Source organism: Notolepis coatsorum (assembly GCF_963971535.1).
Source record: "Notolepis coatsorum genome assembly, chromosome: 9".
NCBI lineage: Eukaryota > Metazoa > Chordata > Actinopteri > Aulopiformes > Paralepididae > Notolepis > Notolepis coatsorum.
The window spans coordinates 94,847,120-94,919,208 of NC_140173.1; the positions used below are offsets into that span (position 1 = coordinate 94,847,120).

Consider the following 72,089-nt stretch of genomic DNA (forward strand, 5'->3'; position numbering starts at 1 on the left):
AGATGTTCTCCAAAAAGATTATTCCAATTCCTGATCGCCATTCCAAATATCGATCGCATTTATTGATCCAACGCTGGATACTGGAAATATGTATTCCACGCTGTTTTGGGGCTCGGAAATGACTTGGATCCTCTCGGGTGGCTTGCCCGAGAAGTAAAATGAGGAAGCTGGATTCCCCCCCCCCCCCATGTGTTTCGTTTCAATCCATTCCAAAGGGGTGCAGTACCACAGGGAGACGATAGGGGGCGGTATTTTCCTAATGGAGCTCAGAGAGAGTTTGCAGCACTAACGTGAGACTAGATTGATGAAATATGAATTCAAATCGCTAATAAAAAAAAGCGAGATTTATCGTCGCTGGCACTCAACGGTCGGCATGAACTAACGATAAATCTCGTGGCTGGCACTCAATGTGTTAATAAGAGCAGTCTATATGCTGTGATGGGGTCCGAATCCAGACTGGAAACAGTCTTACCAGAGGTTAAAAAGTTGTTTGGTTGTTGGTAGACTTTTCCACCCCCATTATTTTACTTACAAAGGTTATAATTGATATAGGTCTGTAGTTGCTAATTACAGAAGCATCTAGGCTACACTTTATTTATGGTAAATGGTTTGCATTTATATAACAGCTTTTATCCAAAGCGCTTTACAACCTATGCCTCACATTCACCCATTCACTCACAGTGTCTCGCTCAAGGACACTTCAACACGCTGCCGGGAGTAGCCGGAATCTAACCGGGAAACTTCTGATTACCAGACAAGCGGTTTACCTCCGTTGGAAAGATGCCCCGATAGAAGAGAACCATTAACTATTAGCACCAAGCAGTTAAAAGCTATTAAAGAAGTTTGTGAACAGAGTGTCAAGGCAGCAGGTAGATGGATCATCCACCTATCTGATTAAAAGGATATTCCACCCATTTTAGGAAGCCTATCTGACTTGTTGTAATTCTCATCATGGTCTTGGTTTTTGATATATTCTAAGTAGAATTTGTTACCATTCGTTAGTGATGTTAATGGGGGTCAATGGGCATGACACAGAGAAATTAGGCCCTGCCCACACAGGTGGTTAGTTAGGTATTTAGTTAGGTTTCCCCTCTTAGTTACATATTAGGGCATGGTTTCAGAATATAACTCTTTGTCCTCTGTCTCTATGTCTCTGTGGTTTTCAGAGTATAACTCTTTGTCCTGTCTCTATGTCTCTGTAGTTTTCAGAGTATAACCCTTTGTCCTCTGTCTTTATGTATCGGGCAACTTCCACATAGCACCTGACAAATACCCCCTAACGGCTTCATAACATAATATAACATGAATGTAATCAAACCCTTTACACCAAAGGATATGACAAGCTTCTGGTGACAAATGTTTCCCAGTACTTTCGTTTTATAGAAGAAAAGAAAACATCTCCTGATTGTTGAATCCAGTTCATGTAGGAACCAACTGTCCAGAGGAGGGTTTGAGTTGGACTCTAATCAGCGTGGCCCTGGGGGGTCCTTTTAAGGCGTGGCACCAGGAACATAGTTCCATCTGAGGTCTGCTGGAGGGAATATTCTCTGGCAGAAAACAGCTTCCCCTCTTCATCACGGACCTTAGAGAACACCTGAGAGAGAGATGGTGAGGCCAGTATTTCAGCTGAGGGGGAGACAGAGGAGTCATTCTATTCTATGAGGACAGTATTTGGGCTGATACATATCTATATATAGATTCCTTCCATCCATGCATCCATACACACATCCATACATAGAGATACATACATACATACATACTAGTGATGCACCGATGTGAAAATTGTGGCCGATACCCGATATTAATATTGCTGTTCTGGCCGATACCGATATTTACCGATGCCGATATCTCTGTATAGAAAACACTTTTTTATGATAATCAAATAAAGAGCTATTTTCCAAAACGCATTTTTATTTTATTTTTTACTTTTGTAACTTATTTTCAGAAATTACTGATATTTTGAAACTATTTAAGACCAGAACATGTAAAAATAAATAAAATAAAAAAGATTTTAGAAAATAAATAAATATTTTTTTTTATTTTTTTTTATCTGCCCATACCGGCCCTATCTTGATATCGGACCAATACCGATGTGTAAAAAAACTGCCATATCGGCCGATATTATATATTATATATATATTATTATATATATTATATTATTATATCAGCCGCCGATATATCGTGCATCACTAATACATACATACATACATACATACATACATACATACATCCAGTACAAACTGTACATCCATCCATCCATCCATCCATCCATCCATCCATACATACATACTGTAGATACATACATACTGTACATACATACTGTACATACATACATCCATACATACTAGGGATGCTCGATATTGGCTTTTTTACCGATACCGATATACTGATATTGTCCAACTCTTCATTTCCGATACCGATATCAACCGATACCGATATATGCAGGGTTTCCCCCCCCAAAAAACAGAATAATTTCAGGTAATTAACATTACTTATTACATGGCGTTTTCACATTCGCCGAAATGCTTGCTTGTGATTGGTCAATAGCGCTCGTCAGAGGTCCGATATTACTCGATAACGGACCTCTGTGGAACAATAATGACCGCTGTGCGCAATCAAGGCCACTGACACACTGCATCAGTGCAGCCAATCAGACACACCTGCTGGCTGCACTGACAGCAGAGTGTGTGTGACGATGACAGCAGAGCCAGAACAGAACTGCGTCTGCATTTGATCTCGTCTTGTCGATGTAAAATGAATTAGGTATATTGTTAGTAAGTTAGCCATGTAATAAGCGGGATAATGTATAGCTATACTCGATCATTGTCGCAAAATAATTGACCTTCACTGACGTTTAAAACACCTCGGCGCTGCGCCTCGGTATTTTAAACTCTGTGTCGGTCAATTATTTTGCGACAATGACCTCGTAGCTATACATTATCCCTTACATATATCTTGTCGTGAAATTAACACAACATTATGCATACTTTTGACAATAAAAAAATCAGAATGTGTTCTTACTTGCTTGCCTGGGTAAATAAAGCTTAAAAAAAATTAAAAAAAAAAGAAAATTTAAACCGATACCGATAATTTCCGATATCACATTTTAATGCCAATATCGGCCGATAATATCGGTAGGCCGATAATATCGGACCTCCCTAATACATACATACTGTAGATACATACATACATACAGTACATACATCCATAGATACTGTACATACATCTATACTGTACATACACCCATACATATATAAATCCATACATACATACATACATACATACATACACACACATACTCTCGTATTCCTATGCTTTTTTGTTCTTAGTTCTATTTAATTTTAATTTTAAAATGTTCTTATGTACTTTAGATACTATTGCTACCATGTATGTATGTATGTATGTATGTATGTATGTATGTATGTATGTATGTATGTATGTATGTATGTATGTATGTATGTATGTATGTATGTATGTATGTATGTATGTATGTATGTATGTATGTATGTATGTATATGTGTTTCATTACATGTACAGTATATATACATACAGTACATACCAATTATTTGCTTGTTCTATTCTCCATCCATCTATCATCCATAGCAACACTATATTATCACCGACATCCTGTTGGGGGATCCCCCTTTGAACAGCCCATCTGAGGTTTCTCTCCTCTACGCCACCTGTGGTGCTTTTTTTCCCTATTGCTAGGTTTTAGTGAGTCGTTCCTTATCTTCATTGGGGACAGTCTGGGGGTGTTGCATAAGTGGATTTTATGGTGGTTTTTGTTCTGGATCTATTGTGATGTTTCTTCTTGACTTGTAAAGCCCATGGGGGCAATTCCATGTGATTTCGGGCTATACAAATACATTTGATTTGATTTGATACATCCATACATACATACATCCATATACATATATCCATACATCCATGCATACATCCATACATACTGTACATACCTCCAGGCAGAGGGCAGTGAGCTGCTGTTTGAGCCCAGTCAGGGTGCTCTGTCTCTGGGCTCTCTGAGCCAGCAGTCGGCCTCTCTGCTCCTGGAGAGACCTCAGCTCCTCCTCAAGACCACTGATTGAATCCATCTTGCGCTTGCGACAGTTCTGAGCTGCCACCTAATAGATAGATTAAATGTCTCATAACATGTGAAGAACATCACCACAAGGTCTCATAACATGTGAACATCACCACAAGGTCTCATAACATGTGAAGAACACCACCATGAGGTCTCATAACATGTGAAGAACATCACCACAAGGTCTCATAACATGTGAAGAACATCACCACAAGGTCTCATAACATGTGAACATCACCACACAGTCTCATAACATGTGAAGAACATCACCACAAGGTCTCATAACATGTGAACATCACCACACAGTCTCATAACACGTGAAGAACATCACCACGAGGTCTCATACCATGTGAAGAACATCACCACAAGGTCTCATAACATGTGAAGAACATCACCACAAGGTCTCATAACATGTGAAGAACATCACCACCACAAGGTCTCATAACATGTGAAGAACATCACCACGAGGTCTCATAACATGTGAAGAACATCACCACAAGGTCTCATAACACGTGAAGAACATCACCACAAGGTCTCATAACATGTGAAGAACATCACCACAAGGTCTCATAACATGTGAAGAACATCACCACAAGGTCTCATAACATGTGAAGAACATCACCACAAGGTCTCATAACATGTGAAGAACATCACCACAAGGTCTCATAACATGTGAAGAACATCACCACGAGGTATCATAACATGTGAAGAACATCACCACAAGGTCTCATAACATGTGAAGAACATCACCACAAGGTCTCATAACATGTGAAGAACATCACCACACAGTCTCATAACATGTGAAGAACATCACCACACAGTCTCATAACATGTGAAGAACATCACCACAAGGTCTCATAACATGTGAAGAACATCACCACAAGGTCTCATAACATGTGAACATCACCATGAGGTCTCATAACATGTGAAGAACATCACCATGAGGTCTCATAACATGTAAAGAACATCACCACAAGGTCTCATAACATGTGAAGAACATCACTTGTGACAGACAGACAGGCAGACAGACAGACAGACAGGCAGACAGACAGACAGACAGACAGACAGACAGACAGACAGACAGACAGACAGACAGACAGACAGACAGACAGACAGACAGGCAGACAGACAGACAGACAGACAGACAGACAGACAGACAGGCAGACAGGCATGCAGGCAGGCAGGCAAACAGAAAAAAATACAGACATAAAATAGATACAGACAGACAGACAGACAGACAGACAGACAGACAGACAGACAGACAGACAGACAGACAGACAGACAGACAGTCAATCTCACCTTGTTCTTGCCTCTGCGTCGTATGTCTCTAACAAGGTGGAGCTGCGCCTCGTTAAGCTGGTGCTGCATCAGGAGGTCGTTAAACTCGTCAACTGCCAAGTTAATGATCTCATCTACTGGGAAGGGAATGGACAGAGCCCTGGCCCTCTGCTCGTCACGAGATAAACGCACACGCCTGGAGAGACGCAACGGAGAGGAGGACAGAGATGGAAGGAGGGAGGTCAGAGATGGAAGGACAGAGATGGAAAGAGAGAGGAGGACAGAGATGGAAGGAGAGAGGAGGACAGAGATGGAAGGACAGAGGAGGACAGAGATGGAAGGAGAGAGGAGGGGAGAGATGGAAGGAGAGGAGGACAGAGATGGAAGGAGAGAGGACAGAGAGGAGGAGAGAAATGGAAGGAGTGAGGAGGACAGAGATGGAAGGAGAGAGGAGGACAGATATGGAAGGAAAGAGGAGGGGAGAGATGGAAGGAGAGAGGAGGACAGAGATGGAAGGATAGAGATGGAAGGACAGAGATGGAAGGAGAGAGGAGGACAGAGATGGAAGGATAGAGATGGAAGGAGAGAGGAGGACAGAGATGGAAGGAGAGAGGAGGACTGAGATTGAAGGAGAGAGGAGGACAGAGATGGAAGGAGAGAGGAGGGGAGAGATGGAAGGAGAGGAGGACAGAGATGGAAGGATAGGGATGGAAGGACATAGATGGAAGGAGAGGAGGACAGAGATGGAAGGAGAGAGGAGGGGAGAAGAGGAGAAAGGGGAGGAGAGGCGAAGAGAGAAGGATATGGTTAATCAGATCCACTTTTAACAAGACAGAGAGACATAATAAAACAGAGAGGGAGAGAGAGAGAGAGAGAGAGAGAGAGAGAGAGAGAGAGAGAGAGAGAGAGAGAGAGAGAGGAGAGCGAGAGAGGGAGAGAGTGAGAGAGAGTGAGAGAGAGAGAGAGAGAGTAAAATAAAATATATTAATAATTGTTATGCGGTTGTTATTGGGCCAGATTATGGCCCCTGGGCTAGAAAGTGCTGTAGGCCCCTCTGTCCCTCAGGGGACAAACATGCCGATAAAGCACTTCAACAGGAAACTGATTGAAATAGAGACACATAGTAAAACAGAGAGAGAGAGAGAAAGAGTGAGAGACAAAAGAGTGAGAAAGAGACATAAGAGAGAGAAAGACATCCATATTTACTTTTTTTTGTGTTTAATGAAGGCCCCCTGAGCATGGCCCCTCCCCTCTGTGATGCTGTCAGCATTTGGTGAGCCCTGGTTGGCCAACGGTTGCTCTGAGGACAAGCTTGGTATATCCTCATAATCTGATTGGCTGGGGCTGAAGTCCATCTCCTCTGCCTCTGATTCGCTGAAACCCACAAAGCCGGCCTCTTGCTCTTCTTGACTTTGAGTCTCCGCTAGCAATGATGATATTGACGACCCTGATGATGATGATGATGATGATAATGAAGAGCTAACGTCCAGTGACAGCCCAGTGTCTAAATGGAAGCTGTCTGCGGTGCCCTCTCGTGGCCTGGAGCTGTCAAAACCCTCCATGGAAAACAGGGAGAGGTCAACTAACTCCAGCAGCGACACAGGATCTGGGGCTAGGAACAGAACAACAAGGAGGGGTCAGACTGTTAGGAACAGACCAACGAGGGGTCAGACTGTTAGGAGAACAACAAGGAGGGGTCAGACTGTTAGGAACAGAACAACAAGGAGGGGTCAGACTGTTAGGAACAGAACAACAAGGAGGGGTCAGACTGTTAGGAACAGAACAACAAGGAGGGGTCAGACTGTTAGGAGAACAACAAGGAGGGGTCAGACTGTTAGGAACAGAACAACAAGGAGGGGTCAGACTGTTAGGAACAGAACAACAAGGAGGGGTCAGACTGTTAGGAACAGAACAACAAGGAGGGGTCAGACTGTTAGGAGAACAACAAGGATGGGTCAGACTGTTAGGAGCAGAACAACAAGGAGGGGTCAGACTGTTAGGAACAGAACAACAAGGAGGGGTCAGACTGTTAGGAACAGAACAACAAGGAGGGGTCAGACTGTTAGGATCAGAACAACAAGGAAGGGTCAGACTATTAAGAACAGAACAACAAGGAGGGGTCAGACTGTTAGGAGAACAAGGAGGGGTCAGACTGTTAGGAGCAGAACAACAAGGAGGGGTCAGACTGTTAGGAGCAGAACAACAAGGAGGGGTCAGACTGTTAGGAGCAGAACAACAAGGAGGGGTCAGACTGTTAGGAGCAGAACAACAAGGAGGGGTCAGACTGTTAGGAGCAGAACAACAAGGAGGGGTCAGACTGTTAGGAGACCAACAAGGAGGGGTCAGACTGTTAGGAGAACAACAAGGAAGGGTCAGACTGTTAAGAGAACAACAAGGAAGGGTCAGACTGTTAGGATCAGAACAACAAGGAAGGGTCAGACTGTTAAGAACAGAACAACAAGGAGGGGTCAGACTGTTAACCCATTCTCTGCCACGCTTATATCCATCGTTTGATCTCTGCCAGCACTGTAAGTCTATGGAGATGTTCACCTTCTTTGCAGGGCTATAGCTTTTTAAATTGTATTGCTAAATTGACATTACTATGGCCCATTCAACGTCAATTATCTATCGTTCAGGATGTAGGAACGTTTTACTTTTTTATTCACACATTCATACGAAAATACCGTCTAGAGTATAAATATGTTTTTATCGTTTTCTGCAGTATTTCCCAGAACGTGAGATATAGGCACAAATACATTAGATCATCAAATGCAGTTTGATACCGATCAACGCTATATTAAAAATTTCAACTGTACATAGTCCTAAGCGGTATGACTGATCATGCGCATGTGACCGGAGGGGGGGGGGGGGGTCGTTTATAATTCCGTGATAGTCGTTAGATGCTTCATGTAGTATGGGTGATATATTGATCAGAGCAGTTTGTATCAAAAATTATAAACAAAAACGCTGAAACTCACGTCAGTCTCCTCGTACCGTTGGGCGATGAGAGTGGAGCAAACAGATCCCAGTTATGTGGTGGGGATCGATGCGATCCATTTCCGGTTTGTATATTACTAATACACGCCCAAATCATGTAGATTATTGAGTTATGGCAAAGATCCATATCCACGGTGTGTGTATTGAGTCCCGCGACGATAAACGAGTGGCCGGACGGAATAGGGAGACGCACCGGGATCACAAGAGATCCACTTCCGGTTGCAACTCGCCGATCAGCCACCAGGTGGCAGTATTGAAGCGTTGCAGAGTTGTGCTGGCTCACACAGCATCCGACAAGGCTCCGTGAGTGAAATATGAATACCATGGCGAAAATATGAAATTATGATCAGAATCACGTCGTATGCCGTTAGTGGCAGAATTTGCATGAACTTGAAACCCGTTGTACGACGTTATTGTCAGGGAAAGGGTTAAGAGAACAACAAGGAAGGGTCAGACTGTTAGGAACAGAACAACAAGGAGGTGTCTGTCACATCACACTGTCACATCACACTGTCACATCACACTGTCACACTGTCACATCACACTGTCACACCACACTGTCACATCCACACTGTCACACTACACTGTCACATCACACTATCACACCACACTGTCACACCACACTGTCACATCCACACTGTCACACCACACTGTCACACTACATTGTCACATCACACTGTCACATCACACTGTCACATCCACACTGTCACATCCACACTGTCACATCACACTGTCACATCCACACTGTCACATCCACACTGTCACACCACACTGTCACATCACACTATCACACCACACTGTCACATCACACTGTCACACCACACTGTCACATCACACTGTCACACCACACTGTCACATCACACTATCACACCACACTGTCACATCCACACTGTCACACCACACTGTCACATCACACTATCACACCACACTGTCACATCACACTGTCACACCACACTGTCACATCACACTGTCACACCACACTGTCACATCACACTATCACACCACACTGTCACATCACACTATCACACCACACTGTCACATCACACTGTCACATCCACACTGTCACACCACACTGTCACACTACATTGTCACATCACACTGTCACATCACACTGTCACATCACACTGTCACATCCACACTGTCACATCACACTGTCACATCACACTGTCACATCACACTGTCACATCCACACCGTCACATCCACACTGTCACACTACACTGTCACATCCACACTGTCACATCCACACTGTCACATCCACACTGTCACATCACACTGTCACATCACACTGTCACATCCACACTGTCACACCACACTGTCACACTACACTGTCACATCCACACTGTCACATCACACTGTCACATCACACTGTCACATCCACACTGTCACATCACACTGTCACACTGTCACATCCACACTGTCACATCCACACTGTCACATCCACACTGTCACATCACACTGTCACATCCACACTGTCACACTGTCACATCCACACTGTCACATCCACACTGTCACACTGTCACATCCACACTGTCACATCACACTGTCACATCACACTGTCACATCCACACTATCACATCACACTGTCACATCACACTGTCACATCACACTGTCACACTGTTGACGCGCTTCATTGCATGTTGTGTACTTGTATCCTACCTATCCTAAACGTATCCTACCTAGCTTACCTTGGACTGTGGCGCCATCTACAGGCAGAGGAGAACTACTGCAAGCTGCTGGTTCACAGTTGGTCCCCCGTGGATTTGGACTTGAAGAACAGTATGACATCACAACGTCTTGAGCTGCACTGGGTGGCTCAGTATGTGCGTGTGCGTCTGTGAGTGTGTGTGTATATGAGAGTGTGTGTGGGTCTGTGAGTGCGTGTGTGTCTGTGAGTATGTGTGTATCTGAGAGTGTGTGTGTGTCTGTGAGTGCGTGTGTGACTGTGAGTGTGTGTGTGTCTGTGAGTGCGTGTGTTTCTGTGAGTGTGTGTGTGTCCACGAGTGTGTGTGTATCTGAGAGTGTGTGTGTGTCAATGAGTGAGTGTGTGTCTTTGAGTGCGTGTGTGTCTGTGAGTGTGTGTGTGTCTGTGAGTGCGTGTGCGTCTGTGAGTGCGTGTGTGTGTGTGTCTGTGAGTGTGTGTGTGTCTGTGAGTGCATGTGTGTCTCTGAGTGAGTGTGTGTCTGTGAGTGTGTGTGTGTCAGTGAGTGAGTGCGTGTCAGTGAGTGAGTGTGTGTCAGTGAGAGTGTGTGTGTTAGTGAGTGTGTGCTTGTCAGTGAGTGTGTGTGTGTCTGTGGACAGCAGCTGTGACAGGAGAACCATCTCTGATACAGAGGCTGTCTGTAACAAGCAGAGAGTCCTACTTGGTGTGTGTGGTGTGTTTGCATTGTGTGTGTGTGGTGTGTTCGCGTTGTGTGTGTGTGGTGTGTTTGCGTTGTGTGTGTGTGGTGTGTTGGCGTTGTGTGTGTGTGGCGTGTTTGCATTGTGCATGTATGGTGTGTGTAGTGTGTGTGTGTGCATTGTGTTTGCACTGTATGTCAGTGCAGGCTGGTATGTGCTGTAGTTGCTGGTGCTGGCCACAGGGGGCAGAGTGGCCCCACTATAACCATGCTGCTGGAGAATCTCTGACACCTGGAGGTTTAAACCCTGAAGAATAAGAATAAGAATAAGAATAAGAAGAAGAAGAAGAAGAAGAAGAAGAAGAAGAAGAAGAAGAAGAAGAAGAAGAAGAAGAAGAAGAAGAAGAAGAAGAAGAAGAAGAAGAAGAAGAAGAAAAAGAAGAAGAAAGAAGAAGAGTGATCCAATTGTGAAAAATACTCAAATTGTCTATTGACTTTCTATGACAAATTAAAAGCAATTCTTATTCTAACCTCCAGATGGCGCACATAAACATTTAAAATCAAATCAAATGTATTTGTATAGCCCGAGATCACATGGAATAGCCCCCATGGGTAGGGTGGCCAAACGTCCCGATTTGTGCGGGACAGTCCCGCATTTCAGCCCTCTGTCCCGCATGCCACAAGAGAAGATCAATATCCCGCATTTGCGCCCTTCCGAGCCCAATCTTCTCTGTTCCATTTGTTCCGTTTCTTCCCCTTTTGATTGACAAGTCAATAAGTCACCCGAGAGCGTGCATCCGTTCCGATTTTGAGAAAGCAGCCAAATGCAACCAACTAGAAGGCGAGGCTGTGTTCCGAAGGAAGCTTACCCGTCTCCTCTGTGCTCAGCACCAATGGGAAGCATCCATTAGCTTTTTTTTTATTTCTGAAAGCCGGTCATTGCTCTCTACGCGAGAGACTGTAGCTCACAGCGTTACAGACCAGCTCACAACTTTCCAGAGACACACTGACCTGCTGCAACTTTTCAGAGATGGTAAGTTCATCTAACTTATTCTAGTCTAAAGAAACCTATATATTACTATTAGTTAATCAGAGCGTTATTTGTTAATCAGAGCGTTATTTTACCGTGTGTTTGTGTGTGCGCGCCCCCGTGTAATGGCAAATTACTTTTACTCGCGCTTTTCGGTGGCTTTCAGTGTATGTATGGTAAAAAACATTATACATTCAGGTATATATTACTATTGATACATCGAGGTAACGTTAATATGCCTTTGTTAATCAGAACTATTTGCCTGCGTGCACGCTTTCCGTGGCAAATGCACTCGCGCTTCGAAACGGTACGTTCATTTAACTTATTCTAGTCTAAAGAAACCTATATTACTATTGATACATCGAGGTAACGTTAATATGCCTTTGTTAATCAGAACTGTATTTTGCCTGCATGCACACTTTTCTAGTCTAAAGAAACGTATATTACTATTGATACATCGAGGTAACGTTATAATATGCCTTTGTTAATCAGAACTGTATTTGCCTGCGTGCACGCTTTCTGTGGCAAATGCACTCGCGCTTCGAGACAGTAAGTTCATTTAACTTATTCTAGTCTAAAGAAACGTAAGGTTATGTATATAACCTAGTTATATGAGTACTGGCTAAGCGTCCCACTCTTTAAGCCTATCGAGATATACCTCATCTCATGTACCTATTGTACTCCATCAACGAAAAAAACAAGTACACCTACACCTGCCGGGTCCCGTCCCTATGGAGGCGTAGCCTATAAGACAGTAGGCATGGTCACCAAACACTCTTCCTCGCCAAAAATCCCGTTTCCAGTAAAAGATCCCTCAAAAGGGAACTCAGGGCCGCTTAAGAGCGGGACGCTTAGCCAGTACTCATATAACTAGGTTATATACATAACCTTACGTTATATTATCGTACTTGGCCATCGCGTCCCGCTCTTTAAGCCTATCGAGATATGGGTTAGAGCAGACGCGAGGCCCGACAGATGCACCCCCTGAGGACCCGTAAGCCCACATCAAGGGGTTTGGGGAGCCCCGTCACCCCATCCTTCCTAATGAAGGGGGGGCGCAGTCAACTCCACCTGAGTGCGAGCAAGAGGGAACTAGAACCCCTTGAACACACAGCACAGGCGGAACCACGTGTGACCTAACACACTGTGGCCCATACCCACACACTCCTGCTACCCTACCAAAGGACGGGAAGCAGGAAAGGCCACAGACCCCAGAACCGCCTGGGAGACAGAACCCCCGGTCATGTCCATGAGGTAAAACCTTACAAAGGGGCCCGGGGAGGACCATGAAGCTGCAGCACAGATGTCCTCCACCGAGGCCCCACCCAGGAGAGCGGCAGAGGCAGCCACCCCACGAGTGGAGTGCGCCCTGACGCCCCCAGGGGGATCCTGCCCGGCCAACGTGTAGCAGAGGGCAATGCCCTCGCACAACCAATGGGACAGGCGCTGTTTCGACAGTGCCTTACCGGCACGAGAACCACCGTGACAGACAAAAAGCTGATCGGTAACCCTGAAGTCCCGAGTACGGCTGAGGTAAATTCCCAAAGCACGGACCGGACATGACAGGTGAAGGCCCGCATCTAACTCACTAGTGTGAGGAGGAGGACGAAACGCCTGAACCACAATATCCCGGGAGCGGAAGGAACTCCGGATATTCTTAGGCATGAAAGCAGGATTAGGTCGCAGAGTGGCACCGCAATCGGCCCGAAAAGACAGGCACTCTGGACGTACCGAAAGAGCACAGAGCTCACTCACGCGTTTAGCGGAGGTGACAGCCAGCAGGAACGCGGTCTTGAAAGACAGCTGTCCCAACGGCGCCTGCTCGAGCGGCTCAAACGGGGCCAAGGACAACCGACCGAGGACCAATTGAAGATCCCAAGTCGGAGCCAAAGAGCGTTGCACCGGCTTAATGCGTCGAGCGCCAAGCAGGAAACGCTTCACAAGAGGGTGGCTGAACAAGACATTCCCCTCAAACCCCTCATGATAGGAGGATATAGCCGCCGCATATACCCTCACCGTCGAAGCCGATGGTGAGTCTACCAAGGAGAGACTGGAGATAACCCAGGACAGCATCCAGGGGGCAGAAGACTGGGTCCCGGCCCCCCGCCTTACACCACTCTTGGAACATACGCCATCTGCCTGTGTAAAGCGCGACAGTGGAGGGAGCATGTGCATTCCGGATGGTATCAACCACAGAAGGGTCCATCCTCTCCAGACTTACCCTCCCACCAGCCACACCAACAGGCGTTGGCCCAACATCGGGTACTGGAACAGTGACCCGTTGTGCTGCGAGAGGGCCGTCGCCGACCAAGGAATAACCCAAGGAGGAGCGACCAGAAGCTGGATCAAGACCGGGAACCACACTGCCGTGCCCCGGTCCGGCGCAACCAGGATCACCGTCCTGCGCTCCGTCCGTATCCGCTCCAACAGCTGACCCAACAGCTGTACAGGAGGAAAGGCGTACAGAAGACCGGGCGGCCATGGAAAGGTCGAGAAGGCATCCACCCCCAAGGGGGGATGATCTGCTCAACTGACCGAGAACCACAAGGGGCACTTGTGAGAGCGTCGGCTCGCAAACAGATCTACCGAGGCCTCCCCGAACCGATCCCAGATCTGTCTGACTATGTCGGGGCGGAGTTCCCACTCGTCGTAACGAGGACCGCCCCGAGACATCATATCCACGCCCATATTCTCTGCACCAGGGATGTAGAGCGCCCTCAGACTGCGCAGCCTGCAAGATGCCCATAGCAAAAGTTCGACCGCCGCCCGGAGCAGGCGGATGGAACGAGTCCCACCCTGCCTGTTGATATACGCCGCTGCCGTCATACTGTCTGTCCTGACCAAAACGTGCTCGCCTACCACCAGGTGGTCGAACCGTTTGAGGACCAGGAGGACCGCCTTCAATTCCAACACATTGATGTGCGGGGTAGACGGGCCAGCATGAACCTCCGTCCAGCTGCCCCCCACTGCGTGGGTCCGACACGTCCCTCCCCAACCCGTGAGAGAGGCGTTGGTGAAGACCGTGACGTGTGAGCGCCTGCTGCCCATGGGGACCCCAATGGTGAGGATACCCAGCCTCTTCCAATGGGCGAGATCTCCCCATATCGACAAAGGAACCGTCAACCGTTTCCATTTGTCCCTCACCGGATCTATTCTCATAGAAAAAAACCACCTCTGTATCCTCCTCATGAAGAGGAGGCCAAGAGGAACCACCGTGTGAGCAGATGCCATCATACCGAGCAGACGCATCACTTGCAGCGCCGTGACCGTCCCTCCCAGACGGAAACCCCAGAGCGCGCGAATGATAGACACCCGGCGTTGCTCCGAGAGGGTTACAATCATGGGCCTTGACCTCAACGTCAAGCCCAAGTACTCCACCCAAGTACTCCAGCCTGGTGAGGAATTCCACCACCAGCCTGGTATGAGACCTGGCAACCTCCTCCGAATGACTGAGGAGTAGAATGTCGTCGAGATAGAATAGAACCCGTATCCCCCGACGACGTAGAGGCTCCAGCGCAGTCGCCACGCACTTGGTGAATGTGCGGGGAGCCAGAGAATAGCCGAACGGCAGCCTCTGGTACTCGTACGCTACGCCCTGAAACAGGAACCGTAGGAACTTCCTGTGAGGAGGGAAAATCGGGATGTGAAAATACGCATCCTTCAGGTCTATGGAGGTGAACCAGTCTCCCCTTCTGACAGCAAGCAGAAGGAGTTTGACGGTCAACATCCTGAACGGTCTCGCTACAATCAACCGATTGAACGTGGACAGATCCAGTATAGGTCTGACCCCCCCTATTTTCTTGGGTATCAGAAAATAACGGGAGTAGACGCCTGACATTGCGTCCTCTCTCGGAACCACAACGACGGCCTGCTTCGCCAACAGAGATTGGATCTCGTCGGCCAGGGCTGTCACTGCTTCTGACCCTGACAATAGGGTCGGCACCAAACCTGAGAACGGAGGGTGGGGTTGTGCGAACTGCAAAACAAGCTCCTCCCTCAACATTCTCTCTATCCACCCCTCCAAACGGCATTCTTGTCACCATATGTGAAAATAATCCCACAGCGCACCCGCCGTCAACTGACACTGGGCCGCAAGGAACAGTAGATAGTTGGCCCGGTCCCTCCCGCTGTGCGACGCACCCAAGGGGGGACCCCGACAGAAAGGGCCGGTTTGATAGGGGAGAAGCTGTCATCAAACTGGTTGACACCCCCCCCCCTGAACACCCCTCTAGCGCATGTTGAGGAGTTGTTCCGCAGCTAGACACGGCAAGGCATGAGGACCCCATGGGCTCCTACACGCCGAAGCCCTGCAGTGATATTGCTACAACCCAAATCACGCTCGCCTCTTCTTTGCAGACCACTGCCGCTCTCACAGGAGTGGGAGGCATCAGCGTGATACCCCGCCTGGCGAAGGCGAGGCCGGGGTAACCCTTGCTGTGCATTCAACAGAAGAGGCCTCGAGTCCCCCTGCTGACCACTGTAGCTAGTGGCAGCTGTAACACCAGGCTCATCCATCACACCACGTGTGGTGCAGGAGCCACGCGACAGCACAACATTCTCACGGACAGACCCAGGCTCAGCCATCAACTGGGTGTCAGCCCCTGTCCCCATGAGAAGTGAAGAATGGGGCCGCATGCGCTTCAAAGAAGGTTCGCGGCCCGCAGCCAAAGGAAAACGATCAGAGCCCCGCTTCCGTGGGTAACAGAGAGAGGATTGAACGGGGAGCGGGCTGCTCGCGGCAAAGTGACGACGGCTTGTTTTATCCAAGCTGAATTCACCCAAAATGGCCGATCCCTCGGCCGCCAAGGCTGTCGGCCTTGTGGAACCCTGTTGACTCTCCGCCCAGGGCACCACTGGCGGGGGAAACATGGCCGCCTGTCGAGGGCCTCGCCACAGTCGTTGACGAGACCGTGCTCCCACCTCTGGCTGCACAGCGTGAGGCGGTGTAGGACCCAGATCAACAACCGCCTGCGCCTCCACAGAACGACCAAAAAGTCTTTCCGTGGAAAAAGGAGTCGTGAGGAGAGAAAACCTATCCTCTTCCCCAAGAGGAGAGTGCTCCAACCAAACATGCCTAACAACAACGTTGATAGCATCCTAATCCTCCCCGCAGTTATAGCTTGCGACTGAGTCAAGATCTCTATAACACCACAAACATGCAACATGTTTACAATGTCGGCTGGACCCATAGCCCTACTACCCGACGCCAATGTGGATAGGAAACTAGCCAGCTGAGCCATAACACTGGCCGCCGCTACAAACCATCCTGCAGCAGTATACCACTCATCCGTCCATACTGCCACCCTCCGAGCCGATTCGCTCTCAAGCATCGGCCGGGTGGGACATCGTTCATCCCTGCCGGGGCACAGGAACAAAGCTACCTGGCTACGTAGCCACGGTACACCCGGCCTGCACCCTGTTGTTAGCCCGTTTACCCGTAAAAAAGGTAAATAGGACTCAGCAAAACCCCCCACATTACCAACCGAGGAGGGAAAAGCGGCAATGTCCCGCGGCGGGGATTATTAGAACAACAACCCATTTCAGCATCAACATTAGCATTAGCAGTAGCATTAGTAGCATTAGCGTTAGCAGCGTGCTCCAGGATCGCCAGGAAATCAAGCCACCCCGGCCCTGGCGCTGAAACATACTCCACAGCATTACCAATACCAACATTAATGCCTGATGACACAGGGCCTACCTTTGTACAAGCCGGCTCGATAGCCAAACCTTGTACGCTGCCCCTTGGTCTGCTGCCGTCAGACGAGGAAACATCAACACAGGCCCGATGTATCGCTGAAACATGCCTCGAAGATGCCAGGGGTAAGCAAACCTCCGGTAAGCATTCAACATTACGCAATTTCTCTAATCTTTTCATAACAACTAGTTTACATAAGGTGCACTGCAACCGTTATGATGGAAACGAAAATAGAGGAAGAGTGTTTGGTGACCATGCCTACTGTCTTATAGGCTACGCCTCCATAGGGGCGGGACCCGGCAGGTGTAGGTGTACTTGTTTTTTTCGTTGATGGAGTACAATAGGTACATGAGATGAGGTATATCTCGATAGGCTTAAAGAGCGGGACGCGATGGCCAAGTACGATAATATAACCTATATTACTATTGATACATCTAGGGCAACGTGAATGCCACAAAACTATAATGCCTTTAGTTAATCAGAAAGTTATTTTGATCAAAATGAATACATTATGTAAACATGATTATTGTATACATATTCATTACTGTCCCGCAATTTCAACAAATGTCACGCAAAATCGACACGCTGTCCTGCATTTGGATCATATGGATTTGGTCACCCTACCCATGGGCTGTACAAGTCTTATTGTACAAGTCAAGAAGAAACATCACAATAGATCAAAAACAAAAACCACCATAAAATCCAAATATGCAACACGCCCAGATGATAAGGAACAACTCACTAAAAAACCTAGCAATAGGGGGGGGGGAGCACCACAGGCCCGCGTGGAGGAGAGAAACCTCAGATGGGATGTTCAAAGGGGATCCCCCAACTGGATGTCGGTGATAATAGTGTTGCAATGGATGATAGATGGATGGAGAATAGAACAGGCGAATAATTGGTATGAAATATGAATGTATATATACATGTAATGAAACACATATATATACATACATGGTAGCAGTAGTATCTAAGGTACATAAGAACATAAAAAAATAACAACAATTTTGTCCTCTTCCTCTCTCACTCTCGCTCCCTCACTCTCTCAAATCTTGGATTTGTGTGTGCGTGTGCGTGCGTGTGTGTGTGTGTGTGTTCAGGGGGGGGGGGGTGATCTTGCTTAAAATGTGTAAATAAAGTACTAATCGACCACAGAAAAAAAGTACAACATTTATATATTTACTCATATACTGTATACAGTAATATACTGTATTTACGTATTGTATCGGAAATGTAACATGTGTATGTACAAATAAGTACATATATTATAAAATATTCTTTTTTTACTTCTATTTTTTCTCCCGTCCCCAATTTCATATTGTCCAATTCTACCCTCCCCTGTCTCGAACGTTGTTAGGCCATGCCTCCCACAAGCCGGCTGCAATGTGGACGAAGCCTTGCATCACGTGTCCCCTCCGGTACTCGAGGAGGCAGCCGTCGCATCTTTTCACCTGCACAGCGCGATCTCTCAGCGGCCAGTGTCTGCGTGGGAGGGACACGCCGCCCTTGTCGCTTCCTGATTCTACTGCGCAGGCGCACCAACCGACCTGTAGGAGTCACTGTCCACAACGTCCGATCCCCACCCACCAGCTTCCCACCCCCTAATACTGCCAATTGTATTAGTATGAACGACCAGCCAAGCTGGTAGCAACGCCGAGAGTTGGGCTCGAACCCAGCATCTCCTGCGTTGGTGGCTAGCGCCTTGCCCACTGCGCCACCTAGCCGCCATTTTTTTTTACTTTTTACGTTTTCAGAAAACTTTGAAGTTCCCCTGCTGAGGATCGAACCCTAACCTTGTGTCTTAACCTTATGTCTTAACCCTAGCCTTATGTCTTAACCTTATGTCTTAACCCTAGCCTTATGTCTTAACCTTATGTCAATCGATTAAAATATTTGTATCTGTTCTAAATCTACCTTAAATGGATCTTTTTCAAGTCTTATTGTTATATGTACTTTCACTTGGTGGAGGGAATTCTTACTGTCTTTTGTGTTACATTCACATTGTGGTGTGAGTGTGGTGTCACTAATTGGTGAGGTGTAATAGACACAGGTTGTTTCTGTGTTAATTGACACACTTGCTTTTCTATCATTGAACACAGGTGTGGTGACGAGGCTCCACGCCCTATTTATATAATAAGCGGACCAGGAGCTCGTCACTTGTTGTCTCTCACCTGTTCTCTCATCATGCTCTTTTTTGCTGCTTGTAAATATTATTATTATATCCTGAACCAAGGAGGCTGGTGCACCCAGCCCTCCACTTTTGTCCTTTATAAAATCTAGTTGTTAAATAAATAGTTATTTTTGGTGAAAATGTGTCAGACTTCTTGTTGTCCACCATTTTACAACCAAGGCCTACTGGGAAACAAGCCATATTTACTGTGACTGTTGAGGCCTTAGGGCAAGTCATTTATGCTTGGTTGTAACATTAATCAACATGAGAGTCAACAAATGCTTGCTTTATGCAGCCATTTAACCCAAACAGTAATGCACAAAATAACTTAAACGAAAATAATAATTTAAAACAATGAATAAAGTGTGCATGAAATAATAGGGGAAATAAAACGTTAGGAACTTGTTACCCACACAAGGGCTGAGGACTCACATCTCTCTCTCTCTCTCTCTCTCTCTCTCTCTCTCTCTCTCTCTCTCTCTCTCTCTCTCTCTCTCTCTCTCTCTCTCTCACACACACACACACTTTGAGTCAGAAACAAACATAGTATCAATGAGAGTATCAATAATACACCTGAGTGAAGTCTAGTAAAAAGTTTTTTTTTAAACGTTAATCTTACGTTAAAAAAATTGTGGCGTTAAAGGAACACTCCAACATTTTGGGAAATTTGCTTATTTAACATCTTCCCTGGAGTTAGACAAGAAGATACATACCTTTTTTGCCTCTCTGCATGCATTAGGCTTAGGGAACGCCTGGACCGTTAGCCTAGCTTAGCTTCATCACTGGAAGTGGGTCAGACATTAACCGAGTTCCCTACAATCAAAATACAACTCCAAAACGTTCCTGTAAACATGTTGTGACCTGTGTATTTACCACGTCTTCCAGTCACACAAGTCTCCCAGTCACACAAGTCACACAAGTCTCCCAGTCACACAAGTCACACGAGTCTCCCAGTCACACAAGTCTCCAAGTCACACAAGTCACATAAGTCTCCCAGTCACACAAGTCTCCCAGTCACACAAGTCTCCAAGTCCCACAAGTCGCCCAGTCACACAAGTCTCCCAGTCACACAGCCTTGTGTGACTGGGAGACTCGTGTGACTGGGAGACTTGTGTGACTGGGAGACTCGTGTGACTGGGAGACTCATGTGACTTGTGTGACTTGGAGACTTGTGTGACTGGGAGACTTGTGTGACTGGGAGACTTGTGTGACTTGGAGACTTGTGTGACTGGGAAACTTGTGTGACTGGGAGACTCGTGTGACTTGGACTTGTGTGACTGGGAGACTTGTGTGACTGGGAGACTTGTGTGTCTTGTGTGACTTGGAGACTTGTGTGACTGGGAGACTTGTGTGACTGGGAGACTTGTGTGACTGGGAGACTCGTGTGACTTGTGTGACTTGGAGACTTGTGTGAGTGGGAGATTGTGTGACTTGTGTGACTTGGAGACTTGTGTGACTGGGAGACTCGTGTGACTGGGAGACTCGTGTGACTGGGAGACTTGTGTGATTTGGAGACTTGTGTGACTGGGAGACTTGTGTGACTGGGAGACTCGTGTCACTTGTGTGACTGGGAGACTCGTGTGACTTGTGTGACTGGGATACTTGTGTGACTGGGAGACTTGTGTGACTTGTGTGACTCGTGTGACTTGTGTGACTGGGAGACTTGTGTGACTGGGAGACTCGTGTGACTTGTGTGACTGGGAGACGTGGTAAATACACAGGTCACAACATGTTTACAGGAACGTTTTGGAGTTGTATTTTGATTGTATTTGGAGTGTATTTCGTGACTGTAGGGAACTCGGGTAAATGTATGACCAACTTCCAGTGATGAAGCTAAGCTAAGCTAACGGTCCAGGCGTTCCCTAAGCCTAATGCATGCAGAGAGAAAAAAAAGGTATGTATCTTCTTGTCTAACTCCATGGAAGATGTTAAATAAGCGAATTTCCCAAAATGTTGGAGTGTTCCTTTAAAATAATTGAGCGTTAACGCGTTAATAATGCATTCACTTTGACAGCAAAGCGCAGTTAGTTTGTCTCCCCTATTTTGAACATTTAGCAACCATCCGATTTGAAATCAGTTAAAAAATGGCCGAGCTGTCGCAAGAATAAAAAACCTACTGTACATACAGTAGATTTCATTATCTGTTGTTCATGCACACCTGGTGATACTAAATCCAAATTGAACTCTGCCATTGGAAAGAGTAGATTTTGCCCGATCCATTTGGCAAGTTGGCTATAATAAGGTAATTTATAGGCCTCATATTCTATATTCTATAATAATATTTCAAATTGCATGGGTCCGGATGGCAGAATTCAGTACTGTATCTACAAAACCTTCTGTTTAATCATCTTCCCTTTATTAATTTCCTTAGATTTTCTTGCAGTTTCTTATGTCTGGTCATTTTTAGCATGGTGTTATTCACTGTCAAAGATGCAAAGAAAAATCATAATTCATATTCTCCTTTGTTTCATCACAATTTAAGCACGCCTAGTAATAGACACAATATTTCTGACACTGGGAATACATTCACTGAGGTCCATAGATGTCCCTAGATACCAAGAACATGGAAATGGACCTTGTAGAAGTGGAGCAATCTTCCATTTACTTAGGTGTGTATTTTAGGCGGATTTTCAGAAAATAGGGCTCCGGGCTTAAGAGGTTAAACTTATGTCTTAACCATAACCTTATGTCTGTTACAATCCACCTGGACCTGCTCTCTTCCCCCCGCATATTCAGAGGCTCATTTGTGGTCCTGTACCTCCACCTGCTGGACAAGTGGCCGCACTACTGCTCAGGCACTTGTGTCTAGTTCTGTATTCTGTGTTCATCTCTGTTCTTCCTCTAGTACTATGTCTCCCAGTGTGCCTCCTGCCATTTGTGTTCCCCGGTCTGTGTTAGGTGTCTTAGTCCCTGGTATTGTGTTAAGTCTCCTTGTATTGTGGTTACTGTCTAGTCTTGTCTCATTGTGTTTATCAGTTTAGTCTTTAGCCTAGTCTGTGTTTCCATCCCAGGTGTCTCTCGTTCCAATCAGTCTGTGTATAAATGTTGTGCCTCCCCTGCCCTCCATTGTGGATTCATTACTCTGTTACCCTGGTTGTATATCCTGTCGCTCGTGAGTAGTCTGTTCTCCTGTTATCCTGTCATTCGTGAAGTTATCCCCTGTATCCTATGTTTCCTGTCCACCAAGTAAAGTCCTTTGATTATCACCTCGCCGTCTCCTGCCTGCGCTCTCTTCGCGTTCTGTCCTGCGTTTGGGTGCTACACACCCCCACCATCCTAACAGAATGAATCCACCAGCCAAGGACCCAGCGGACAGAACGAGTGTGGCACTTTCCACCATTGGGACATTCTTGGAGGGCGTGAGTTTTGGGCCTACACCCAGGCTGAGAAGGATTCCGTCCGGGACCTGTTCCACTCCATCAGGGATTGGCGTCCTGACCTGAACCAACAGATGCTGGTTTGGTCCCTCCAGTTTGGGGACCTAATGGACCGGTTCCCTCCTGCTCCAGCCTCTACTGGCCGCATGGCCCAAATGGCAAGTAAGGCCTCTACTGCTAGCGCAGCCCCCACAGCTAGCACTGTCCCTATAGCTAGCACAGGCTCAACTGCTAGCTTAGCCCCCTCTGCGGACAGGACGGCATTTGTCACCATTAATGGTTTTTTAAAGGGGGATATTCACTCCTCCTCCTTGGAGATGAGGAATACCGTCCTGAGACTGCTCTACTCCGTCATGGAGTGGAGTCCTGAGCTGGCCCCACAGCTGGAGGTGCATGGCAGGTTCATGATCAAACATTTGTTCCTGGATCTCCGGCCTCCAGCCTCCAGCCAAGCCTCTACAGCTAGTACATTAGCCTCCTCTGCTAGTGTAGCCTCTACAGCTAGCACCTTAGTCCCCTCTGCTAGTGTAGCCCCTACAGCTAGCACCTTAGTCCCCTCTGCTAGTGTAGCCTGTACAGCTAGCATGTTAGCCCTCTCTGCTAGTGTAACCCCTACAGCTAGCACCTTAGCCCCCTCTGCTAGTGTAACCCCTACAGCTAGCACCTTAGCCCCCTCTGCTAGTATAGCCTCTACAGCTAGCACCTTAGCCCCCTCTGCTAGTGTAACCCCTACAGCTAGCACCTTAGCCCTCTCTGCTAGTGTAACCGCTACAGCTAGCACCTTAGCCCCCTCTGCTAGTGTAACCCCTACAGCTAGCACCTTAGTCTCCTCTGCTAGTGTAGCCCCTACAGCTAGCACATCCCCCACTGCTAGCAGAGTCTCTGCAGCTAGTACAGCTCCTGCACGTAGCTTAGCCCCTACAGCTAGTAAGGAATCCCCTGCTAGCATAGCCCCGGCAACTAGCAGAGCCTCTGTAGCTAGCAAGACTCCTAAGGCTAGCATAGTCCCTGCTTCCAAAGCCTCTTCTGCTGGTGTAGACCCTACAGCCAGCACATCCCCCACTGCTAGCAGAGTCTCTGCAGCTAGTACAGCTCCTGCACATAGCTTACCCCTACAGCTAGTAAGGAATCCCCTGCTAGCGTAGCCCCGGCAGCTAGCAGAGCCTCTGTAGCTAGCAAGACTCCTAAGGCTAGCATAGCCCCTAATGCTAGTAGGGAATCCCCTGCTAGTGTAGCTGGTCGTGCTACTGCTCCTGTCCCCGGGGAATCCCCTGCTCCTGGTCCTGCTTCTACATCTGGTCCTGGTTCTACGTCTGGTCCTGGTTCTACGTCTGGTCCTGCTTCTACGCCTGGGCCTGCTTCTACGTCTGGTCCTGCCTCTACGCCTGGGCCTGGTTCTACGTCTGGTCCGGCTCCTACATCTGGTCCCGGTTCTACGTCTGGTCCTGCTTCTATGTCTGGTCCTGCTTCTATGTCTGGTCCTGCTTCTACGCCTGGTCCCAGCTCTGCGTCTGGTCCTGTTTCTACGCCGGATTCTACTGCCGGAGAGACCCCTGCCCGGGGTTCTACGCCGGGTCCTACTGCTGGAGAGACCCCTGCCTGGGGTTCTATGCCTGGTTCTACGCCTGGTTCTACTGCCGGAGAGACCCCTGCCCGGGGTTCTATGCCGGATCCTACTGCCAGAGAGAGAACCCTCCGGAGACCCCAGCCCCAGGTCCTACTCCTGGGCTATTGTCTCCACTCCCCTGCTTCAGCTCCCCTGGGTTTATGACACCACCCCCCTGCTCCGGATCCCCTCGTCCTCGTCCCCTTCGTCCTGGTCTCGTCCCCCAGTTTTTTCATGGGTCCCAGCCCCCCACCTTGCACGTTCCCGGGCGGTCTTATGGGCCGTTTGGAAGCCGTCCTTTGAGAAGGGGGGGGGGGGGGGGGGGGGTACTGTTACAATCCACCTGGACCTGTTCTCTTCCCCCGCCTATTCAGAGGCTCATTTGTGGTCCTGTACCCCCACCTGCTGGACAAGTGGCCGCACTACTGCTCAGGCACTTGTGTCTAGTTCTGTATTCTGTGTTAATCTCTGTTCTTCCTCTAGTACTATGTCTCCCAGTGTGCCTCCTGCCATTTCTGTTCCCCAGTCTGTGTTAGGTGTCTTAGTCCCTGGTATTGTGTTAGTCTCCTTGTATTGTGGTTACTGTCTAGTCTTGTCTCATTGTGTGTATCTGTTTAGTCTTTAGCCTAGTCTGTGTTTCCATCCCAGGTGTCTCTCGTTCCAATCAATTTGTGTATAAATGTTGTGCCTCCCCTGCCCTCCATTGTGGATTCATTACTCTGTTACCCTGGTTGTATATCCTGTCGCTCGTGAGTAGTCTGTTCTCCTGTTATCCTGTTATCCTGTTATCCTGTCATTCGTGAAGTTATCCCCTGTATCCTGTGTTTCCTGTCCACCAAGTAAAGGCCTTTATCACCTCGCCGTCTCCTGCCTGCACTCTCTTCACATTCTCTCTTCACCGGTACCGGACCGCAAATGACATCACGTCATAAATCATTCTAGACTGTCTGACATAATTATAGTTTTTTTTTCAAACATATTCAAAAGTAAACATTCTAACCATGTCACAACAGCAGTCATGGTGTATATTTTTAGCAATACGTTTGTTTACCAATAGGTGAGTTTTTTAAATGTGTTGTATTTTTCGCAGAAATCCGCCATTTTAAATTAGCGGCCATCACTGAATGATGACGATTGTAGTCATTATAAGAAGAGGACATCCAGAGCTCTGAATGAGCGTTGGAATTTCGAAGAACTACACTACCCAACGGCTTCTAGCTGCCTTCAAGCAAATTACTTGTGTATGAATTTCTTTTATTTCTCTTATTACTCTGGATTATATACCACAAAACTGAATGTTATTGGCATATATTGGAGCACAGTTAGTTTATCTCCCCTATTGTGAACATTTAGCAACCATCCGATTTGAAATCAGTTTAAAATGGCGGAGCTGTCGCAAGAATAAAAAACCTACTGTACATACAGTAGATTTCATTCTGTTCTTCATGCACGCCTGGTGATACTAAATACAAATTGAACTCTGCCATTGAAAAGAGTAGATTTGGCCCGATCCATAGTGTGCAAGTTGGCTATAATAAGGTCATTTATAGGCCTCATATTCTATATTCTATAATAATATTTGATTCTCCTTTGTTTCATCACAATTTAAGCAAGCCTAGTAATAGCCACAATATTTCTGACACTGGGAATACATTCACTGAGGTCTATAGATTTCCCTAGATACCAAGAACATGGACCTTGTAGAAGTGGAGCAATCTTCCATTTACTTAGGTATGTATTTTAGTAGGGCTGTCTTAAATACTTCGAAGCTTCGTTCGATGGGCATGGGATTCGAATATGAAAATAAAATTCGATTATAAAAAAAAGAAATAAAATATGAATATATATATTTTCTTTTGCTAAATCAACTCTGCCTCTCTTTGTTAATTACAACAAGCAATGCTGTTTGTTATTTAAGATGAGGTCGGACTCTGCACTGACATATTTGTGTTCATTGTGCTGCTTTTATAAAGCCTCAAATGACGGCTTACAATATTTCATGAAAGCAAAGTGTTTTGTTTGTCTAAGATTTAAAAAGGTTTAAACTTTACAGCACTGACAAAGTTGAACAAAGTGCTGTACAAGTCCCACAACATAATTTTTTTTATTTATTTGTTTATAATAATAATAAAAAAATATTTTATTAAAAAAATATTTTTTTTTATTTGGAAGCTTCGAATAAAAAATTGAATCTCGGCCCGAAGCTTCGAATTCCAAAAAGAAAATCGAAGGTCAGCCCTATATTTTAGGCAGATAAAAAAAAAAAATAGGACTCCGGGCTGCGTCAACATGTTAGGCAACCAACTTGCACCTAGCCACGCCCCCGCGGCTCTGCCGCGGCATTATGCAGCCGTAATCCCCCCTCTTTTAACATCGACGGTTAGCTCAACTCGTTCGCCGCCTTGCTGTGGAACCTGCGGTGCGTTGGTGACAAGTTCGAATCCCTTCAGTTTTTCTTCTTTTTTTTTTACATGCATTCTTTCGCCGGTTAAGTTTAGGCATTGTTTCGGAGTTGGTTAAGGTTAGGGTTAAGTTTAGGCATTGTTTCGGAGTTGGTTAAGGTTAGGGTTAAGTTTAGGCATTGTTTCGGAGTTGGTTAAGGTTAGGGTTAAGTTTAGGCATTGTTTCGGAGTTGGTTAAGGTTAGGGTTAAGTTTAGGCATTGTTTCGGAGTTGGTTAAGGTTAGAGTTTGTCGCAGAGCATGGCAATAGAATGCAGCCTATTTCCGCGCTGCCGCGGTCACATGGCCAATCAGAGAAACGCTGAATGCAAGTTGGTTGCCTAAAATGTTGATGCCTCCGGGCTTAAGAGGTTAACCATAACCTTATGTATTAACCATAACCTTATATCTTAACCATAACTGTTGTGAAGGGCCAGATTAAACCGAATATATATATTTATTTATATATATATATTTAATTGTATTTGTATATTCTCTAATATTCCCTGATATCCCTTGTATATTCCTTGTACAATATGCATTGAATATCCATTCTAGCCTACTGAACATCCCATAATAGTCTCCATTCTACTATTGGTCGAGACCTTGGTGCCAGGCTGCCATACCCCTCAGACCCAGTTCAAACGTACCGCTCCACATGTACGAACAAGTCCTAGTTCCGCGTAGGAATCTGACTACCGCACCACTAATGGGACTATTTGTTCATAGTGCGTATATATACTGCGCTACTAAAGTAGGACTTCCTTTTCAGTCCAGTTTCTTACCCTCCAATAGAGTCACAGACGTAAAGCCTCCCCGCGACGCCACGTGTGGGAGTAAGGCCAAGTTCGCCTACCATCGGTATTGAGACATCGTGTATATTAATATTTGAATAGTCATATTTGGCACTATATCGTCGAGTTGGACGTAGTCTATTAAGCTAATAATAGTCTGTTAATATATAGTGCTTCGTGCGGTGAGAATACTACCGTAGTCAGTACCCCATCGTTTCGGGCAGAGAACTGGCTGCTTATCCAGGGTGGTTGACCCCACGTGAAGCTGCACCCGAGGAGCCCCAGAGCCGACGAGCGAGTGGACCTGTATACCGGATTATTCTACCGACGACAGCCCGCCTTCCCAGGCACGGATTATGCTTTGTATACTTTGATTATTCCATGGATAAAGACCCCCGACACTGCCGTGTGTTGGAACCCCCCCCCCCCTGGAGAGGACGCAAGGTGAGGAGACGCTCTGCAAGACGAGGTCGCTTCACGTCTCTCCCCCGTGGACCGGAGAGAGCCGGCCCACAAAGAGTCCACCTGCTTTCATCTGTGGTCCAAGGATCGCCGGCGCATTGAACGGCACTACAGTGGGTTCACCTGGGATACCCTTGGCCGGATGAGGCAGCCGGATTCTACCCCCCCCCCCCCCCTTCCTACTCCTGTCGGCTTACAAGCGACCGGATTAACCCCCCCTAGTGTGTCCAGTATATAATCATTAAAGTATCATTGCTGTTATTCCTTAAACTATTCCAGGTTGTATATGTACCACCTGCGCCTTCAGAGATTGGACATTCTCTATTGATATACCGACGAATACTCTTGCCATAAAAGTGCATACTAATTCCATTCATAAATGTGATTGATTTGATTAAGTGCTTGCTCTACACACCATCGCTGTGTAGAAATAAAGACCTATTTCTAATTCGTACATTTGTGTTGGATCCGTTTCATCTACGTGACAGTGTTCATCATAATATATTTATGCCGTGTACTGGGTGGCCGAATATTAAGTACAAAGGTAGTGGTAGTAAGTATCATATCTAGTAATACAGTCAGGGAATTGTACCCCTCAGTTACAATTGGTCCTTCGAGCCGGAGGGTAATCAGTGTAATATTAATATAGTGTTATTAATATTGAAATGGCCTATGATGAACACTCCACGAAACGATCCTCCTAACCAACGCCCGCAGCGCGAACGACGGCTCCCTCAGTACTTAGAGGCCTACGCTGTCAGTCAACAACCTAGTCTTCTACTAACAGTAAACGCGGTAAAACTAGAAAGTAAAAGTATGTCTAACCCCAACGCCCAGACTACCCCGACCATAGAGGCCCCTACGGGCTCTAATGTAACTGACCAAGTTCACGGTGGGGACCAGTGGGAACCAGACATGACTTCACACCCCGCCAGTACTGAAGAAGTAGTCCCCGATGAGTCCCGGGAGGAATACAACGCTACCGAGAGAGAACTCGGCACGGAAGAAGACGGGGAGAGCACCGTGGAGATAGAGCTCCAAGGCTCCGCAAGGAGTACCCCGAGGGAAGGCTCCCCTATACAACCGCCTTCTCCCAGCGAGGCAGAGAGGACCCTACAGCAGGCCTTCCTCATCAGCCTGAACGCCGCTGCTGAACGCGACCGACTGCAGATCCAGCAGCGGAGCGAAGAAGAGCATATACGTCTAGAACTAAGACGCATTCAGAGAGAAGAGAATGTGGCCCGAGACCGAGCAGACAGCCAGCGAGCAGCTGCTGGTGCTCTACGGGACGCAGAGCGCGACAGACAGCAAGCGCAACTAATAGAACAGCTGATCAGACGGACAACACCCTCTCCCTCCGCCAGAGGCTCCAGGAACTCGTCTAGACACACCTCCAGGGCGGCATCCCCTAGCCGAGTAAACAACCCTGAACTTGACCAACAGACGAGGTCTATACCCCCCACAGACCACCTCCCCCCACCGGTCCAAGCGAGACCTAGCAACCGGGAAGGAGCAGCATATCCTGTGGAGAGGCTAAACCAGAGACTACAAGCACTGGATGACCTAACTGAAGACGAAGAGGAAGAGGAGGAGAACCACGCCCGACGACAGCACAGTACTCTACCGGACCAGGAGGTCCGGTACAGCCCAGGCTATACTCCCGCGGAGCTGCGCTACAGACCCCCGACTCTATACACGGGTGAGCACGACGCACGACCCGCACCGAGGAACAGCACCTGGACAAGCGGGCCATGGTACACTGCCGGTACCAGCCCATACCAAGGAGCGGGAGGAGACTCGCCTAGGAGGCCTCTCCCCCAACGCTCGCCGATGTATCCACAGTCAGCGTCATACATTGGCCCGCCTATGGTACCCGACTTCACCCAAGAGAACCGGGCCCAGTATACGGAACTCCGCATGTGTCTGGAGACCATGTTGGTGGATGTATTGGATGAACGCCATAAATACGCCATCCTACTGAAGCACTTAAAGGTGCCCCGCGCACATAATATAGCGCTCGCCTACGCGACTTCCACCACCCCATACACAGCAGCGCTGGTAGCATTGGACCAGAGGTATGGGCGCATATGGGATTACGTGATCCAGGAGATCCGACACATCGACCGCTTACCCCCAGCAATAGACAATCGAGCACTGGACGACCTGTCCATCAGAGTGCAGTCCCTGGTAGGGATGTTGGGAGCGCAGAGAGAGAAGGGGAGGCATGAACTTTACGCCAACTCAAATGTGGAAAGGATCTTGGAGAAGCTGCCGCCCGCTCGACAGGAGCGTTTTAGGCGACAGAGGGACCACCGAGACCCGAATGGCCCCGAACCGAACCTCCTCGATCTAGCAGACTTCCTGGCGAGAGAAGTCAGCAGCCTACGGCTAGATACATTCGGACGGAGCACCCCTGGCTCCAGAGAAGGAACCAGACGACTAAATGATGGAAGAAGATCGGTGACTGTGATGCACCAATCAGAGTCAGTACCGAGCAGCAGGAGCCACAGTACCCCCTCCAGAACGGAGAAGTGGAAGATAGTGTGCCCCTACTGTGAGAAAGAACACTGGCTAGCGCAATGTGACTCCTTCCCCAAGCTGAACGCGGAGGAAGCAAGTCAATGGATAAAGTCCAACAAGCGCTGTTTTCGCTGTGCGCGCTCACACATGGCAGCCGAATGCCGCTTAAAGAAAAGGTGCACCAAGTGCGATGGAGCCCATCTGGACATACTTCACGACAGTAACAGACGGCGCCCTTCACCCGCACCATCCAGCAGCAAAGCGAGCGTCATGTACATCGATCCCGCCAGCAGCAGTGGAGCCCGAGTACTCCTAAAAGTAGTGCGTGTGACACTAAGCTACCAGAATAAAGTCCTGGACACTTACGCCGTCCTCGATGACGGGTCAGAGAAGACCCTGCTGCTCGCCTCCGCTGCGGCCCAGCTAGGGCTGCGGGGAAGCGAAACCCAAATGACAATTCGGACAATAAGACGAGATTTGAAGACGATAAAGGGCGAGAATGTCTCATTCTCTATCGCAGCAAGCGGCCAGCCTGAGCGACGGTACCAGATTACAGACGCTTTCACCAGCCAAGAAATAGGACTGTCGCGGTACACATACCCCGTCGCCAAGCTGATGGAGAAATATGCACATCTGCGCAAGTTACCGATCCCGCTCATAGACAATGCTATGCCGACCCTGTTGATAGGCTCCGACCATGCAGACCTCATTGTCCCGATAGACCGGGTTCATACCGGACCCCGAGGCTGTCCTGCAGCAGTCGAGACCCGTTTGGGATGGACTCTCCAAGGCCCGCTCGCCAAATCTCTCAACCGAAGTACAGCCACTAGATGTCTCCACTCCCGAGTCACAGAGGGAGAAACCGCACTCCTGCAACACGTAGAGCGGCTATGGACCTTGGAACAAATGCCCTTTAAGAACGGAAAGAAAGACATTCGCTCTAAAGATGACATTTACGCCATTCACCTCCTCGAGACAGGGACCAAGAGAGTCCCGGTCAACGGCGTGTTGAGATACGCCACGCCACTCCTGCGGCGAGAAGGAATGCCTACTTTCCACGCCAAGACAGACGCCACAGAACGGTACCTGCTGAACACGGAGCGGCGCTTAGCCAAGAACCCCGCCCAAGAGAGTGTATACCGCGCTGAGATTGAGAAGCTCATCACAGCGGGACACGTCACAAAGATGGACATTAAAGAGGCTGACCAGACCACTGAATCGTGGTACGTGCCTCACCACAAGGTCCATCACAACGGTAAAGACCGCATAGTATTTAACTGCAGCTACCAGATCGGATCCCAAAATCTGAATAAAGAGTTACTGCCCGGTCCCACACTCGGCCCCTCCCTACTCGGCGTTCTACTCCGCTTCCGCCAGGAAAAGGTGGCCATCAGCGGGGACATTAAAGGAATGTTCCTGCAGGTGAGATTAGTAGAGGCGGACAAGCCCCTGTTACGGTTCCTATGGAGAGAGAAGCCAGGAGATGAGCACCCAGCCATCTACCAATGGGAAGTCCTCCCCTTCGGAACGACGTGCAGCCCCTGCTGTGCTACATTTGCACTACAGAAACATGTAGCAGAGGACCCAGCAGCGGACGAAGAGGTCCGACACAGCGTAAAGAACAGCTTCTACGTAGACAACTGTCTACAAAGCCTTTCAACCCAGGAAGAAGCCGAGGCTCTCCTGATTAAACTCCGCGCCTCATTGATCAAAGGCGGCTTTGATCTCAGGCAGTGGGCCAGCAGCGATCCGCAAGTACTGCGCAGCCTCTCCTCCGAGGACAAGGCAGCCAGCAGCGAGACCTGGATGGCTACAATCCCGGGAGAAGCCCAGGAGATGACCCTGGGATTGGTGTGGCGATTCAAAACAGATTCGCTTCACTACAGACACAAGCCCCTGACTACGGAGCAGGGAAGGCCGGCGGCGGCGCCGACCACCAGACGGAGTGTGTACACAACACTCGCCCGACAATATGACCCGCTAGGATGTATTCTACCGTACACCACCAGGGCAAAAATGATTGTACGAGCATTGTGGGACAAGGACCAGGGCTGGGACGACCCCATTCCCGCACACCTTGCATCCACCTGGAGAGAGTGGGAGATGGAGCTCCACTCACTCCCAGGCGTTAATATGCGCCGAAGCTACTTCCCACCCACGGTGAGGCCAGAGACATGTAAAATGGACTTACACGTCTTCAGTGACGCCTCAGAGGTCGCATACGGATCAGTAGCCTACTTGCGGGCCCAAGAGAGGGGGGGAGAGATCTACACAGCATTTGTCCTCGCCCGCTCGAGAATAGCCCCACGCAAGCAACAATCTATCCCACGTCTAGAGCTCTGCGCAGCCCTAGCCGGAGCGCACCTAGCCACGCTCATCCAACGTGAGCTCACCATACCGGTGTCTAGAACAATCCTGTGGTCAGATTCCACGACGGTACTCGCCTGGATCAAATCGGACTCATGCAAGTACAAAGTCTTCGTGGGAGTCAGAGTCACCGAGATTCAAGACTTAACCGAAGAGTTAACCGGAGAAACAGAGTGGCGCTACGTTGATACAAAACAGAACCCAGCTGACGTCATCACCCGGGGGATGCCCCTGGATGACCTCACCCGTCACAATGCTTACAGTGACGGCCCCGCATTCCTAAGACTCCCGGAAGGACAGTGGCCCATGCCTATCCCGAGGGAAGCAAGTCCAGAGGAGGTGGAAAATAAGAAGCCTGTGTTCTGTGGATTGAGCACCGTAGCCTCCACCGACCCTAACATAGACGATTGCACGTCCATAGAGAGTGCACAACAAAGAACATTCCTGCGGTACCACCCGGAGTGCAAGTCCCCCGCTGATATGTCAGCAGCTAACTACGAGGAAGCAGAATTGCTTCTACTGCAGCGAGCCCAGAGAGACAATTTGACAGAAGGAACAGTCGTCATGATTATTGATCAATCACTGCCCAGAGCTATGTGGCCGGCCGGCCGTGTAAGCAAAGTGATCACCGGTGCCGACGGCAAGGTCCGAGCAGCTGAAGTGCTCGTCCAGGGTCGCACTTACACCCGTCCCGTGGCGAGGCTCATAGAACTGCCTCGACTCCCAGACACAATCGATGATGACCATGACCCTATAACCCTATGACTTTGTGAAGTTGACTGACCCCTACAGCAAACCCTTATGTGTAAATAGACAACGCGATTAATCTGTCTCTGTTTAACTGATTAGGTCTGGGACCAATCAGGGGGTGGCTGTTGTGAAGGGCCAGATTAAACCGAATATATATATTTATTTATATATATATATTTAATTGTATTTGTATATTCTCTAATATTCCCTGATATCCCTTGTATATTCCTTGTACAATATGCATTGAATATCCATTCTAGCCTACTGAACATCCCATAATAGTCTCCATTCTACTATTGGTCGAGACCTTGGTGCCAGGCTGCCATACCCCTCAGACCCAGTTCAAATGTACCGCTCCACATGTACGAACAAGTCCTAGTTCCGCGTAGGAATCTGACTACCGCACCACTAATGGGACTATTTGTTCATAGTGCGTATATATACTGCGCTACTAAAGTAGGACTTCCTTTTCAGTCCAGTTTCTTACCCTCCAATAGAGTCACAGACGTAAAGCCTCCCCGCGACGCCACGTGTGGGAGTAAGGCCAAGTTCGCCTACCATCGGTATTGAGACATCGTGTATATTAATATTTGAATAGTCATATTTGGAACTATATCGTCGAGTTGGACGTAGTCTATTAAGCTAATAATAGTCTGTTAATATATAGTGCTTTGTGCGGTGAGAATACTACCGTAGTCAGTACCCCATCGTTTCGGGCAGAGAACTGGCTGCTTATCCAGGGTGGTTGACCCCACGTGAAGCTGCACCCGAGGAGCCCCAGAGCCGACGAGCGAGTGGACCTGTATACCGGATTATTCTACCGACGACAGCCCGCCTTCCCAGGCACGGATTATGCTTTGTATACTTTGATTATTCCATGGATAAAGACCCCCGACACTGCCGTGTGTTGGAACCCCCCCCCCTGGAGAGGACGCAAGGTGAGGAGACGCTCTGCAAGACGAGGTCGCTTCACGTCTCTCCCCCGTGGACCGGAGAGAGCCGGCCCACAAAGAGTCCACCTGCTTTCATCTGTGGTCCAAGGATCGCCGGCGCATTGAACGGCACTACAGTGGGTTCACCTGGGATACCCTTGGCCGGATGAGGCAGCCGGATTCTACCCCCCCCCCCCCCTTCCTACTCCTGTCGGCTTACAAGCGACCGGATTAACCCCCCCTAGTGTGTCCAGTATATAATCATTAAAGTATCATTGCTGTTATTCCTTAAACTATTCCAGGTCGTATATGTACCACCTGCGCCTTCAGAGATTGGACATTCTCTATTGATATACCGACGAATACTCTTGCCATAAAAGTGCATACTAATTCCATTCATAAATGTGATTGATTTGATTAAGTGCTTGCTCTACACACCATCGCTGTGTAGAAATAAAGACCTATTTCTAATTCGTACATTTGTGTTGGATCCGTTTCATCTACGTGACAGTGTTCATCATAATATATTTATGCCGTGTACTGGGTGGCCGAATATTAAGTACAAAGGTAGTGGTAGTAAGTATCATATCTAGTAATACAGTCAGGGAATTGTACCCCTCAGTTACAATAACCATATGTCTTAACCATAACCTTATGTCTTAACCTTATGTCTTAACCATAACCTTATGTCTTAACCTTATGTCTTAACCATAACCGTATGTCTTAACCATAACCTCTCCCTCCCCGCCGTATGTATATTTCTATCCCACCCACCCACCCCCTCCTAATGTACAGTCCCCTCCCCATCATATGTATATACTCTGTCAGGATCTAGGGGTAACAGTACTGTATATTTGAATACCGTTTATGTCACAAATGTATCAGTACCAAATACCTATATGTCCCTATGCCATAAATGTCATGTATGTTGTGTATGTCATAAATGTCTATATGAATTGAAAATGGGGGACCCTGATGGAAACAAGACAAACGTCTTTCTCAGGTCTGCATCCCCTTAACAATTGTGTGTATTGAGCCGTACTGTATTGTACCCATTCTGCAATCTGTTAAATAAAGTTTTTCATTCATTCATTCATTCATTCATTCATTCATTCATTCATTCATTCATTCATTCACCTTATGTCTTAACCTTATGTCTTAACATTATGTCTTAACATTATGTCTTAACCATAACCGTATGTCTTAACCATAACATTATGTCTTAACTGTATGTCTTAATCTTATGTCTTAACCCTAACCTTGTGTCTTAACCTTATGTCTTAACCATAACCTTATGTCTTAACCCTAAACTTATGTCTTAACCATAACCTTATGTCTTAACCTTATGTCTTAACCATAACCGTATGTCTTAACCTTATGTCTTAACCCTAACCTTATGTCTTAACCATAACCATGCACAGCATCGGACTTGGCAGAGTTCAATGAGAAGGGACAGCAATGTGTTCAGCTGTGGTTGAACCACATCTAGCCAAGCCTTGTAATTGACTGTCTTGTGGACACGACAAGAAGAACCATAACCGTATGTCTTAACCATAACCTTATGTCTTAACCCTTATGTCTTAACTATAACCTTATGTCTTAACCCTAACCATATGTCTTAACCATAACCGTATGTCTTAACCATAACCTTATGTCTTATCCATAACCGTATGTCTTAACCATAACCTTTAAGTGAATGTTAAAACTATAATCATAGTTAGATAGTGGAGAGAGCACTCACCTACGATTGCAAGGATTGTTGGTTCAACTCCTGGTTGCGTTGTTCGTTTTGGACTTTTGCCATTACAATACAATATATTACTTATGGCTGTAATATAACACATATTATGTACCTTTTTTCCTGTGGTCGATCAATACTTTATTTACATGTTCTGATGAGACTGTGTGTGTGTGTGTGTGTGTGTGTGTGTGTGTGTGTGTGTGTGTGTGTGTGTGTGTGTGTGTGTGTGTGTGTGTGTGTGTGTGTGTGTGTGTGTGTGTGTGTGTGTGTGTGTGTGCGTGCGTGTGTGTGTGTTCCTCACCTGAAGCTCAGGTAAAGACAGCAGGTCCATCAGAGCGTCTACATCCTCTGGACTGCTGCTGCAGGGGGCAGGAGACGGCTGGGGGGCCGGGGGGGTGTGGAGGGGCCTGAGGGGCCTGGGGGGCAGAGAGGCGAGGGCCGGGGGCAGAGGGGCAGGGGCCAGGGGCAGTCGGAGTGTAGTTAGGGTTGGGGTTCTGCGAGATGAGCTCAGGGGAGGTTGTCGGGCTCCGGACCTGTTAGCCACTCTCTGAGGAGCCAGCAGGGCCGACAGCATGGGGTTGAAGCTGACCGGGGAGTGCTGCTGGGGGGGCGGGGAAAGGCCTGAGGGGGTTTGAGACAGGGCCCGGGCCGTGGTTGTAGCCGGGCTAATCTGTGATATGCTAGCAGGAATAACTGTCAGTGGAACTAGAGCTGGCGCTAAACTAGCCTGCCCTGGGCTGATTAGCATCGCCAGAGCTGAGTTAGCTGGGGCTGAAACTGGAGCTATGCTAACCCCTAAGCCTATTCTTAGAGCTGCAGCTGGGCTAACAGTTAGCGGGGATGAAACTGGAGCTATGCTAACTCCTAAGCTTATTCTAAGAGCTGCAGCTGGGCTAACAGTTAGCGGGGCGACGCTTACCACTGAAGCTAAGCTTATTCCTGCAGCTGGAGTGGGAGTTGGGTTTAGAATAGAGTCAGCTGGGCTTAACATCACATTGACTGGACTAATAATGGATGGGGCGGGGCTTATATTGCCAAGGGCGGGGCTTATCTGTATGTGTGTGTGGTTTATCCTCCCAGGGACGGGGCTTAAAAGCAGAATTGAAGTCGGTTGGTCCTGGATTGAGCTTGTCATATCTGGACTATGAGTAGGGCCTGTGGGAGGAGGAGGAGGAGGGGGAGGAGTTGAGGAGGGAGGCTCCTCTGGGGTCTGAAACAGAGATATAAATGTTTGTTTTTCTGCTTTTTGTCTACTTTCATTTCAAGTGTAGTATGCACTCTGCTACTAAGGAATCTACGTTGCCTATATTATTACCTACTGTGCTAATATGCACTGAAGACTGTAGCACTAAAGTTCAACACTGTTTGACGAACAATATTACTGACCCTTAGCTGCCAGAGTTGTACCCTTCGCTTCGTAAGTCGCTTTAGATAAACGCATCAGCTAAATGACTAAATGTAAATATACATTACCGTAGCTGTTTACAATGCTAAAAACTTGTTTACTTAAATAATCACTCCGGTAATTTTCTACCAAGAACCTTTCCCCCTAAATGCATCATACTGCTCATCAACTGGACACTGATGAGTGAGTTGTGTTTTTGTCTCATCAACTGGACTGATTAGTGTTGTTCTGAGTTGCTGGAGCTGCAGCTCCTGGCTGCAATGAAATCCAACAGGATTCTCAACCTCAGAATGTGTCTTTCAGGGTCCGTTCAGAGTTACTGTCAGAGACACACAGGCATGTATTCAGCTTTTGAGGTGAATCTTTGTCTGTTGCACAGAGAACTGCAGCCAACTCCAGTGAGCAGAGCAACACACTTCTCTCAGTCCTGGTCCAGCTGACAAGTCTGTGGTCTGAATCCATCAGAATGATGACAGATAGATGGAGAGCTTATCGGCAAAAGGGGCGAAATTGCAAATCCAAAGCACGTAATTCAATGGTTGAGTCTAAATGGTAAGTTATTATTAACCAGCATTATAAATATATTTAACATTAAATTAATAATAACCAGCACTATAAATATATGTAGCATTGTGTTATTAATAACCAACATGATAAATCTATTTAGCATTAGGTTATTCAAGTCAAGTCAAGAGTTTTATTTGTCACGGCATACAAGTATACAATGAAATGCGGGTGGTCTTGCCCGCAACGATGTGCAATACAGTAGTAACAACATATAATAGAATCCAATAAACAACATTGTGCAACAACAGTAACATAGTAGGGCATATCGGTATTTGTACATAAGTTATTTACAGAGCATGGAGGACATGCTAGGTCCTGTGTTAGTGCATACACTGTTAGCTACGGATGAGGCACTGGGTCTTTCTGTACATTGCTATTTTATACAATCTCAGGTTATACTATACTATTTTTAAAGTGACCTTTCCTTCGTGGCCATAAGTGTGGGCATGTGCAGCATGAGTGTGTGCTTGCTCATGTTAAAGTGGCTGCTAGTGTGTGAGCGTGTACCAGGGTTTCCGTTAGAAAAAATTGTTGCCGGTCTCCGTGACCTGCAAGATTTCAATCTACCGGACAAATGAGATTAATTCCGGTCATAGTTTATTGAGCTTTAAAACAATTGATAGGCAGGCTATATAAAGAATGTCATCCTCAAGGCATGTAGATTTATAATATCATTACTTAAAACTAGGCTACTTTTGCGTATATACAGTCATTAATATATTCCAAATAAAATAAGTCCCTCGATACTCCGTGCTGCTGCTGACTTGAAATAAAATAGACCGCGTATGTGGGCAGTCGGTCCGACACTAAACAGCAGTCTGTTATAATCACATTTTTATGAGCTAACGAATTCCGTTATATTGGACATTTGTATTAATTATATCAAGCGAAGAACTGAGAAATTTGGCAGAGAGAGACGGCAACATTATCGTGGGTTTGCGTGATGTATATCTCCACCTCCCAACGACTTGGTGCTGGTCATAATGTCCGGTGAAAACAACTCCCTCCAAGCACAACTTGACCACCCGAACCGTACCAAAACAGGCCAAAATTAAATAGCCCATGCGACGAACGATTCATTACATTCGTTTCATCGTTGCTCCACCAAGCAGCCGGTCCAACAATGAAAGCTGTTGTCAGCGCGAGCCGGCCGCAGTTAGTTTGCAAGAAGCATCCAGCTGCAGACCCGCAGAGCAGCTTTCCAGGTCTGGGGACCGCACTGTGCCAGCAAAGCTGGTGGGTTCTGTGGGTCTGCAGCTGCATGCCTTCCGCAAATCCAGCAGCAAGCTCTCGCTGACACAGCGTCGTCATTACCAGACCGGCTGCTTGGCGAAGCAACGACAACAAACGCAATGATTGTTTCGTTCATCGCATAGGCCACCCAACTCCAGCCCATCCAAATACAATTCAAATAATCAAACTGTGCCCAGAGGGAACTATTTTCACCGGACACTATGACCGGAGAGATTAAATATGTCGGACTTCAACAGATTTTGCCGGTCAAATACCGGTAATTACCGGCTAACGGAAACGCTGGCGTGTACAGTGTGTGTGTCGTGTGTGTGCTCATGTGTGCTTGTGTGTGGAGAGTTCAGTGTTCAAGGCTCTGATGGCCTGGGGGAAGAAGCTGAGCCGAAGCCTCTCTGTCCTAGTAGCTGGGGTTCGCAGGCGTCTGCCTGACTTCAGCAGCATGAACAGGCTGTTGTTGGGGTGGTGTGGGTCTTTCATTATTCTGCAGGCTCTGGATTTGCACCTCTTGTTGTATAGAACCTGCAGGGGTGGTAGTGCAATACCCGAGGTACGCTCGGCTGAGCGCACCACTCTCTGTAGGGCCTTCTTGTCCTGTGCCGTGCTGTTTCCATACCAGGCAATGATGTTTCCAGTCAAGATGCTCTCTACAGCTCCGGAGTAGAAGGACTGGAGTATCTTCCCAGATACTCTGAACTTCCTTAACTGTCTCAGGTGGTAGAGGCGCTGCTTCGCCTTTTTTACGACTGAGTCTATGTGTGTTGACCATGTCAGATCCTCTGAGATGTGGACCCCCAGGTACTTAAAGCTGCTCACCCTGTCCACGGTAGCCCCGTTTATCCTCAGTGGCAGTCCTGCTGTCCTCTCCTATAATCGACGATCAGCTCCTTGGTTTTACCAATGTTCAGGAGCAGGCTGTTGTCCTGGCACCAGCGTTCCAGTACCTCAACCTCCTCCCGGTAGGCCTTCTCGTCGTTGTCCGAGATCAGCCCCACCACCACTGTGTCGTCTGCAAACTTCACTATGGAGTTGGAGCTGAACTTGGCCACACAGTCGTGTGTGTAAAGTGAGTACAGCAGGGGGCTCAGAACACAGCCCTGGGGGGACCCGATGCTCAGGGTGATGGTGTTGGAGGTCTGACCCCCCACCCTGACCGCCTGGGGCCTTTCGCTCAGAAAGTCCAGTATCCAGGCGCTCAGAGCGGAGCTCAGACCCAGCTCGATCAGCTTGTCCACCAGTCTGGTGGGGACTATGGTGTTGAACGCTGAGCTATAGTCAATGAACAACAGTCTCACATAGCCCCCCTTCTGGTGGTCAAGGTGAGAGAGGGTGCTGTGCAGTACTTGGGAGACCGCATCGTCAGTGGACCTGTTTGGCCTGTATGCAAATTGCATGGGGTCCATATCACTGGGGAGGGAGGCACAAATGTGATCCTTGACCAGCCTCTCGAAACATTTCATGGCCACAGAGGTGAGTGCCACTGGTCTGTAGTCATTGAGACATGTTGGGGAGGGTTTCTTTGGTACAGGGATGATGGTAGACATCTTGAAGCAGGCAGGGACCACTGACTCCACCAGGGATTGATTAAATATGGCGGTGAACACAGGGACTAGCTGGTTGGCACAGGACTTAACTATGCGTCCTGTTATACCATCTGGGCCAGCAGCTTTTCTGGTGTTCAGCTGCATAAATGCTCTTCTCACACTGTGTTCTGACAACGAGAGCGTCCCCGCCCCCCCGCGGTTGCCCCCCCTCCACAACAGCCGGCGCACCAGTGACGTCACTAGCCGTTGAGCTAGCGGCGCCACTGTCTACCCCAAACCGAGCGTAGAAAGAGTTGAGTTTGTCCGCGAGAGAGGCGTCGTCGCTCCCCATTGAGGGGGCGCTGACTTTGTAGTCAGTTATTGTCCTCAGTCCCCGCCATAAGCCTCTTGTGTCGTTTTGTGCCATTTGTGTCTCCAGTTGGTCAGCATATGTCCGTTTTGCAAGTTTTACAGCCTTGCGCAGAGTATAGACTGTAGCCTTGTACTCCTCCATGTTTCCTGACTCTCTGCCCAGGTTGTAGGCAGTGGTGCGAGAGTTCAGAGCTGCTCCGATAGTACTGTCCACCCACGGTTTCTGGTTTGGGAAGACCTGCACCTTTTTCGTGGGGACAATACTGTCAGCGAGTGTTGTAATTAAGCTCACAACGGTGTCCGCGAACTCGCTGACGTCACTGGCGGTTCCTTGAAACATCCCCCAGTCTACGTCCTCGAGAGCGGCCTGAAGCATGGCCTCTGATTGGTCGTTCCATTTTTTTGTCTCACGTGACACGACGGCGTCACGTGATCTTTGTTTGTATGCGGGGTAGAGGATAATGGCGTCGTGGTCGGATGAGCTTGTAGCCCCCGTCAATGGTGGAGCCGCTACAGCCTTGTAGCCGGCTCTGAACGGGGTGTAGCAGTGGTCGAGTGTGTTTACCCCCCTTGTGGAGCAGGCGATGTGTTGAAAAAAGGACGGCATCACTTTTTTCAAATTGGCCTGGTTGAAATCACCAGCGACGATCATCGCTGCGTCCGGATGTTTAATCTGATGTTTGTTGAGATGATCTTGTAGCTCTGCCAGGGCTCTGACGGTGTTCGCTTGTGGAGGGATATATACAGCAGTCATGATGACCGCAGTAAACTCACGGGGAAGGTGGAAAGGACGGCATAGAATTGAGAGATGTTCCATGTCCGGGGAGCATGAGCGGGAGAGTATCCGCACCTCCTTGGGATTTACCCAGCCATTGTTCGTGAGGAGACAGACACCCCCGCCGATGCTCTTGCCGGAGGCTGCCGTGCGATCCGCTCGGAAGACGGTGAAGGAGTCCGAGGGAGAGACGCTATGGTCCGGAGTCGCTGGCTTGAGCCATGTTTCCGTAAAACACATGATGTTAGCGTCTCTCACCTCTCGTTGGAAACGGACCCTCGCTCTCAGGTCGTCCATCCTCCCCTCCAACGAACGTGCATTCGCCAGAAAGATGGATGGAATTGCTGGGCGGTAAGCAGATCTTTTTAACCTCAGCCTTATTCCTCCACGTTTCCCTCTGTGTCTCTTCCTGCCGGTTCCTTTGTCCTTGTTGCCGTTGTTGTCCCGCCTGATCTCCGTGGCCATTCTAGGCATAAAGTGTCTCCAAACTCCTCTTTGAGTCCGGAGTTTAGGTCCATAAGTGTCTGCCGGTCGTATGACGTCCCCGCCAGTGAAGTTTTCATTAAAAAAAGTAGTAAAAACAAACATAATAGCTAAAAATGTGCACAATCGTTGCAAAGCGAAACCAAAGGCGACTGACCGGGGTCGCGCCATTTCATATTAATAACCAGCATTATATATTTTAGCACTAAATGATGATGATGATGATGATGATGATGATGAGGTTGAATGGAAGTGGTTCTGAGGAGTTGTCTCACCTTGATGACATCACTGAGAGGAAAACTATCCTCCAGCAGTTTCATACACTCAGCAAATGACAAGGATGACTCATCAAATATGGGGTCCTGGACAGACAAACACACACAAGTATCATCATAACATAAATGTAATCATCACTTCTCGTCAAGAATTAGCTAGTTGAAAGTGTGGGGTTCATTTCAGTCTGACCTTTCAACTATGACAATGATTGACAGCTGGCTGGACCTACCGGCTGGCTCTCAGACTCAGTCTCCATTGTGATTGGGGGCGTGTTAGGGAGGAGGCGGGGCAGGAACTCTCCAGTCTCCTCGTCCAATTGGAGCTGCAGCAGAAGCTCCTCCTCTTCCTGTTTTATCAGACGCACGCGCTCCTGGAGAAAGAAGGACATGATCAATCACCCAGATCAGAAGTCTTTAATTGTCATGCAGATTAACACACACACATGCAAGATGGGTGACACACAGGAACACACACACACACACATGCACTGAGTCGCCGATGAAATGTCTCTCTTTTCCCATCCCGTCGTCCTTCCCCCCAAGGGCAGCCGGGAGCAGACATGGGCTGCGGCGTGGGCCGCACCCGGGGACCAATCCAAGTGCTCCTGTCCGTCTTCGTTGTTTTCCATTGGGGGTTTATCTCATTGGGAGGGGAAACCCTTGCGAGCACGGGGAGAACATGCAAACTCCACACAGAAAGGCCAGAGAGAGATACCCCACCTGGGTACCTGGCAAGGCGGAAACCTGGTCCCCAAGCGGGAATCAAACCCAGGACCTTCTAGCTGTGAGGCGACAGTGTTAACCACTACACCACCATGCCGCCAGGTGTGAACAGACATACTAAGAGCTGAACACTTGATTCGATCACCCAGATCAGATCTTAATGTCAGGTCTGAACAGACACACTAAGAGCTGAACACTTGTGATTCGATCACCCAGATCAGATCTTAATGCCAGGTGTGAACAGACATACTAAGAGCTGAACACTTGTGATCGGATCACCCAGATCAGATCTTAATGCCAGGTGTGAACAGACACACTTAGGTCGCTTTCACATATAGTTTTGGTGGACTCGGTGCGGTTCTGGTGGTGAAGTTATTTGATTCGCCTGCGTTCACATAGCAATCTGTCAGGCGCACACCAAACTATCTGAACAATGTCACGCGGTCGGAAAGGGCGCTTGTCTATTGAACAGTGGAAATGTGTGTGTGGCTGCGAGCCCGTGTGTGCACGCGCGCGTGTGTGTGTCTGTGTGTGGACTGCGAGCCCTCAGATCAGCAGAGGCGAGTTGTTCTATTGAAGCCGATTACCACCATCCTCTCGCTAAACAACTTGTACACCACGTTGTTATATATATATAATAATAACAATATAATAAGCCGCGTTTTTTCTTCCTTCTTCCCAAGATGCAGTTAGATATATAGATAGATATATAGATAGATAGATAGATAGATAGATAGATAGATAGATAGATAGATAGATAGATAGATAGATAGATAGATAGATAGATAGATAGATAGATAGATAGATAGATAGATAGATAGATGCAGTGTGCTTGTTTTGCATTGAATGCTGCGAGCAGTGGTAATAATTAAGCACTTCCTATATTTGGTTCGTGTTTGCTCCGATGAAGCGAACCGAGACCTACGTTTTCAGGCGGACCAGAGTTCGCCTGCTTGGTCCGCGGACCGAGTTCGACGCGCATTCACACAAACCCGAAAAACCGGACTATCGAATTCTGGTCCGATAATCCGGACCAAACAGCCCCTGTGTGAAAGCGACCTAAGAGCTGAACACTTGTCATCGGATCACCCAGATCAGATCTTAATGCCAGGTGTGAACAGACACACTAAGAGCTGAACACTTGTGATCGGATCACCCAGATCAGATCTTAATGTCAGGTGGAAACAGCCTCAGAGAGAGAGAGAGATGAAAGAATGGATGGATCCTCTGGATAGTCTCAATCTGTCCACAACAGTTTGGCCTAAAATGACAGCATCATGAACAAAATAGGTCTGAGGTACGGCTAGACAAAAAATATTTTTTTATTAAATTAAATATAGTGTTAGTTAACAGTTAACAATAAAAGGTTTTGCAACAATAAAGTTATTTGCTTCAAGTTAAACTCTTACTGACCTTTCCAAATGAAAATAAGGGATACATGCTGTGGCAGATATCACCCCCCCTCTCATGGATATGTGAAGGACGGGAGATATTACTGCCACGTAAGGAGTGGAAACAATTAGGTAGTTGATTAGTACTGATAGAACACACCTGTGAATGATTAGTTCACCCACATCTCACACGCACACACTACAAATACACTAGGTTAGTGAGAGGTGAGTTGAGTGGAGGTGAGGTTGGAGTTGTGACATAGAGAGAGAGATTGAGATATTCGTAGTTTTGTAAGGTGAGAGGTAGTGAGAGGAGAGGTGAAGGCGAGAAGGTTTTCATTGTGTACTGGACCCTAGACTGGCTGAGAAACCCTCTTGTGTACTGACCCTGGACTGGACAACTACTCTGAGTATTGAACAATCCCTTTTTCTGTACGAGAGCCTGTTTTGTGTTTTGACAATCGGACTGTATTACGACGATTCTTTTTGCCCGTCAAACTATATTCTGCCTATAAATATGCACGATATATATTGCACGATATATCGGCCGCCGATATAATATCGGCCGATATGGCCGTTTTTTTACACATCAGTATCGGTCCGATATCAAGATAGGGCCGATATTAAAAAATTAAAATAAAAAATATTTTTTTTCTTTTTACATGTTTTGGCCTTACATAGTTTCAAAATATCAGTCATTTCTGAAAATAACTTACAAAGGTAAAAAAAAAAATGCGTTTTGGAAAATAGCTCTTTATTTGATTATCATAAAAAAGTGTTTTCTATACAGAGATATCGACATCAGTAAATATCGGTATCGGCCAGAACAGCAATATTAATATCGGTTATCGATATCGGCCACAATTTTCACATCGGTACATCACTACCTATAATCAATAAATATTCTTATTGATTTGTTTGTTTTTGAACCGTGATGAGTCTCAACACCACCAGGCTCATCACAATGCATACATACTGTACATACATTGGAGGGGATACATGCATACATACTGTACATACATTGGAGGGGATACATGGATACATACTGTACACATACTGTACATACATACTGTACATACTGTACACACATACAGTACCTACCTTGGCTGTGATGCGCCCGCATGCAGGCACGAGAGCAAAGCTCGCGTCACATCACAGCGTGGCAATATTCATGACATCCCACGGCTCCCTCGTGTATTATTGCTTTTATACAGCAGGTTGTACCGTCGGGAAACATACGTATAGGATGAATACAGACAATTCTAGGGTCTTTTATATCGATTTCAGTGAACTTGGCGTAGAAAAGTGTCTCGCGGAAGTCTGAGAAGTCATCAGCACCTTGGGGGATCAGCACCTTGGGGGATCAGCACCTTGGACAGTTCCCGGGAGTTGGGCCAGTTCAATGCTCAGGCCGTCGACTTGGTGGCGGGCGGGCGGGCGGGCGGACGGGCGGACGGACGGGCGGACGGACGGGCGGACGGACGGGCGGACGGACGGACGGACGGACGGACGGACGGACGGACGGACGGACGGACGGACGGACGGACGGACGGACGGACGGACGGACGGACGGACGGACGGACGGACGGACGGACGGACGGACGGACGGACGGACGGACGGACGGACGGACGGACGGACGGACGGACGGACGGACGGACGGACGGACGGACGGACAGACAGACAGACAGACAGACAGACAGACAGACAGACAGACAGACAGACAGACAGACAGACAGACAGACAGACAGACAGACAGACAGACAGACAGACAGACAGACAGACAGACAGATAGATAGATACCAGTTCTTCCTGTTCTCTCTGTCTCCTGAGGTCGTTTGCTTTCTGTCTCAGTGGGAGGTCGAACACCTCTCTTCCTGCCCCCAGGTCCACATCCTGTCTCCACAGAATGTCCACCAGCTCCATGTGGCTAGACGCCATGCTCTGAGGGGACACACAGGCCAGCTCCATGGGGCTAGACACCATACTCTGAGGGGACACACAGAAAAGTAAAGCAATCAGTCAGTGATTTTCTAAGGTGAAACACAGAGAAGTTGTTATCTATGTTCACATCAAGGTTGTGTTCTTTTCAAGCTTTAACGGAACATGTCAACATTATGAGAAATGCACTTACCGTCTTCTCCAGAGTCAGACAAGAAGATAGATACCAATTTCCTCTATGTGTGTTCCCTATCTCCTGAGCCATTCAGCCATTGTGTAGTGTGATGTGTGCCTGGTGCCAGTGTATGGCAGCCATTGAGCCTGCGTAGCCCAAGGTTGGGTGCTACCAGTGGTGGTGAAGGAGGCAATTTCCACCCTACATTGTGGGGAGCACTCTCAGTGTCTAGAAAAGCACTATATAAATGTAATGAATTATTTTATTATTATTACTGTCTTCACTGTGTGTTCAGTAGAAAGCTATCGAGCTGCAAGTTAGCCTAGCTTAGCACAAATGAATGGAAGCCGATACGGACCACTAGCCTGGTTTAAAACTCAAGTTCAAGTTTGTTTATTATTTATCACAATAAAATACATGTACTTTATGGTGAAATGATTGGTTCTGTATGAGCCCGAGAGTGTGCTTCATACAGTAAACAAGTAAGTAAAAAAGTAAAAGAGGAATATACAATATACAATACAATATACAATCTAAAGTACAACCTAAGTACAATCTAAGTACAGTGAGTAAAGATTAGTAAACAGTGAGGTACAATGCAGACAATGAGGTACAAAACTTTAAGGTAAGGTGCAAATGAGGTATGAATGTAGTGCAAATCTTTGATAAATAGATAAATATAATGTAGTGTTAAAGTGTCTAATGTGAGTGTTAAGGTGAGTTTGTTTCAAAGTGAGTGTGTGCATGTGGATGTGTGTGCAATGAGTGTAGATGATGGGTTGTTACATAGAGTCATTGAGCATCCTTATGGCCTGGGGATAGAAGCTCCTTCTGAGTCTCTCTGTAATAATAATAATAATAATTAATTTAATTTATATAGCGCTTCTCAATAACCCGAAGTCGCTGACAATAGTCGGGAGCAAGAGTACAAACAAATAAACAAAAGCAAAGAAACAAAAACAAAGAAACAACAAAGAAACAAAACAAAAGGAACATGAGACCATGGGGGGAACAGGGAAGACAGCATGATAGCACAAAAAAGACTGGAGACAGACATCAATCAGGTTGGAGGGGGGGGGGGGGGGGGGGGGTTATGGGTGGGGGGGGGGTACTGGCCATGAGACTCCGGTAGCGCTTGCCTGACCGCAGCAGTTCAAAGAGGCAGTTGTTTGGGTGACTAGAGTCTTTGGTTATTCTCTTAGCCTTGGCCCTGCAACGCTTGTTATAAATGTCCTGGAGAGTGGAAAGCCCACCTCCAATTGTGCGTTCGGCTGAACGGGCCACTCTCTGTAGTCTGCTGCTGTTGTGTGCGGTGCTATTCCCAAACCAGGAGGTGATACAGTACCAGTCAGGTGTTACCAGTCAGGATGCTCTCTATTGTGCATGAGTAGAAGTTCTTAAGGATCTTCTGACTCACTTTGAACTTCCTTAGGCGCCTAAGGAAGTAGAGGCGCTGCCGTGCCTTCTTCACTACACTGTCAATGTGTGTGGTCCATGTCAAGTCCTCGGATATGTGGACTCTGCTGAGGGGGGCTGTCGATGCTGAGGGGGCTGTAGTCCCTGCCCCCGACATGCCAAAGTCCACAATCATCTCTTTCGTTTTGCTGACATTCAGGGAGAGGCTGTTCTCCCGGCACCACAGCACCAGGTTCTCTACTTCTTCCAGGTAGGCCCTCTCGTCGTTTGCATAGATCAGGCCCACCTAGGGCTGGGCGATATGGCCTAAATATGATATCACGATATTTTCTGACCTTTCGGCGATACACGATACGCATCACGATGTTTTTCTTTTTTTACCCAAACAATTCATTATGAGGCTTACCAAGACAGTAATTGAGTTTGCAAGCTAACATTAAAGACAAAATAAAATACCCATGCATTTAGCATTTTTATATTATATATTAGATTTAGATTATTGGATTATTAGATTATATATTGCATATATTTAGCAATGAGATATTATATGATTTAGATATGAAATATGATGAATTGAAAATGGGGGACCCTGATGTAAACAAGACGAAAGTCTTTCTCTGGTCTGCATCCCCTTAACAATTGTATGTATTGAGCTGTACTGTACCCATTCTGCAATATGTTAATAAAGTTTTAAATCAATCAATCAATCAATAGGATTTTAGCATTTTTATGAAACTACTGTATATTTGTATGTCTCTAAATGTTTTGATGAATTGAAAATGGAGGACCCTTATGTAAAAAAGCCGAAAGTCTTTTTCTGGTCTTCATCCTCCAGTCAGTCCACTGTTGTTGTATTGAGCTGTACTGTATTGTACCCATTCTGCAATCGTTAATAACGTTCATTCATTCAATCATTCAGCCGGCAACAGAATAATTTTGATTGACAGTCGAGTCTGCCAATTACGTCACACCGCTTGTACCCGCCCTGCTGTTCTTAGCACCAATCGGCAAGCAGCGCTATTCTTTTTTTACATTCCTGAATGCCCTCCATTGATTTTAACAAGAGCTCAGCTCAACGACAACAACAACAGCTCACCGCAGCCGACGAGTGATTACTAGCGCACCGCAGCATGACAATGAGGCATAATGATTTTACTGCAACAAATGTTATAATAAAAGCCTTTCCATACATCTGTCTGATTGAAAACTTTATTAACAGACCGCAGAATGGGCACGCACAACTCGGCACGGACTGAGATATGAACAGTAACGCTTGCTATCTATGTCGTCATCGGACGTTGCTATGTTTGGGTAAATACGCTGATGTGTAACTATATAACGTGTAACTATATAATGTTGATGCCACAAAACGAATGCCTTTGTTAATCATAAGTACTAACTTTGATGCAGTAGTGTGTGTGTGGGAGCGGCGTTGTTCAAAAGTTTGAACGGGGTGGACCAGATTGACGCGACACAATCCTCTTGGGCAAAACATCACGATATCCACGATACGTTAAAAAAGTGTATCGTTAATGAACTGTACCCGATATTTATATAATATCGTCATATCGCCCAGCCCTAGGCCCACCACAACTGTGTCGTCAGCAAACTTGATACTTGTGTTGCTGTTTCGCTGTGCCACACAGTATAATGCAGGACCTCTTTAGGGGGGGTCTTTATTCGGCATGCAACGAACTGGACATGCAATTGGAGCGGCACACACACACCGGGATACACACACACACATGCATTGTCTTTCCTCAGTCGCCGATGCGATTGAGTCTCTGCCCCGTCGTCCTTCCCCCCATGGGCAGCCGGGAGCAGATAGGGCGTCAACGTGAGCCACGCCCCGGAGACCAATCCAAGTGCTCCTGTCCGTCTTCGTCAAGGACACCACAGCGTTAGCGATCTGTTGTTGTGCATGTTTTTCCATTGGGTTTATCTTATCGGGGGGAAACCCTTGCGAGCACGGGGAAAACATGCAAACTCCACACAGAAAGGCCTGGGAGATACCCCACCTGGGTACCTGGCATCATGGAAACCTGGTCCCCAAGCGGGAATCGAACCCTGGACCTTCTTGCTGTGAGGCGACAGTGTTAACCACTACACCACCGTGCCGCTTCATGTGTTTACAGCGAGTAGAGGAGGGGGCTCAGAAAACAGCAAAACAGCCCTGGGGGGCACCTGTGTTGAGAGTGATGGATGACTATGGTATTGAATGCTGAGCTGTAGTCAATAAATAGCATTCTCACATAGCCTGCCTCTTGTCCAGGTGTGATGCTGCTGTGTGCAGCACATGGGCTATGGTGTCCTCCGTGGACCTGTTGGGGCGATATGCAAATTGCAGGGGGTCCAAGGTGTTGGGGAGGGAGGAACAGATGTAGCCCTTCACTAGCTTCTCAAAGCACTTCATGGCTATGGAGGTGAGAGCTACAGGGCGATAGTCGTGCCGTGAAAGGTGTCTTTGGCCAACAGCTAGGCCAGCTGGTCCGTATCTGCTTCCATTCATTTGTGCTAAGCTAGTCTAGCTTGCAGCCGGATAGCTTTCTACTGAACACACAGTGAAGACAGTAATAATAATAATTCATTACATTTATATATCGCTTTTCTAGACACTGAAAGCGCTCCCCATAATGTAGGGTGGAAATTGCCTCCTTCACCACCACTGGTAGAACCCAACCTTGGGCTATGCAGGCTCAATGGCTGCCATGTACTGGCACCAGGCACACAGCACACTACACAATGGCTGAATGGCTCAGGAGACAGGGATTGATATCAGCCAATTAAGGGGAAGGGATGATTAGGTGGCCTTGATATCAGAGACCTGATTGGGAATTTGGCCAGGAACGTCGGGGAACCCCCTACTCTTTGCGATAGGCGTCCTGGGTTATTTTAACGACTGAGATTCAGTCAGTAAGCACATTTCCCATAATGTTGGTGTGTTCCTCTAAGCCAGTGGTGCCCAACCAGTCGACCATGATCGACCGGTAGATCGTGGGTTGCTTTTAAGTAGACCGCAAGATTATTTTGGAAAATCATTGTTACAGGGTCTAGTTAGATCGAGGCGATCGGCAATCGCTTGCTTTTGTTGTTTTCATGAATACCCCGGATGTAGAGGAATGTGAAGCACTTTGATTACAGACGCTGAACTTGATACTTGTGTCTGTCGTTATTCATGCCGTAGAAACATCCACACAAACATGGTGTCAGAAGTAGTTGAACTTACGTCCATGTATGTACATATTAGCTGACTATGTCACAGTCGGACTCCGGTTCTGAAGACAACATTACAGAGACCGAGACAAGTAACGTTGGGCTATTGTCAGCTAGCATGGCGGCTAATATTCCACCCCCCTCCCCGATGAGCTTCACAGGCGACTGGAGTGTCAGCTGGGACATATTCCGTGCCGAATACGAGGACTATGCACTCGCTTTGATTGAATGATTGAAAACTTTATTAACAGATTGCAGAATGGGTACAGTACAGTACAGCTCAATACATACAATTGTTAAGGGGATGCAGACCAGAGAAAGACTTTCGTCTTGTTTACATCAGGGCAGGGTTAGAAGTTAAAAAAAAAATGCAAGGGCTTTTTTTGCCCCCCTTAATTGATTTTCGGGGGCTTTTTTTGTATTTCGGGGGCACAACATTTTTATAATGAAAATTAACATAAAGATTATAAAACATTGTTGACACTTTTTTTTACAGTCTTCGTCCCTATGTTTGATAACGTAATGTTAATGTCTCCATATATAGGGCTCTACGCTAACCTTTTTCCCAAGGAGCACATGTGCTCCTAAATAAAATGTTAATAAATAAAATCTAAATACAAATTTAGGAGCACACAGAAATTTTGGAGCACAGTGACAATTGTTCAAGTAACACACACACACACACACACACACACACACACACACACACACACACACACACGATGTGTGACATGGCTTGGTTTCATGTTTTGAGGTACCTTCAATTATCTGTAAATAATACATACATACTCTATCTAAATAGATTAAATATGATTGTCCCTGAGGGCAAGTTGTGTTGTTGTCTTGATATATCTACAAATAACAGACGAATAGCCGGTTGCCTCTGGATCAATGAATGTCTAATATTGAATAATATTATTAGCTATTTTATTTTTAACATCCCTAATTCCAACAGTCAAGAGGCTTGTTTCAAATTGCCACACACTCAACAACATCCACCTCAAACACAACAAAAGAACAGAGCATCTCATGAACTTATGTCATGGACTATGGACTGTCAGCTGAACTCGCACCAATGCATAGGGAAATAGTCAGACATCCCAGAATTATTTCATAATACAAGTTTTGAATGGACGTTTGGATTAAAATCATCCCGAAGACAGCACTGGAACGTTTGTGAGTATAGGCAATGGCCAGATCGATCAATGAAATACGTTGCACGCTCAGCGCTGTGGAATGAAGGAAATACACATCGGGATCGGATTTGGATGTTATTCTTTGGAGTTGTGTTACAAATGGAACGGTCTTTCCCCGCCGAACACAAGTTACTTAACGTTACACAGGTCGCGCTATGCAGATGCTTAGCTTGCTAACGTTAAGATAGCAGTGTAACTTAATGTTACACTATGCATGCTTGATGAAGTAGAGCTCTGTCTGTCTGTGTTCGCACCTCTCAAGTACCTGTAACACGCAGCGGTCCCCGCCTCCCTCCCTCCTTGCATTCCATCCAAAAACTGAATTTCAGTCCAGTTTCTGAACTATTAACAGCGGAGCTGTTTTGTAAGATTCACTCGTCTCGCACACTGCAAGTAAATGATTTTTCCGGTTCGCACACACATATTATTAGGGGCAAATACGAGGGAAATGCTCGCACTGTAGAGCATATATATAATTATATAATAATTAGTAAACTGTCTGGGGCTTTTCTTGCCCCCCTTAACTGATTTTCGAGGGCATTTGGTCAATTTTCGAGGGCATTTTGCCCCAAGCCCCCGTTAATTTCGAACCCTGCATCAGGGTCCCCCATTTTCAATTCATCATAACATATATGCCATACATGACATACAGATATACAGTACTGCTACATCTATACATTTATGACATACCAGATTTGCAAATACAGTACTGTTTGTTATACGAAAAGAGTCCAGAAAAGAGAGTATATTCATTTGACGTAGCAACTGTACATTGGAGGAGGTTGGGTAGGTGGGGGGGACTGTACATTGGAGGTGGTTGGGTGGGTGGGGGGAGGTTGGGTAGGAGGGGTGGGTGGGGGACACTGTACAACTGTACAAGCAAAACTGTACATTGGAATATTGACAAGACCATACTTGGTCATTTACTGTACATTGGAGGGGGTTGTGTTAGGACATTTACAGGGGCCAGTTTCGAATTGCAGTCTCCCGTAGGTGTTTTTTGAGTGTTTTTGAAAGTGGGTAGTGATTCACATTCCTTTACAGCTTTGGGTAGGGCGTTCCACATTGATGTGGCATAATTGCGAAACGTGTTTAGTCCCTTGTTTGAGCCGAATCTGGGTTTAACAGGATTTGTGGAGCTCCCTCTGGTGTTGTGATCGTGGTATTCACTGACCTTTGGGAAGTATTTTGACATGTACATGGGTACCTTGGTCGTGTAGTGTATCTTGTAGACCAGGCCCATTGCAAGTTGCTGTACTTTGTCGTCTACTCTAAGCCATCCTAGGTTGTCAAAGTGGGCAGGGGTGAGGTGGGTTCTAGGAGTAAGGTCAAGCAGTAGTCTGACCAGTTTGTTTTGAGATGTTTGTCATTTTGTTTTTAGCGCCTTTGAGGTGCTTTGGTACCATGAGGTGCAAGCATAGTCGTAGTACCCTTGAATGAGTGCTCCTGCCAGAGTCTTCAGGGGTATTCTTGTTTACCAGTGAGGAGATCCGGTACAAGAATCGAGTTCGTTGGTTGACTTTTTTTATTACATTGGATGCCATTTTGTCACCGGAAAGATTTGCCTCTAGGATGGAACCCAGGTAGGTAATTTCTTCTTTCCTTGTGACAATATTGTCACCCACTGTAACTGAGAAGCCGTCGGTCTTGCTGAGTTTGTTATTTGAACCGAAGAGAATGGACTCTGTTTTGCCCATGTGTAATGATAGTTTGTTATCAGCGAGCCATATGCAGATTTTGCCTAGTTCTGAGCTGAGGGTTTTTTCAACCTGTAACTTGTTCTTGTCAGAGACCAGCAGGGCTGAGTCGTCCGCAAACAGGAACAAGTTGCAGTCACAAGCTGATGACATGTCATTTGCATAAATTAGGAACAGTAGCGGACCTAGTATGCTTCCTTGTGGAACACCACAGCTCACTGTGAGGGGGGGGGATAGGGTACCGTTTACCTCCACCATCTGCTCTCTCCCCTCCAGGTAGGATTGCATCCAGCTCACTTGCTTTTAGCTTGTCAATCAGAATGGTGTGATTGACAGTGTCGAAGGCCTTTTGCCCGCGTCCACCTCTTGTTTGATGTGGTCGTTTAAATAGAGAAGGCATGTGTCAGTAGGGGTGGGACGATACATCGATCCAGATCGATACATCGATGTAATTATCAACAATCGAATCGGATCGATGCAATGTAATAAGATCGATTCATATCGATACTCTTATTTTGAAAATCCTGTGGCGAGTCTCATATCCGCCCAAGAACAACAGCAGTAGCTCCGTGTGTGTAGACGTTACAGCATAGCATTCTCCCTTTCTGTGTGTGTGTGCGCGCGTCTTTGGAAAGACCAGATGAGGTCAGAGGAGTTTGATGTTTAAATGTTATTTAAACATAAACAATATAATACATAATAAATGTAGGCCTATACATGATCATGCAACATCAACAAATTGTTGTAGGAACGGTTTGGGAGAGGGAGGTAGGGAGGGGTTTTAGGTTGAGTTTTGAGTTCCAAAAAATGGAGCTTAAAGTTTAAAGCTCAATATATCAAAACGTGGCACTTTACAGTGAACAGGAGGTCTATTTGTATTAAAAACAATAGATTGATTTTCCTTTAAATGTCTGGAAGAGCTCAAAAATACAAATGTCAAATGATATTTTCGTTACCTTTTTTTAGTTGATCTAAATGTTACTGATTGTGTTAAATGGGCATATGATATCATCTCATATCGATTGCAGGCACCTGAATCTAATCTAATCGTATTGTATCGTGAGAGACTTTGTGATATCGGCAAATATCGTATCGTTGTCCAAAGAATCGATATCGTATCGTATCATGATGAAACTGGTGATTCCCACCCCTATGTGTCAGTGGAGTGGGATGTTCTGAAGCCAGATTTGAATTCGTAGATTAGACGGGTATAACCAAGAAGGACATGAAAATTCAGGCTGCAACTCTGAGGAGTGTGATGGGAAGTGAATGCAGGCACATTTACCGTCACAACCTGAATCTCACCGAACAGGATCAAGGGGATGCTAAAGTCATACTCGATAAGTTGGAAAAGTACTTCAAACCGGCGAAGAACGTCATATATGAAAGGTATGTGTTCGGGAGCAGCAAGAGGAAGGCGAATCCATAGACAGTTTTGTGACCAGACTGAGAGAAAGGGCAGCAATCTGTGAGTACGGGCAGCTAAGAGATTAAATGATTCGTGACACAATTGTACTAGGTGTTGCAAACAAGAGCATAAGACGCAGACTCTTGAGAGAGAAAAGGCTCACGTTAATCACCGCTATTGAAATGTGCAGAGCAGAGAAACAGGCTAATATGCGAGTGAGAGCGATGGAGATAGCGAGCCCATGCGCAGACGCTGTTCACGCCGTTGCTAGTCAACAAGTCAGGCATAACCAAGGGAGACGGAGCTACTCACCCAGAACTGGAGACAGATTATACATGCAAATACTGTGGCAACTCTCATCCAAGGGGCAGAGAACATTACCCAGCATTTGTGTAAATCATGTGGATCACAGAATCACTTTGCAAAAGTGTGTAAAAAAAGCAAAAGAAAACCCACTGATGGAAAAGTGCACTGCATTGTAAATACAACTGACAATTCAGAGCAAGACAGTGAGGATGACATACGACTGACATTTAATTCTACTAAAAAAAAGATAAAGGAGAACTATCAGTGACTGTTGACAGACCTTTTTGTGGAATTGTTTTTTGATTGTATTCCACTTTTGCTTTGGCAATGTAAACATGTTTTCTTTTAATTTAATTGACTGTGTGTGTTGCAGATGACCTAGCTCTCTTATCACACAGTCACCAGCAAATGCAACAAAAGACCAACAAACTAAAGGAAACAGCCTCAACTCTAGGAATGAAGATCAATAGGGTAAAAACCAAGATTATGAAGATCAACACAAAGTGCCAGCAAAACATTGAACTAGAGGGAGAGGCCATCGAAGACACTAACTCCTTCACCTTGGGAGCGTAGTAGATACAGCGGGTGGCACAGAAGAAGACTAGGGCTGACCTTCGAAGCTTTTTTTGGCAATCGAAGCTTCGGGGCCGAGCTTCGATTTTAATTCGAAGCTTCGAAAAAAAAAAAATAAAAAATAAAAAAAAAAAAAAAATTTTTAATATTTTTTTTTTTTATCTTATGTTGTGGGACTTGTACAGCACTTTCGTAAACGTTGTTGTTTTTAAATGTGCTCTATAAATAAAGTGGGTTGGATTAATTAATTAAGTAGCCCCTTTCGTGACTGACACATCCAACAAGGTTTCACTCGGCTGTGTGATTTAATTCAAGGTGGATCGCTGTTGTCGTTTGAACAACTTCAGATTTCATGGGAACTACTGTACCAATCCCCCAAATCAAGAATGTTTAAGATGAATGAAGTAAGATTTTGATTATTTGAAATATGGCCTGTGTAGACTAAACTATGCACAGAATTATGTCAGTCTACAAGGTCCGGATTCTACATGGTCCGGCAATGTAGACCTTGTAGACTCCACTACAGACCAATTATCAGTGAATGTTCATGCATTTTTAAGAAGGGCAACTTCCACAAAAAAACAAAGAACTCACCAAAACATCTCAGTAGCACCTTATCTAAATGTTATATTTCATATATGGAGATTCATATTTATTTATGTATTGCATGCATTTCTACATTTTATTTCCTATTTTGTTTATTCATCCCAGTGTCTTTCTTTCTTATGTGTGGAATTCTACAAGGTGCGCGCACACACACACACACACACACACACACACCTACACACACACCTACACACACACACACACACACACACACACACACTTACATTTAGTCATTTAGCTGACGCTTTTATCCAAAGCGACTTACAAGTTCTGTACGACAAGACAGCAAGAAGGGTACAACTCTATCAGCTGAGTAACAATGTTCATCAAAGTGTTGCGTGTTACAGTGTAGGTTAGTTTATTAGGACAAGTGCATGACAGTAAGGTTAGTCACGGTTAGATTTTTTTTTTTTTTTATCATTTCAGATAAAGGTTGAAGAAGTGAGTCTTTAGTCGACGGCGAAAGATTGGACGGGATTCGGCTGTCCTAACTGGGATGGGTAGTTCACACACACACACACACACACACACACACACACACACACACACAAATCGAAGTAAAAAAAGAAAAAATAGATTTTTTTTTTTTTTTTTAATTATTATTATTTTTTTTAACTTCGATTTTTTTTTTAATGTTCAAAGCTTGTGCCATCGAATCGAACGTTCGAAGCTTCGAAGCATTTAAGACAGCCCTAAAGAAGACATCAGAGTGCTAATCGGAAAAGCAAGAACGGCATTAGTGATGCACGATATATCGGCCGCCGATATAATATCGCCCGATATGGCCGTTTTTTTACACATTGGTATCGTATCGGTCCGATATCAAGATAGGGCCCATAATAAAATATAAAAAAAAAAAAAAAAAATTATATATTTTTTTCTTTTTACATGTTGTGGCCTTAAATAGTTTCAAAATATCTGTCATTTCTGAAAATAAGTTACAAAAGTTTAAAAAAATAAATGCGTTTTGGAAAATAGCTCTTTATTTGATTATCATAAAAAAGTGTTTTCTATACAGAGATATCGACATCGGTAAATATCGGTATCGGCCAGAACAGCAATATTAATATCGGTTATCGGTATCGGCCACAATTTTCACATCGGTGCATCACTAAACGGCATACAACCTACTTGGTCGAGTATGGAGGTCTCGCGAAATAAAAACCAACACAGAGCTGAGGATCTTTAACTCCAATGTTAAATCAGTCCTCCTGTATGGCTCGGCGACTTGGAAGACAACCGTAGGGCTGAAGCAGAAAGTACAGTCCTTCATAAATTCCTGCCTCCGACGCATTCTAAGAGTGAGATGGCCAAATGTCATTACAAATCTGGACCTGTGGGAGCGCACAAAACAACTACCCCGCCAGAAGAAATAAAGAAGAAAAAGTGGATGTGGATAGGCCATACATGAGAAAGGAAGACACAAACATCACCTGGCAAGCCCCACGATGGAACCCACAAGGAAAGAGGAAACGCGGCAGGCCTCGAAACACCTGGCGCCGTTCTTGGGAAGGGGAAATGAAAGAGGCTGAACTGGGATGGCACAACATCGTTTGGGAGGCCAAAAACGCGCAACATGGAAAGAAATCGTCAGTGGCCTATGCTCCGCAGGGAGTGCAAAGGTTTAAGTCAAGTAAGTCAAGTGTGTTGTCAGTTGGAATGTGACAGCTCTGTTTACACATCATTCCTATTCCCTATTAATTGTACATATATCATTTTTGTTTTGATTGTATTGTTCCAGTTTTGCTTTGGCAATGTAAACATATGTTTTCTCATGCCCATTGAATTGAGTGTGTGTGTTGTCAGTGTGTATGCAGAGTGTGAAATAAATGAGTCATGCTGCCTGCATGCCCAACGTGAGAAGTTACAGTCTTGTCATTCTTGTAATTCCTACACTACACCGTTACTGTAAGGTTTGGTTCTTTCCCCACCACGGGCTTCTTGAAGTACTGTGATGATTGGTCCGCTGCTCACCCACTCGCTCTGTTCCTTTAAAGGGGAACTATTTTACTATTTCTTTCACTATTTGGGCACTTTTACACAATTCCTGTGAGTCTATGGAACACCTCTGTAATATATATTTTTTTTTATTCATTGTTTTGTATTTCTAATCAAGTCCTCAAAAACAGCATTTTTCTACCTCAATATCTCGAGCTGTTTTGAGCCTGGGCTGCAGGGCGGCTCCTAAACCACTGCGCAGCGTCGTCTTCGCCTGAACATTAACATGCAGCAGTGACTATATGACATCACATATAGGCACATTTTCAAACGACTCAGTTCAGTGAGGGTGAATATTGTGAGAGGAGAATTGGAAGAATGCGCCAATATGAGAATTTTGAGACATAGATCATATTAATATAAGTTCACATAGCTAGGAAACAATGCTAAACACTCAAAAAGGCCATTTATAAGATAGTTCCCCTTCAAGCCTACTCGCTCTGTTTCCAATTGTTTTCTGTTCATCATTTCATTCCCCTATTCACACGCTTCTTCCCAGAGACGTCGTTGATTGGTTCTCCCCCGTCCACACGCTTATCAATCACATCCCTCAGCTGTCACTGCTTGTCAATTAAGCATTCCCGTATTATTTATACCCCGTTTCCCCATTCAAGTTTTGTTGGATCGTTTTGATATTTCTGTTGCATTCGCCGTTCCTGCTGCCTGCTGTTGTTTCCCTGTGCTTTGCCTCCAGGATATTCAAGAAGCATTCCTCTTGGACACCCTTTCCCCGAGGCGACGCGCTCGCTCCATTCTGTTCCAACGCTCTTTACGCACAACGCCTGGGTGAGTTTTTTATGACTGTCTTTGATCCAATTCCGTTTTTCGTGTGTTTATATAACACTGAAGATTTCCAGCTTTTTATCAGACAGTCACTCACCCAGCGTTTAGCCTTTTTTGGATTGTTTCATTGGGATAATATTTTGGCCTAACATCTCCCACTGTGTGTTTTGGCAACTCAGAATCCTACTCTCTTGTGTCGTTGCGTTTGGGGTCGGTGTCAAACCTTAACATTACGATCCAACCTAATGTTAAGGTTTGACACCGACCCCAAACGCAACGACACAAGAGAGTAGGATTCTGAGTTGCCAAAAACAAGGGCTTGTTTATTAAGACTAAATAAACAGCACAGACTTGGAAGAGTACAAACAAAGACTGGAATACAAGCAAGGATGAATGTTGCTGCTCTGCAGCTTCTCCCGGGATGGTAGTCAGGGGAAGCAGACGCTGACGTCAGAGCCGCTCTGCAGACCTCTCTCGGCAGAATCTCCGAGGTGGTTGCGGGACCGAGAGAGAGGGAGGGAGCGAGTTAACTCAGAGTGCAGGTGGAACAGAGCAGGTGAACAGGAGAGGTGACTTGTACCCGAAAACAGAGTTATCCAAGTGACTGAATCTTCGGTGTAAATACACACTGTGAGTAACGTTCCAAACACAATCCCAAGTGATAGATATCTTCGGTGAAAAATAAACACTGTGAGCGAAGTCCCAAAATACAAATCCAATGTGATAATATCTTCGGTGTGTAAACACACAGTGGGAGATGTTAGGCCAAAATATTATCCCAATGAAACAATCCAAAAAAGGCTAAACGCTGGGTGAGTGACTGTCTGATAAAAAGCTGGAAATCTTCAGTGTTATATAAACACACGAAAAACGGAATTGGATCAAAGACAGTCATAAAAAACTCACCCAGGCGTTGTGCGTAAAGAGCGTTGGAACAGAATGGAGCGAGCGCGTCGCCTCGGGGAAAGGGTGTCCAAGAGGAATGCTTCTTGAATATCCTGGAGGCAAAGCACAGGGAAACAACAGCAGGCAGCAGGAACGGCGAATGCAACAGAAATATCAAAACGATCCAACAAAACTTGAATGGGGAAACGGGGTATAAATAATACGGGAATGCTTAATTGACAAGCAGTGACAGCTGAGGGATGTGATTGATAAGCGTGTGGACGGGGGAGAACCAATCAACGACGTCTCTGGGAAGAAGCGTGTGAATAGGGGAATGAAATGATGAACAGAAAACAATTGGAAACAGAGCGAGTAGGCTTAAAGGAACAGAGCGAGTGGGTGAGCAGCGGACCAATCATCACAGTACTTCAAGAAGCCCGTGGTGGGGAAAGAACCAAACCTTACAGTACTTAACAGACTACGTCCTGGAGTTTCGACTGGCGGCGGTGGAGAGTGGTTGGAACGACCCAGCACTTCGCCTAACCTTCATGAGTGGGCTCAGTGACGCAGTCAGGGACCAGCTCGCGACCCGGGAGGAACCTGATTCCCTCGAGGACCTGTTCAGCCTCGCCATCCGCATCGACGGACGCCTCCAGGAGAGAAGACGTGAGAGAACCCGACGGGGACCCCCAGACGTACCCCCCAAGGACCACGACCTCGAGGAGGATTTCAGTACCCCAGACGTACCCCCCGAGGACCACGACCTCGAGGAGGTTTTCTGTACCCCAGACGTACCCCCCGAGTACCACGACCTCGAGGGGGTTTTCAGGGAGTCCAGGGCTCAGGTCTTTCCGCCTCGCCGGCCTTACGACTGTGCCATCGACCTCCGCTCAGGGGCCCCCTTTCCCGGCGGCCGCCTCTACAGTGCTGACCGTCCTGCCCCCTCCGTGACTGGTGGGTTTGTTCCCTCCCGAGCCGTGACCGAGGAGGAACCCATGCAGCTGGGACGCAACCGCCTTAGCCCGGCCGAACGGGAGTCCAGGCTCTTCTCCGGCCGTTGCCTCTACTGTGGCCGGGGTGGACACCGTGTCTCCAATTGCCGTGCCCGGCCAAGAGGACCAGGCTCGCCGAGACCCCGGGAGATCCTGGTGAGCCGTCTTTCCTGTTCCCCCACCCGTGCACCACCCAACCGTCTGGCGGACGTCACCCTAGCCTGGGCGGACCAGCGGGCGACGGTGGGTGCACTCATGGACTCTGGTGCTGATGGGAGTTTCATGGACGTTGGGTTTGCCACCCGGGCCAACATTCCACTTGAGGACCTCGAGAGGCCCTTGGAGGTCTTCGCAATGGATCATCGCCGCCTGGCTGACGTCACTCAACGCACCTGTCCAGTCCTTCTCACCGTTGCTGGTGACCACGTTGAGAGGCTCCAGTTTTTCGTCACCAGCTCTCCTCTTGTCCCTGTGGTCCTGGGCAGGCCCTGGCTCGCACTGCACGAGCCCCACATCGCCTGGTCCTCCGGTACCATCAAGGGGTGGAGCTCCTCCTGTCGTGCCCGGTGTCTTCAGGTGCCGTCCGGCCCCCTCACCGGGCCCCAGTCCCCGTCTCCGACCTCCCTCGCCGGTTCTCTGTCCCTGTGCCCGGCCTCCGCTGTCGGGCCCCAGTCCCAGTGCCCGGCCTCCGCTGTCGGGCCCCGGTCCCCGTGCCCGGCCTCCGCTGTCGGGTCCCAGTCCCCGTCTCCGGCCTCCCTCGCCGGTCCTCTGTCCACGTCTCCGGTCCCCCTCTCCGGGCCTCTGTCTTTGTCCCCCTCTCCGGTGCCCCTGATCGCCGGCTTCCTTGGGTCCCGTCCGGGCAGGCCGGGGCCGAGTGGGTCGCCGGGTGGCTCCCGTGGAGGGGGGGGTACTGTAAGGTTTGGTTCTTTCCCCACCACGGGCTTCTTGAAGTACTGTGATGATTGGTCCGCTGCTCACCCACTCGCTCTGTTCCTTTAAGCCTACTCGCTCTGTTTCCAATTGTTTTCTGTTCATCATTTCATTCCCCTATTCACACGCTTCTTCCCAGAGACGTCGTTGATTGGTTCTCCCCCGTCCACACGCTTATCAATCACATCCCTCAGCTGTCACTGCTTGTCAATTAAGCATTCCCGTATTATTTATACCCTGTTTCCCCATTCAAGTTTTGTTGGATCGTTTTGATATTTCTGTTGCATTCGCCGTTCCTGCTGCCTGCTGTTGTTTCCCTGTGCTTTGCCTCCAGGATATTCAAGAAGCATTCCTCTTGGACACCCTTTCCCCGAGGCGACGCGCTCGCTCCATTCTGTTCCAACGCTCTTTACGCACAACGCCTGGGTGAGTTTTTTATGACTGTCTTTGATCCAATTCCGTTTTTCGTGTGTTTATATAACACTGAAGATTTCCAGCTTTTTATCAGACAGTCACTCACCCAGCGTTTAGCCTTTTTTGGATTGTTTCATTGGGATAATATTTTGGCCTAACATCTCCCACTGTGTGTTTACACACCGAAGATATTATCACATTGGATTTGTATTTTGGGACTTCGCTCACAGTGTTTATTTTTCACCGAAGATATCTATCACTTGGGATTGTGTTTGGAACGTTACTCACAGTGTGTATTTACACCGAAGATTCAGTCACTTGGATAACTCTGTTTTCGGGTACAAGTCACCTCTCCTGTTCACCTGCTCTGTTCCACCTGCACTCTGAGTTAACTCGCTCCCTCCCTCTCTCTCGGTCCCGCAACCACCTCGGAGATTCTGCCGAGAGAGGTCTGCAGAGCGGCTCTGACGTCAGCGTCTGCTTCCCCTGACTACCATCCCGGGAGAAGCTGCAGAGCAGCAACATTCATCCTTGCTTGTATTCCAGTCTTTGTTTGTACTCTTCCAAGTCTGTGCTGTTTATTTAGTCTTAATAAACAAGCCCTTGTTTTTGGCAACTCAGAATCCTACTCTCTTGTGTCGTTGCGTTTGGGGTCGGTGTCAAACCTTAACAGTTACAATGATATATGAAATATCATATTATATTATATACTCATTCAATATGCACATGACAGAAAATATTATATGCCATATAATATTTTCTGTCATGTGCATATTGAATGGGTATTACTAATACTATTACTACTAATACTATCCGAGAGTAGGTCAAATTTGGGCTGGTAGCTCTCAGCTAGGTGGCAAATTAAAAAGTAGATCTTGGTTCAAAAAAGGTTGGGCACCTTTTTAACACTTTGGCTGCCGGAAAACGCCTAAACACGTCATTCCCGGCCATGCTCAAGTTGCCGAAGACGCTTTACAGCGTCTTTAATATCAATATTTCAAAAATCTGGGATCGGATTCATATTTCCCCTCCGCTGGCCTGAGATCCACCAGGAGGACCCACTGAGCTCTCTGGCGGTTCAGGAGCGCCATCTGGTGGCCGATCGGCGCAATCGCTTAACAGGAAGTGCTATGGAGATTGTGCTGGTCGGCCGTATTACTTCCGGGCACTAGCTATAGGTTCCGGGACTCGATCTCGACACACTACATAGCGATCGATTGCCAATAACTCGATAAACAACATGATTTGGACGTATATACCATTATACAAGCTGGAGATGGACCGGGTAAATCGACATCCCATAATGGTAAAATGTCTACTCTACGATGATCGCCCAACGGCGCGCGGAGACTGGGGTGAGTTTTAGCGTGTAAAGTTACCGTCTTCGATACTAACTGCTATTATCAACATTTGACCCACATTAGATGATTGGTATAACGCTGCCCACGGAATTATAAACGCCCCCTAGCCCATCCGGTCAACATCATATGACGTGTAGTAACTTCTAGAAGTACGTCTAGTTGGAATTTTTTATATCGCGCTGATTGCCATAAAACTGTATTGCATCATCAATATAATGTATTTGGGGCTATAGATCACGTTCTGGAGAAAGCTGCAGAAAGAGATGAAAACATACTTATACATTAGACCATACTTTACTATGAATATGTGAATGAAAAAGTTTAACGTTGCTACACAATGAACAATACATATAGGACTTTGAATGGGCCCTAATAATGGCAATGTAGCAATAGAATTTAAAAAGTTATAGCCCTGCAAAGAAGGGGACTTTCTCTATAGACAAATAGAGCCGGCAACCTACGGTTGATAATGAATTTAACCCATGGCAGCCAAAGTGTTAAGCTGAACTACTAAAAACAAGTTTTCCTGAAAAATTAAATAAAATCACAAGGCTGGTTAAAGGAGACCTAGCAATGTTTTAATTGGACACTTAAAAAGGCAAAGGCTCCTCCATCATGGAAAGAGGCAGTGATATCCGTCATACCAAAGGAAGGGAAGAATAAAGAATACTGTGATTTATATCGTCGCATACCAATTCTGCCTGATTTGATACATGAAGACCAGACAGGATTCATAACAGGTAGACAGACACAGGATAATGTCAGGCGCACCTTACACAGAATAGAACAGGTGGAGAAACACCATCTAACAGCAGCCCTGGTGAGTCTAGATGCGGAGAAGGCGTTTGATCGGGTTAGATGGTCTTTTCTGTTTAGAGCAGTGGTCACTAGGCCTGCCACGATAACAAATTTTGCTGGGCGATTAATTGCCCCCGAAAATATCGCGATAAGCGATATTATTGCGACCGGTTAGAGAATTTTTTTTTGAGACATTTATTTCCCAAAACTTTTATTTTGAAGCCCACCGCTCCGTCTTTTCCGGTGTTTTAGACTTTTATTTTGAAGCCCACCGACCGGACCGGAAGTATTGTTGTTATTATCCTAGCTTGCTGATGCTGCTGGTGGACTGGGGCCAGCTAACGTTAGCTTGCTGATGCTACTACTACTTCGACATGCTGCTAATGGGCTGGGGCCAGCTAACGTTAGCTTGCTGATGCTGCTGGTAGATCGACATGCTGCTAGTGGACTGGGGCCAGCTAACGTTAGCTTGCTGATGCTGCTGGTAGATCGACATGCTGCTAGTGGACTGGGGCCAGCTAACGTTAGCTTGCTGATGCTACTAGTAGATCGACATGAGCTAATGATAAAACAAATGTTGAGATTGTTGGTGAACAACTAACTTTAAGTTAGTTTTAACGTTAGCTACTAACGTTAAAACGCTAACGTTACACTACAAATAACGCTACTTGGTTAAAAGGAGCAACACTATTGAGAAATGTAGTTAAGCTATGTGGTGTTGCCCCACGGAGCTCCTGTGCTGTGCTCTCTGCTCTGTAGTAAAGCCAGCGGCCCGCCTCCCAACACGGACAGTGACTGACAATGGGCACTGGTTCCGCCTTATTAAAACAAACGCGCAAATAGCAATTAATCGCGCCCGTCAAAATCATTGCATTAATTTTAATTATCGCGGCAATTAATCGATTTATTGCTTATCGCGGCAGGCCTAGTGGTCACCAACCTTTTTAAGCCCAAGATCACTTTTTTTTTTGGTGAAGGCAAGATCTACCTATTGAAGCGTTGAGAGAAAAAGACAGCCAAGATTGTACTTTAAACTAAATGACTTTTATTTGCCTGTATTCTAATTACATGCAATGCTTTGGTCCAACATTAAAACGTCAAAGTAGAACTATTATGTACTTTCTCAGTCAGTGCTAAGTGCAGTCATCTTATGCAGCATCACTTTTCACATCAAAACAAAAGTAGAACTGTAATGTGGACTTTCTCATATTATTAACATTGACAAACATATTTACAATTAGCATTTTATAAAGTAGAACTGTAATGTGTACTTTCTCAGTCAGTGCTAAGTGCAGTCAGTGCTAAGTGCAGCATCAGTTTTCACATCAGAACAAAAGTAGAACTGTAATGTGGACTTTCTCATATTATTAACATTGACAAACATATTTACAATTAGCATTTTATAAAGTAGAACTGTAATGTGTACTTTCTCAGTCAGTGCTAAGTGCAGTCAGTGCTAAGTGCAGTCAGTGCTAAGTGCAGCATCATTTTCACATCAAAACAAAAGTAGAACTGTAATGTGGACTCTCAGGGTAAGATCTAAAAAATAATATATATATATATATATATATTTTCATGGAAAGATCTACAGGGACAGTCTCAAAGATCGACCAGTCGATCAAGATCGACGGGTTGGTGACCACTGGTTTAGAGTATTGGATTCGAAGACCAATTCATCAGTTGCATAAAAGCTTTATATGACAATCCAAATGCTAGATTAGATCAATGGTCATCTGTCAGACAGGTTTAAACTATTCAGAGAGACTCGCCAGGGTTGTTGCGCAAGCCCCGCCCTCTTCGCGATTTTCGTAGAACCGTTGGCCCAGGCTATTAGAGAAAGTAGAGTTACAGGGCATCCAAATAGCAAAGGGAGGGCACAAAATAGTCCTTTTTGCAGACGACATCATCATATACCTCCAAATCCAGGTTTAACATTCCCTAAACTTATGACTGCTCTAGATGACTACGTCTCACTGCATATAAATTCAAAACCCAAATTCTCACTTTTAACTTCACACCCAGTAAGATAATGAGGAATAATTACAAATTGAAATGGGAAGCTGAATCAATAACATACCTGGGAGTGATCATTACCAAGGATATGAGTAAACTGGAAGCGGCAAATTACAATATAATTAATAATAAACTACAGAAGGATTGGACAAGATGGGCCACGCTCCTGATGGATTTCAGCTCTAGAATAGAGGTGATCAAAATGAATGTACTGCCAAGGTTGTACCTCTTCCTTTCATTACCGGTTAAAGTCCCTGAATAAACAGATTTCCAGGTTTATATGGGCAGGAGGCAGGAGGTCTGACCCTGCCCAATTTAAAAGAATACTACTACTACGCTGCTCAGCTGAAATACACTGTGTACTGGTGTTCCCAAATGTACCGGGCCAGGTGTAAAGACATAGAGACACACCTGGAGCAGGTTCAGCCTCAAGCTAGACTGGGGGGGAAAGCACATACAGTCCAACAGGGAGGCAATTTTATAGTGGACCATTCCCTGGCGGCAGGGGTGCAGTCGTAATATCAGAACTGCCTGGACGCCACGTGCACGCGCATACATGTTCACTCACGTGTGCACAGACCAGCTCAAGCAAACCCCCCACAGGGCTTGTATTTTGGTCTTGCACTTCTCTTTCTTTGTTATGCTATGCAAAGACTAGGTGATAAGTGACGGGTACTTGGCGCACGGCGCGACAGTAGAGTGAAAGTTGTGAACGCATTTTTGTGTGCGCGCGCGCGTGCACATCCGTGCGCGCACTTCTGCTCAGCGAACTGCTAGGACGCCGTGGTACCGAGTGCACTGCATCACTGCCTGGCGGTCTGGAGGGAGGTGGTCAGGAAATATAAATTAATAAAAAGACAGTAGAGTTTTGATATGGCCCTCTCAGACCCCCAGGTTTGGACCAGGAGTACTGGATAACACATTTGACAGATGGAAGGACAGGGCTATAACAGCCATATGTACACTTTTAGAAGATCACATTTTCATGTCCTTTGAGGAATTTATGAGGAAATTTGACTTGGGAAACGACAATCTGTTTAGATATTTACAGTTACGGCACTTCTATGATTCAGAGCAAGATTTCAGCAGGAGGTAACAGGTTGGTAGGAATGATGGTGGCAGCATATAAACAAACCCCAGTGAAAATAGTACCTGAAATGTAAAAAAATCTACAAATCCATAATAATTGTGACTCATAATGTGAAGAAGAAATGGGAAAGTGAATTGAATATCATTTTATCAGAGGATGATTGGCATTAGGCTTGGGCGGTATGACGGTATTACGGTATACCAGGATATTTCGAAATCCCGCCGGTATGATTCTCAATACCGTGACGTCACATACTGCTATTACTAGAGTTGTTCCGATACCGATACCAGTATCGGAAATGCCGCCGATACTGCCTAAAATGCTGGTATCGGTATCGGCGAGTACACGTAAATTCTAGCCTCCGATCCCATGATGTAATTTATCTCCTGCCGAGTCCTGCGGAGAGTGAGGATTATAAAATGAACATGTTTTAAAGTGTGATGCTGTGTCATTTTAACAGCAGATACACTTTCTTAAATTCCATTGTCCCCGACAGTGCGGTGTGACGGGGAGCTCGGACGGGATGTGTTTTGCTGGTGTTATGATAGCATTAGCTGGAAAGATAGCTAGTTGGAACAACATCCGCTTTAACGTTACATCAAATCAGATGATCGCCTGTCCTTTCTCCAGGACCTAACACTGTCCGTGACCGTCTATCAACAATAATGCAAATAATGAATTGTATTTAAGTTAAGTAGCTACTGACTAGCGTTAGCTGACTATTACTAACGTTATCAAATGTCAATGCGGGAAGACGAGCTAGGTCAGTTAGCTTAGCTTGATAACGTTACCGTGTCTAAAGTTGGTGCTATTTATAATCCAGCAATAATGGCTGCAGACCTGCAAGCAAAGTACAGCAAGTGCCAAAGGATAAGAGTCTGAGGCGGAGTTTCAAAAGAGAATGTTGAATATTTATTTTGCATCAAAAATCACAACATGAACGTTCTATCTGCCACTAGCTTACAGACTGAATAGGGTATATCTGCAGAGCCACGGAGTAGCGAGTGCAACGCCGTTTAATGTCCGTGTGGATCATTGGAGTAGGGTATATCTGCAGTGCTGCAGCCCATACTCATTGATTAATGATACTAATACAAATCTATACAATCACCTGTTGTTGAATAAATACCATTACTTTCCAGTTATTACTAAAAACAGTATAACAGTATCTGTAAAAAAAAAAAAAAAAAAAAAACGTATTTATATAATTTTTTTTTGTATGCACTGGTATCGGATAAATATCGGTATCGGCCGATACCCAAAGCTTAGGTATCGGAATCGGATCAGAAAGGGTAAAATGGTATCGGAACATCTCTAGCTATTACGTGGCAGGGTTACGTGACTATCGTTCTAGGAGCTAACGTCGGGACCTGGCTGGTGCTGGCTAACTAACGTGGCTATCGTTCTGAGAGCTAACGTCGGGACCTGGCTGGTGCTGGCTAACTAACGTGGCTATCGTTCTGAGAGCTAACGTCGGGACCTGGCTGGTGCTGGCTAACTAACGTGGCTATCGTTCTGAGAGCTAACGTCGGGACCTGGCTGGTGCTGGCTAACTGGCTATCGTTCTGAGAGCTAACGTCGGGACCTGGCTGGTGCTGGCTAACTGGCTATCGTTCTGAGAGCTAACGTCGGGACCTGGCTGGTGCTGGCTAACTGGCTATCATTCTGAGAGCTAACGTCGGGACATGGCTGGTGCTGGCTAACTGGCTATCGTTCTGAGAGCGAACGTCGGGACCTGGCTGGTGCTGGCTAACTAACGTGGCTATCGTTCTGTGATTTGTTTACTTGGTAACACGGGTTGCTAAGGAATTTAGGTTCGAGGTTGAAGAAAGTGCACTTTTAGGTTGAAAGAACAACCCTAATGTCAACGTGTTTCAATAAGCTTTATGTATGGTGATATAACGATGATGAAAATGAAAGTGATACCGTCATGTCAGCAAGGTATGACGGTATGAAAAAAATTATACCGCTATTTGGCATTCAATATGCGAGATGCAACATACTTCCACCAGCTCTAGAGGATGGAGAGAATTCAGCTGGAAAAACATGATGAGATTTTGCATCACACCACAAATTAAAAATAAGCAACTATAGGTGAGCAACAATCCTGCTGGAGACAGTGTGGGCAGATGAATGCCAATGACTCTCACATTTTTTGGTTATGTACTCAAATACAAATATTTTGGAAGAGTGTCATCCAGGAAATATATAAAATTCTAAGCTATGAATTTCCCATGGAACCAGATAGTCTACCTGGGCCTGCTCTCAGAGGAGATCATTCACAAAGAAGACTTTTATCTGTTCAAGATCATGTCACTCGCAGGAAAAAAGGCCATTACAAGGAGCTGGCTCAAAGAGACCTACCCAGACAAGGAGGCATGGAAGGAAATAGTGGAGGAAATACACTCCATGGAGAAAATTACTTACTCTCTGAGAACGAAAGCCAAGTCTCACGACCGATGCTGGCTGAAGTGGACTCTATATAGGCTGATGGGCGAATAAAGAGCACCACAGTTTAAACCAAAATGGACCGGACTAACCAAAAATGTAAATAGCTCCCTCCCATAAACTACTGTTCTATTTCATTCTGGCCTCCGCTCAGCGTCAGTCTGCACTGACTTCACTTCGTGCACGAGCACTGAATAAAAAATTCCACAATGTACCTTTACATACCAACATTCGTCTGGCCACACCCCTATCCGCTTACCTTCATAAGCAGGTGTGTGGTCACCTACTCGCCTCCTTCTTCACTTTCACCACAAGGAAGTGCCTTCGGTAGATACCCACACTTGACGAGGTTGTTAGTTGAAGAAAGTTGATACGTGTTTAAATTTTTTCTTGCTTTTTTCTTCTCTCATATATTTCAAAAGAAAAAAGCTAAGTCATAATGTCTACCTCGGAGGGTCGCGCTCGCAACGCCACTCTTCACCAGCGGTTCTCCATTGCCGCCTCTG

General features: G+C 46.5%; 1 protein-coding gene across 1 annotated transcript; it reads right to left on the reverse strand.

Annotated features, from left to right (window-relative positions):
- Positions 1–1,462: 1,462 nt before the first annotated feature.
- On the reverse strand, positions 1,463–47,266 carry LOC311234696 (nuclear factor erythroid 2-related factor 2-like; the record flags this gene model as incomplete). Its single annotated transcript, XM_084321938.1, has 10 exons — positions 1,463–1,594; positions 3,960–4,124; positions 5,384–5,558; positions 6,569–6,809; positions 10,889–11,003; positions 36,882–36,996; positions 37,114–37,181; positions 43,229–43,315; positions 43,459–43,599; positions 47,150–47,266. 10 exons carry the CDS (start codon positions 47,264–47,266, stop codon positions 1,463–1,465), a joined length of 1,356 nt encoding a protein of 451 aa, XP_084178064.1.
- Positions 47,267–72,089: the final 24,823 nt, after the last annotated feature.